Genomic DNA, 72,089 nt, shown 5'->3' with positions numbered 1-72,089 from the left:
ATTGTGCATACGTGAACCCTTTACAACATTATTCCCTAACCTTGCTTTCCAGATAGACACTGTCCTATCTGCAATGTATTGTAGATTGTAATTTACACCAAAGGTCTCTTTCCAACAGGTTAACAAGGGGTGTGTGACTCAAGAGAAACTGGGTTGTACTATCAAGGGTCCTATCACCATTTCTGGTCGTTGTTAGTCATTCTCTAACTAATTCTCCTGTTAGTCCACCTACCTTAACTGTTGTTCCTGAAAGAGGTAAGCACATTGGGCAGTTTAGATGCCTTTAGCTATTACTCAGTGATGTGAAGGCCTTTTTGAGCAATCTATGGGACAGGAGCTTGCAGACAGCCATCTTGTTTCGGGCAGTCCTAGAAAGTCTCATGAGGTGGGACATATAGTGGATAGAATCTGTTGAATCAAGATCTAGGATCCAATGTTTCTGAGGCAGTTGCAGGGGCAGGACTGGAAAGGTAGCTTCGACTAGAGGATGTGAAATTGCATGACTATATGTATGAAACACGTCATTAGGAAAAGAAGCGGCCGTCTGACTTGCAAGAGTGTGTCTCCCTCGTTTGTTTATTGTCCTTTTTGGTGGGACATTCATTTCACCGGATTACATTGAAAACAATTGTTTCCTTGTCCTCCCTGCGGGCCACTTCAATGCTTCTTCCTTGGTCACGGCCACGCCCTCATCATCTCAGTGGCATGCTTTGGCCTGTATTTCATGAACTGAACTCTTGATAATATTGAATTTGTGCTGCTATAACTCTCTCCTTCAGCCTCTTTCAATCCCCTCTTTCAATCTACCCTCCTGTGTCTCTGTAAGCCACTCTTGTTAATCTGCACAATACCCGGCAGCTGCTTGAATTTTTATCAATTGGTTCTTTTTATCAACAAACGAAAGCAGTGTGTAAATGTCCCCTGATATTAGAGCACAGTCCGTGGACAAAAGTGGTCCCCTATGAAGACAATATATTTGCAGGAATGACTCATAATATTCATGAACAGTCTTGTCTTTGCTTTAATTGGGGTTGTATTAATTATTTTAGAGCAGTTCCCTCTTTCCTCTGGCACTTTCTTTCTGAATGATCCAGGATCTCGTTTAAATTACCAGTAACCTCTGTACGAGGAACATTATCTTGATCTCTGTTTGGCTCCTCTCTTGCTAATTTATTTCCTCCTCCCACAATCCTTAGGCACAATGATATTAAATAGTATGTCCAATTCTCGTTGTAGCCTGTTAACGCCTGTATCCCTGCACTAGCAAGGGAGTACCTAGAAACATAGAATACCCCCACTTTGAGCAGTATTTTCTTTAAGTGTCCGAGCAATTCCAACCTTTCCTACCAAGTGCCATGGGAAGTGTAGTCCTGTAGAAAATGTGCAGAAAATTGTGCAAAATGAAGGATCTTACAGCATGATTTTAAAGTTAAAAGACTCTGGCTCCAAACTACACATTTACCAATACTGACTTATCGCCTTCATTCTTTCCTTCTTCTTTTTTCCTTTTATGATTCTTTCTTTCCGTCATCTTTAATTTTTGTCTTTCATTCTTTCTTGCCATCTTTCTTTCGTTCTGTCCATTCTTCTCTACTCCAGCTGTCCATTTTTCTAACTTTCTATTCTTCTTATTCCTTTATTTTTATCATGCTCCGGTCCTACCTTCGAAACGTCTTTACATCTTTTCTTTTTGGATCCTTTCATTTATTAATTCTCTTCTTTCCTTCCATTGCCATTCCTTTCACCTCACATTTCTTTTTCTGTTATTTCATTATGTTTTCTGCCTCCTTTTCTTTCTCTCCTTCCACTTTTATTTTTTGTTACATTTTTATAATAGTTTTCTTCTTTGCATCCTTCTGTTTCTTCATTGTTCCTTTACAACTGTTATGCTTATTTTCCTTGTTTTTTATACCCTCTTTCCATCATGCTTCTTTGTCTTTCCTTCCTTCCTTATTTGCATTCTACTCTGTTTCCTTTGCACTCTCTCTCCATTTGCCTTTAACTTATTTTTTCAGTGCCATTTTAATGTTTTTTTTCTTTTGCTCTATCACAGTTTCAGGCTTTTTGCATCTTTTGGTTCCCACCTCATAGCTGTGTTATTGTTGTTTATTAATGCAGCATTTATTTGTTTCTGTTTCTGACTTGCGAGCCAGAGATGAAAGTAAAGAAGGGCCGTAAAACAATTCAATCTGCCACAACAGCACCCCCACTTAGCTGGTATAGTGGGAGTGTCACTACACCTTTGTTATGTTATACTGACTTGTATAGTGTACTAATCACCCGAGAGGGTATCCAGGCGCTTGGGCAGGTGTGTAGGTTTGTGGTCCTCAAGGTTTTTATACAAAGAGCCAGGGCTTCAGCTTCTTGCGGATCTCAAGGAGTGAAGAGGAGACACTAATGTATTTAGAGAGGTTGTTCCATGTCTTGGGTGTGAGGTAGGAGAATGAGCGATCTCCAGTTTTGCTTTTGCGGAAGTGGGGAATGTGTTTGAGTGAGCTCTGGGGCTCCTCCCACAACTTAGGAAAGTTTCTAGTGACAAGAAAGGTCAGCAAAGGATGATTATCATAGGTGGAATGGCCATGCCCACCAGTTGGGACTTCCTGCAGGGGCTTGACTTTTGTAGAGGAGGATACACAAAGGAGCCCTTGAAAAGTGCTATTGTTGCAATTTGGGTGGAGGAATGTTCTTGTATGAAGCCTTCTGCCTTTCACTCTTTGGTTATGTTATCTATTTTGATTAACACATTTTGCGTAGATGCTTAGGGATAGCCTGCTGTAGATGGGACAATGATTGTGATGCAACCCACTTGTGTATTCTTTGTTACAGAATTCAAACACACGAAGCGGCCAGCTATATTTTTAAGGCATTCCTTTTTCCTGCAATGCATCTGAAATCAATACTACACTTATTTAAAAGTAGTGTTCCTAACTACCCTTTAAGAGAGAATCCTCCTCCTTGCTAGAGTCCTGAGCCTTACTCAAGAGTGCAAGCCCATTGATCCCTGGTACCATTGATCCCTGGTACCATTGATCCCTGGTACACAAAGCAGACAACTTGAAAATTTGACAAATACTAGTCAGCAACCTTTTAACTAAATTATAGTTAAGGGCTCAGTTAAAATCGCCATTAATTATAATAGGGCCAGGGGAAATGGATAGTTCGAATTGAAAGTTACAGAACAGTTGGTGCTGTTATATTTAAGGGCATAAATTGGGAAGAGAGTGAATTGCAAGTTTCTTTCTTTGAGATAATATGTGCAAGTATCCATCTCAAATCTGTGTCCATTTTACATGATTTGCGCAATATAAATGATTAAGAAACAGAATGACAGCTCCTCTGACACTTGCTAGCAGAAGAGCTGATGAAGTCATATGTTTTAGGAATTGTGTATCGGTTAGCACTGTTGTAAATGTTGTTTCACTCTCAAACTGAGGTAAAGGTGCTTCTTGGAAACCTAATATATCCAGTTCCATGTGTCATGGTTCAGCCAGGACTTGTGCTCCTTTAACGGCCTTTCTTGTCTCGTTAAAATTCTAACTGCGTATTTTCACCACCATCGATTAGAATGAAAATATTTAGGAATCTTACATGAAAGTTAAGTTAAATACTGGTGATTATTGCTTCTTTTATAATAATAATAATAATATAAATTGTATTTGTATAGCACTTACTACCCCTGACGAGACATCAAAGCACTTTGCTGCAAGTAGCACGCTACTCTGGAGTCAAATTAGTGGTCAGTCAACTGGTTATTGGTGTTAGGGTTAGTTTTGCATGCTCATTCCATACATTTGGTGGTAATTGTCAACACAGACATGATCATTAGAGAGAGGCTAGGTGAGACACAATGTTTAGGTGAGACTCAATGTTTAGCTGGAATTAATGGATATTGTTATGGTTTCCAAAGAGCTTTAAGGCAGTTAGGCGAGAGATTTTTAGAGTGACTTGTATACAGAAGAGGGAGACAGAAGGTAGAAAGAAGCAGATGGTGATTTAAAAAAAATAAGTGATGGAAGGCCAATTTTTCATGCAGGTTATAACAGATTGAGAATTTTTGCAGGCAAATTGTGGATGTAAACCTGTTGAAAGAAACAATTTCAAAGATATGTTTCACAGTCAAAAAAGGAAACACAGGAGACCATATTTAATACTATGCTATATAAAGTATTGTTCGTTTATGCAAATTATATACAGCGTAAACAATATATATTATAAAAAATGTTATGTAAACACCTCACTAACTTAATCATATAACAAAGCAATTAATATAGACACATTGCAGGAACCATTAGCATATTTGGTGCCATGTTTGCCCCCCATGGAATGTCTGGTTTGGAAGGTGCTGTCCCCTTCATCTGCCCCAAGAGCACCCCCATGTCCAGCAGAATGGATGTGTCTGGGGTCACCTTATGCTTCCAGCATCCACCTTACCTCATAGTGAAGCACACCCTGCCCTCTTTTACCTCTTTCTTTGTTTAAAAAACTACCTCAGTCATCATTTCCCTCCTAGCCTCCCGATCCCTACAATCATTATCCAATTTCTTTTTCAACCCCTCTTGAGATTTCCTCAGCCCCCTGCTCTTTACACTGATATCTGGCTGTATAGAAATACACACCACAAAAGAGAAGGCAAGTGTGCTACAGGTGTCGCACATCAATCAATCAATCAATTAGGATTTATAAAGCACAGCTAATCAACTAATAAGGTATCTAGATGCTTGCAGGTTTCCGAGGTTTATTTGAACAGCCAGATCTTGAGGGCCATTCGGAATTACGGAAGTGAGATGATGGTCGAAAGGTGCACGGGGAGGCTGTTCCAGGTATTTTGCTGCAATGTGAGAAATAGAGCGTCTTCCACTTCTGCTTTGTAGATGTGGGGAGTATGGGCAAGTGAAATGGAAGCAGAGCATAGTCTTCTCAACGGATGGTGGAAGATCAGGTGGTGGTTAATGTATGTGGGTCCTTGGTTGTGTGTAGAGCCTTGTGTGAGTGGGTAGGCAGCTTGAATTGGCATCTCTTCTGTATGGGGAGCCAGTGGAGTTGCCTGAGGTGGGTTGTGATGTGGGTGCATCAGCGAAGGACAAGGATGAGTCTGGCTGTGACGTTATGAATGGTCTGAAGTCCCTGTAGGAGGTGTGTGGCGATTCCTACATAGAGGGCGCTGCCATAGTCTATTCTGCTGGTGATGAGGGCCTGTGTCACGGTGTGCCTTGTGTGTAGGGGTAGCCACTTGAAGATCTTACATAGCATGCAGAAAATGAGGAAGCAGGTGGAGAAGACAGCATTGATCTGTGATTTCATGGAGAGCCTGTTGTCAATGATGATTCTAAGGTTTCTGGCATGATCGGAGGGAGTGTGTGCGGGTCCTAGGTCTGATGGCCACCAGGAGCAGTTGTTCTTTATCCAGTCAGCAGAGTTTGTCATGCATCTGTGGAAGTTGGTCCTGGTAGAGTTGTAGTCAGTGAGTGAGAAAATGAGTTGGTTGTCGGCTGCGTAGAAAATTATGCTGAGACTGTGGGATCTGACGATATTGGCCAGTGAGGTCATATATGTATTACGGAGCGTGGGGCTGAGGAGGGAGCCCTGGAGGACACTGCAGGTGATCTTCTTGGGTTCGGCGGTAAAAGGTGGGAGGTGGATCTTCTGGGCTCTTCCGGTGAGGAAGTAGGTGATTCATCTGAGCACGTCCCATTGAATGCCGATAAGGTGGAGTCTTTCGATCAGCATGTAGTGGGATACAGTGTCGAAGGCTGCTGAGAGGTCCAGGAGGATCAAAGCTGGTGTTTCTCCTCGTGCAAGGAGGGTTCGGATGTTGTCAGTGGCTGCAATCAGGGCAGTGTTGGTGCTGTGATTGCTGTGGAAGCCGGATTGGGAGGTGTCAACTAGCTAGTTGTGTTCCAGGTAAGTCATGAGTTGCTTGTTGATGATCTTTCCAGTACCTTCTCTGGGTATGGGAGCATGGAAATTGGCTGGTAGTTTTTGGATTTGCTGGGGTCGACTGAGGGTTTTTTAAGTAGTGATCTGACTTCAGTATGTGTTCAGGTGTCAGGAAATGTTTCTGTGTTGGTAGAGGTGTTGAGCAGGGTGGTAAGTTTCTGGCCGATCCTTTGGTTTCCAAGGTTGAACGTGTGGTGCATGCATGGGTCTGTGGGAGCTCCAGAGTGGATTAATTCCATGATGGATGTGATGTCCTAGGTGGAGAGGACGTTCCAGGTGGTCATTGTGTGGTTCATGTCAGTTACAATGGTGGCGTACCTGTCAAGGAAGTCAGTAGGTATGGGTTGGGGTGTGAAGTTTATGTATATAGTTGCGATCTTGTTATGGTAGAAGTGGGTGAGGTTGTCGCACAGCTCCTGTGAAGGTGTTGTTTTTGCTGGCAGCTGGGTTAGAGAATGACTTAACAATGTTGAAAAATTCCTTGGTGTTGTTGACACTGGTTTTGATGAATGCAGCAAGGGCTTTCTTCTTTGTTGCCCTCAGCAGGCGATGGCATAGGTTGAGGGAGGTCTTAAAGGTTGCTCTGTCGGAGTTGTCCTTGCTGGCGCACCATCTCCTCTCCAGGCGTTTGCTGTCTTGTTTTGCTGTTCTGAGTTCTTGGGTTTACCAGCTTGTCTTTTTGGAGGATTTTCTCTGGATGCTACTTTTGGTGGGGACAATGCTGTCGACACAATTGGTGAACCAGACATTGAAGTTTTCCGCTCCCTTTTCGAGGTTGGTGGTGATAGTGGGGTTGGAGGTGTTGAGGGCATCTGCCCAGCTGGTCTCTGAGATTTTGTTCCACCTCTGGTGAGGGACGCTGATCATCTTGGGGGTGGAGGTGTGGGAGCTGGAGATGCTAAAGTTGACGATGGAGTGATCGGTCAATGTGAGTTCTGTGACATGCCTGTATTTGACGTGGTTGCTGGAGGTGAAAATAAGGTCAGCGTGTGTCCTGTGGTGTGTGTAGGGTCATGGACAATCTGGGTCAATCTGAGGTTGCTCATACTGTCAAGGAGGTGTACAGTGCTGTTGTCATTGGGGTTGTCGATGTGGAAATGTAGGTTGCAGAGGAAGATGTAGTCCTTGGAGTCTAAGGCTAGGGGCTGTGGTGAATCCATTTTAGTTCGCCACAGGGGCATGGGAGTCAGCTTAGCCTTTGGCTTGCAGGCCTGTTGCCCCCGTCACCTTGCAAGCTTTTACCTACATAGTATGCTCAGTTTTATTCTATTTATTTTATTATTTCTTTCGGCTTTTAACATTGCTTACATTTTATAAGAAATATTTAGATTTTCATTATCACTGCAATTTTGAGAAGACATCATTATCGGCGTCACTATCAGTGGTACACATAGGTATTGTCATCATGTCCCTTTCTCACTTACATGTGATAGGAACATCATGCACACTTGTTAGGGATTGTTTATGCAATTGCCGTCACAAGTCTGCCACATTATCAGTTGTTTAGGAACACACCTGCGTCATGGATCCTACATGATCATTATAAATACACCTCACATACAAGGTCATTAGAGGGGTTCCTTTCAGATGCCATCTATGCTGCTCATCACCTTGCTGCAGAACTCAGCCTTTGTGACACCACAGAGTCTGACCTAGAGACCTCATTCCAAGGTAATGAGGGTTGGGGGTTGCTTCTCAAGGACATGGTACTGGCAGATTATGTTTATCATACCTAGCTCTCACTGGGGTAGAGAAGTAGGCTTTCTTGGTTAGGAATTTTATATCTAATGTTTATTGGGGGTTTTATATTCATAACTCTCATCTTTACCATTCTGCTTTTATTATTGTTTATTATCCTAATCATTGCAATACATGCATTTTATCGTAGGTTGCAGTCTTTTCAATAAATCTATTGAAAACTTTCCTGCATCTCCTTCATTGCCTATGTGTGTATGAGATTCATTGCTAACGAGAGAAAAGGGTAACTTCCGTTCCACCACAACCTCCCTGAGAGGGCTAATCCAGAGTCCATGCATAAGGCTGCCAGAAATCACCTTCACTGTCTGAGTTTTGGTGAGGTACTGTCTGTGAACCAGGAGGGTTGGGCTTACAGTTGCGATTTGTTGTAGGAGAGACTCGGTTGCTTATAAACAAAAGTGCTGTCTCCTCTAAATAAGCAGTCTTGCTAAGGGGCAAGAGTCCAACTACGCCAGGGTGCAATGAAGCCTGCAGTGGTGTTGCAGAAGTTGGAGCGCAGGCCTGTGGGTCGGTATGCGGGGGTGCCTCTCATGGTTGTTTTAATGTTGGTGTGGAGCTTGAAGTTGAGATGTTCAATGGGGGTGGTGGTGTTGTCGGTGGTGTTGGTGCATTGCATGTTTTCTTTGTGGTTGATGGCTGTTCCTCCTCCTGGGTTGTTGGTGCAGTCCTGGTGAGAGATTTTATAACCATCGGGGATCACTATGGCAATGTCTGGGGCGGATGTGGCATTGAGACAGGTCTCGAGGAGGGAGACAATGCTGACTATCTTGGTGGTGGTACTTGTGGTTTTTTAAATCTTTTTACATTTTTTATAAAACTTTTAATAAAGGTAAAATCTACACTTGGGTGATGCTGACTAAATCACAAAGGCGATGACAGTGTTTTCTTAGTGAAGATATTAATTTGATCATTGTTGAAATTATTTTAATTGTGTTTTCTGTTTTTTGTGTATATAACATCAACCTTGAGAAACTCCAGAGATTGACCGAAACATGTGTCCGCTGAATCATCTGTAGTTCCTGACTAATCAAACAGTTGTGTCTGGCTTTTGGCTGAACTGTCTGTATTGGAGCAAGTACTATCTGTCATTGATTGTATCAAAATGTAGTAAACACATCAATTGATTACAACACCAATCCCTGGACTTTATGACTGCTTCAAGAAATATTATGACAATAAACTTTTAAGACTTTGTACTATTTTAATTTAAGATAGGGTAGGAGTTTTATTTTGGATACATGTTCAGTGCCCCGCCTCGGAATTATGTATGGGTGTGTAGAAATACATCAGATAAATATGGGAGACCATCCCTGCTTGGCGTATATTAAAGGTTATTTTTAAGACAGTGGATTCATTTGTAGCCATGACTGTCTCACCTTATTGCTGGTTTACTGTCTGCTAGTCCCATCAATGCTGTCAAAATATTAAATAAGAGCGATAATCAGGTTGGCTTAAACAGTAAATGGCCACCACACATTCATTCCAGTGTACATTACTAAAAGTACAGAGATCAGAAATGATTTATTGTGTTCATATTTAAATAACGTGGGTAAGACTTCACAACCCCTACATGGCAGATTTCAGCCAAAATCATTTTACAGAAGTAAGTCAGAGGCCTTTGCTCACTGAAGGTTTGGAGACAACCTTTTTCCAGGTTTTTCTGTGCTGTCAAAGTTAAGCTTGCAGTGTCCTCGGAGGGGTGTACAACTGCCAGGAGCAGGCACCTTCTACTCGAATCATTTATTATTGTAATAAGTGGTGCAAAGTGTCTTTGGTAGTAGAAAAGGCATCCGAAGCAGTCATTTGAGCCCGCCTAGTTAGGATGTTCTCCTAAAACAGTCATTCTGTGTTGATGAAAGGACACTTGACCTTCAGTTAGCTCTACTTCTAAAAGCTGGTGACCTGATGGATGGGCTAATATTGGAATTTCAGGCCTTATTCATAAAACTGAGACCAGCCCTTTGGCTTGGTTGCAGTGGCGTAGCAAGGATGTAAAGGGCCCTGGTGCAAGCAAGAAAAAAGTCCATCTGTTTGCTGTTGTCAGGGTTCAATGTGCTCCGGTGCCCCTGCGCCTGCTGCACCAGTTATAGTTACGCCCCTGCTTGATTGGCCTGTGAGGGAAAACTCGTTCTCACCTTTTCAAACAATAGAGCTCTTGTGTCTTGTGCCCTTGTGTTTTTCCTTCCTTGTCCAGTCCTGCATTCAATCTAGACATTCTCATTTGTATTTTTATATTATTACGGTAAATGCAAGGGCGATCTGAATGAGATACTTTCCCCTTCTATTGTGCAAACTTGGCTTTCTGCTGATCTCTGCTTTTCATGAGAATGCGACTAGGGGTTTTTATCATGAGGGCTGTGAGGATTCGGGTGCAGTTAGTGGGAAAGGGACACCTAGTAATCTGAATCCCAGGACTGCATTCTCATTGTATCACTCCTTGCCTCCCCTTCTCCAAGTTGGCAATTGTACCTCGAGAGTGACTGGCAGTTAAGTATGTACGTTTACCTCATGTCTATTATGTCGAATTCACATCCAGTTGCACTATTAGACACTTGATGTGTGGCAGTGTCCAGGTCACCAGTAGAGAGATGCATGAAAGTTACAGGATGAAGTCGCATCTACAGAGGCACATTCCCTGTCACGGTATTGTAGGGCTGCTGGTCTATATCGTGATATCATCCCTGTCGCACTGTTTAGGATGTCATGTCTGATCACTATAGTGGTCGGTTTCCCTCATAGTGCACTCGGTAGGTCACTTGCACAGTCTTATAGGTTTTATAAAAATGTGTATGTCACTCTAGGCGTAACTTCAGGCAAACTCTGCTGGCACTGAAAGCGTGCAGGTCTTGTTCGGATCCCTGCAGCCAAGCACCTCTTGTTAACCCTGTTTGCAGATCCCTATAGACATACAATTCTTGTCACACCTATGTGCTGGTGACTATGAGCATGTAGCTTGTAATGCGTGTCTGAAGGTCAGTCTGGACATGCAGCTTAGGCATTAATGTAGCAATATGGAAATTGGACGAATATGTGCTTTACTGCAGAAAATAAGAAATATGGGGGGTCATTACGGCATTGGCGGGCGGCTACCGCCGCCCGGCAAGCGGTAACCGCCGTGTGGCCGACAATGCGGCCGCACTCCCACGGCCCCCATCACGACATCCCCGCTGGGCCGGCGGGCGCAAACGGCCCAGCGGGGATGAGGCTGCAACATAGGAGCCGGCTCCTAATGGAGCCGGCGGTGTTGCGTCCGTGTGACGGGTGCAGTTGCACCCGTCGCGCTTTTCACTGTCTGCTATGCAGACAGTGAAAAGCTGCCCGTGGCCCTGTTAGGGGGCCCCTGCACTGCCCATGCCAGTGGCATGGGCAGTGCAGGGGCCCCCAGGGGCCCCAGGACACCCCTTACTGCCAGCCTCTTCCTGGCGGTGCAAACCACCAGAAACAGGCTGGCGGTAGGGATGTCATAATCCCCAGGGCAGCGCTGCCCTGGCGGATTATCACCGCTGGGGCTAAAACGGCGGGAAACCGTCGGGGCTAAAACGGCGGGAAACCGTCGGGGCTAAAACGGCGGGAAACCGCCGGCCCCGGCGGTGCGACCGCGGCACTACCGCCGCGGTCGTAATAAGGGCTTGTGGCCTTGTGAGATTTGTGTAAACACGTGCATTACTGTGGTCATTATTTATGGGTTGACCACCACATTGCTGAGATATTGATCACAACTATATATGAGTATCAAGGACAGTATATACCATTGTTTTCAAGTGGTAGTTATCCTAAACACTGATAGCTTGGAGGAAATTACATGCTGGTCTTTATACCAATTATATTGTGCTGGTGGCATGAAACAAAATCTGGGTAATATCAGGAATATTTTTTTCTTGAAAATAATTTGCAGACTCGAATCTATTATGTACTCTCTTGCACATTACGTAATAATTACTTAGGAGGAATTTGTTTCAGTTTTCACCAGCGCCACTGACCATCTGTACTTTAAATGTCACCATTTGCGGGACTTTTGCTAACATTTCCTTGACAGAGGTCTCCCGAGTTCCCCTTCAAATTGTTGTAAATCCACCCAAATTAATCAATCTTGGTGGCCCAGGCTGCTTTAAATTCACCATGTGGCATGTGTTCTTAAAAGGGGCCTTTTGTCTTCTAATTTCTGCAATCTGCCACAAGTTTTTACAATGGAAAACTCTCCATTATACACACCCCTATAAAGATGTCTGTAAATCATTTCATATTACTTGAGCTACTGACTCGATGTGCTTAGACCTGCACCATTTGACAATTTTTCAACCAAACGTTTCTTCAAGCATAACCCCCTTCCCCAAAATACTCTGAAGTAGTCCTTAAAGCGTATTACATTTTGAGTATTATTTCTGACTCACTGTGCTTATAAGGCTTGATTAAAAAAAATATACCTTAGGCGACACCCTGACTTGATAATGTTTTAAGCAATGTTAACTCTTGTCATTACTTGTGGCACGACCAGTGGCGATCCCTTATAGGGCCTCATTTCTCAGCTTGCAGTGGGACCCATGGAGACCTTGCTATGCCACTGACCATCTCGTATAGCTCCAACCACCAGAAGTACTCGCAGACCCTGAGTTTGGTGGTGTCCTTCGTGTCCCCGGCCAATTATTCTACTTCCTTATTCAAATGGTGGAACATTTTTGTCACCTCTCATGAGTACACCGTTCTCCCAAATGAATACTTCCTGAATCTTGGTTAGTGTCATGACTTGAGTGCTTCTTACCTCTATAATCAGCCAGTCTCTGGGCACCACTTGGTTTCTTGCTTGTTCTGGATTGACCAAGGTAGGGGCGAGCCTTTCCAGTAGCCACTGTTCTGCTGATAATAAAACGCCAAGCAGGCCGTAACTTTCAGAAGGAGTCCCAGAGGAAAAAAAAACAACGTGGGAAAAACCTCAGAATCAAGGACTCCTGAAAAAAGAAGAACAAAAGCACAAAAAAGTACTGGAACAAGCTGCAGGTGGAAAAAGAACAGGAGAAATCCAAAATCACAGGATACGGGAGCGAGGAGCACAACCACGAAGGAAGTGTTTGCAACGCAAGGAACAGAAGACCAACTGTGCTTATATACTGACAAACAGGAAGTGACATGCAGGAAGTGACATGCAGGAAGTATTGAAGACACCACCTTGGATTAGGAAAGACCACATTCAGGTGAATGGAAAAATAGCCATATTATAGAAAGGAAGTGAGCAAAGCATGCAGGGAAAGGAACACAGATTCTTGGGAAGAAGAAACATGGCTAAGGCAAGGAAAAGAAAAAGAAAAAGGAAGAAAACAGACGAAAAGAGGAAAACAGCAAAAACAGGTAAGCATCTTAAGAGGGTAAAGAGCGAGGGCAGTGTAAACAGCGCCCAAAGGGAAAGTTTAGCCAAAAAGTGGACTGTGACAGAAACGGCCGTTCGAGACGTGGACCGCCTATCTGACCGCAGCCCGTAAGTGAGGCGCCGCCAGTCTTCGCGGAGTCACAGGTGAAAGGCCTTCTCTTGTCATTTCCACTCCTCTGGCCAGCCTAAAATAATGTGCTTCTTGACCTACCAAGAACAGGAGTGATCAAGGCAACATCAGCACATAGTGCCTCTGTACAGGCTTGACCAAAAAAAAAACTATCTCTTCTCTTCCTACAATTTCTGACTAGCAAGCGGTTGGTGGGACATGCAATCAAGTTTGCTGATTTCTATTTCCTACCACACACTGGATTTCAAACTGATAAGCCTGAAGCGGGCTGTAATCTGACCAGTTTGGCAGTCATAACTCTCCCACCTCCTGGTGCAATATGCTTACCTGTAGCTTGTGTTTCATCCGTGGGCGTCAACTCACCAAAATGCCAGGGGTAGAGGGAAGTGATATCACATACCCTTTGACCTCAATGACATCATGGGAAATGAGATCATATGTCCCCTGACCCTGCTTTTTCCATGAAGGCATGTCACGTGATCTAACATCACCTCAATTGAGGGTTTACATCGGATAGTATCACATAGTAATGCAAAGTTGAGCTATGCGCTACTTTGCAATATTTTGGATGAAGGGGCGTTTCATGGATGATACATGGGTGTTCCTATGCAACCACCCATAGGTTTTGATGCAAATTAGAGTGGGATTTGCACAAAAATCTTATGCCTCCTCGAAGCAGGCGTAACAGGGAGAATTATTTTTAATGTCTTTTTTTTCCCAACTTTGCATGTGTGCTGTATTGTGCAGCACAGATGCAAAGTGGGAAGCTCCTTAATGGCATTCTTTTTTCTACTGTAAGGGATCCCTTCCAGCACAAAACCTATGCTTCAGAGAATGCACAGACCTTCCACTCTAGCGTTGGGGCATAGCTGTCAAAAGTGCACCAGCGCATTGGGAGAGAAGAAATGCGCCATATCCTATGGGATGTGTCACATTTGTTCTCTCCCTCTTGGACGCAAGGTAGCACAGCAACTTTGGTGCAGCGTTACCTTCGATCAAAGAATAGTAAATCTGGGCCTCAGTCTCACACAATCTCACTCACTAACTGTCACTTGACTCATTTACCTTCACTCTCACACACATGCTTACACATACAGTAACATTTTCTCGCACATACGCACATGCTCTCTCAATTAAACATGCTCTCACCCTCAAGCATGCATACAAAATACATGGAAAACGATCTTTACTTACCACTGATGCCACCAGAAGTCCTAAGTGTGCTCCATTATTATTACATTTTTAGTGAATAATGCAATATTATTCACTATTACAGTAGTGTAATGAAAACAGGCAGACCATAAGGATGCGTAGCCCCTGTGTGTTCTTGGCGTTGGTTTTGCCACCCCTGAGGGCAGGGGTGGCAAAGTCAGTGCTAGTTGTCACAAGGGGCAAACCAGGGATCACAGCTACAACCCCTGGCGACCCTAAAAAAGTCCATGGTTTCATCCACAACCCAACTGAAAGCGAGCAGTTCTCTTTCAATAACTGAGCATTTTATTCTCAGATTAACCGCGTGCCCTGGGTCCACAAGCCACAATTCATTCGTTCTGTTTTTCACACTGCGGCAAATGAACAGCCAGAACATATGCACTAGTGTCCACTGTAACGATGCACTGTCTTCCCACAACAAATCACTTCAAAAAGGGAGCATTAACAGTACCATCCTTGAGATAAACAAAGTCTTCTTTCCGTTTTGCACCCCAGACAAACTCATGGTTCTTCTTAAGTAAAGATCTAATGGGATCTAAAGGACATCAGTTGATCTGTGCACATTGGCTCAGGGCTTCTAAAATTGCTGTTACACTACGGTCTTTGCGTTTATTTCATCCTTAGAAATTGGATGGCCCAGATATTCCACAGTATTGGATCTAAATCAACATTTCCCAAGCTTTAGTGTCAGGCCTTTGTTCGACAAAGCTGAGATAACACTTTCTAGTCTTAAATTAGGCTGGTCTATGTTACCTCAAAACACAAAGATATCAACCTAGAAGGTCATATTATCTTTCTCCCCTTCCAGGGTCTCTTTAATTCATTGGAAGATGGAAGCAGCATTTCTGAGACTAAAAGACATTTTTTATTTATTGGTAAATGCCTTCTGGTGTCAGGAATACCGTTAAATGCCTGAACCCATCTTTCAAGACCACCTGGTGATATTGGCTGGAAAGATATAGAGTTTGAAATACAGCCGCACCCACCAAAGTAAAAAACATTTGATTTATATTAGGAAGGAGGTGGCAATGGATCCATATTGCACAACTAAAACTTTGAAGTCTATGACTAATCGCCAATCCCAAAAACTCTTGAGGAAAATCACATCAGGCAGAATGCAATGGGGCAATTCAGTAGGCTCAATAACATTCTTGGAACAAAGCTCTCCCAGAAATCTTACGTTTGCAATATAAATGCATGTTTCTCACTAGATGCCTGACAAGAATACTTCTGTCATGTAACATTATGCAATGTTTAAAATTGTCTTCTTAGTTTAGCAGTGAAAACATCTCTAAACCTATCTCTAAAACGTGTACATACCTGCTGTTCGCCTACCCTTCACATTTATATGGTACCTAGGTTCCTCACCTCCCTCATTCCCATTGCCAATTACATAAACAGGAGGGTTGGCACTGGGACCAATTGTAATGCCCATCTACTCTTAGTACGGTCAGCCTAGAATGAAATCACCTTTTTCTGCCACATAGCTCTTCTCCTGTGTCCTATGCTCCTTATAATCCAGAATCATCCCAGAAATAGACCAAGATTTTTACCTTGTGCCAAGTACTAAATACCCGACCTATGCCATTTGGCAGTAACTTCCTCCATTTCCACCGCTCTTCAACCAATTTTTCATTTAAAATTGTAAACCAAGTGCAAGAGTCCATCACAACTTATACTTCTTGTCCATCTATCAGAATGGTACATCTAGATAGTCCCTTGCATGTCCCTTCTGCTTCTAGATTTAACGCTGCATTAGGATTTAAACCCATGGAATCTTCATCACTTGTCTCCTCTGAAATCACGTTGATTTTCTCCCCCCTGCACACTTTAGCTGGATGTGCATTATTTGTGGATGTATTGCAATATCTTTCGACGCCTGGGCACTTGTTTGATTTAATTTGGCTGTTACTGCCACACCTGAAGCATGACTTTGGAAAACCTACCATAAAAGTGTTATTCAGTTCATCTTAATATTATTTTTAGCAGTATTCACTTTTTTGAAATTATGGTGTTAACTTTTCTACTGCATGGACCCCTGATCTCCACTACAAACTTCTCAGGGTGTTCTATACCTTTGGCTAAGCCGGTGATGGCATTAAGAGTTAGGGTGGAAGCTGCCCACAATTGCTTCTATACTTTGTTAATGTTTGCTCTCACCAATAACTGATCTCTAAGGACTTTGGGCCTGATCTCTAAGGACTATGGGCCTGATTTAGATATTGGCAGATATAGGATATAATGGGATTTAGATTTTGGCGGGCAGGACATCTGTCACCATTGTGACAGAGTGACTCATCTGCCAATATCTAAATCAGGCCTTTAGGGATAATCAATGTTCTCAAGCTCACAGTTTGGCCAGAGTTTTAAGTGCCACCAAATACTCCTTTCCCTATTTCCTTTTTCCTAGAGTAAAACCTAAAGTGTTCCATTACTTTATAGGTTTGGAGATCGTACCTGGTCTCAAGTTGTTTCTGCCATAGACAATAGCATTCAAATTAGAGGCTTTTTGCAAAGCAGGTAGCAATCGAACTTGTTAAGAGCCCTTGCCACCCAGGGAGTTTATTTTATTAGAGCTTACTTTTAATATGGGCTGAAACCATTTCATGCCACTCACTCCATTCAATGAGTAGTTCTCCCAGTGTGGGGTGGAAGAATGGAAGCGTGGGGTATGATGATTCTTGACATATTGCATAAAATACAGATAGTCTTATTTAGAGTTTGGTGGCTGTGCTGTTTTTCGCAGGCACAATGCTCATCGTGCTCCCACATCAACAGCAAACTCCCAAAGAAGGAGCATGTCTTTGAGAACAAAACAAGCACACAAAAAAAATGGTCCTGACACGCATAGTTTTCTCCCTGCATGTGAGGGTCATTTATTTGTTTTCCTGTTCAGGACCACAAAGCCTTCCGTATTAGTCCTCAGTCCCAAGCAGGAATAAGTTGTGTCAGGACCTTGACTTCAAACAGGGCAGAGAGACCGAGGGACATTGACTGACAGCACAATGTCACTCAGGCCATAAGTCAAAGGTTTTTGTCTTCTAGCCTATCAGAGGCTCTGCTGTTGGAAACATGGTGGCTCCACCGATTCTAAGTAGAGCAAAGGGAATCACGAGTTTGGTGGAAAACATACATTTGCTGGACATTGTACTACGCCAAACTCTAAATAAGGCACAGATGTTTATATGTCTGCCAGTGGAACTCAATTCTTCCTTTGCCTCAATGAGGACTGTAGACGTTTGTGATTGTCTGTCTTATTCTATTAGGCTTATGAACAATCTAGTGGTGGATGTCAACTCGTATTTTCAAGCCAGGTTTCTCCCCAACACACTGGGGTGCAAGACTCTGCCTCTCAGCTTGGGCTGTTGCTTCACTTGAGTATCTACTGTGAGGAATCTTGCCTTTTCGGTCAACTCCTAAAGAAACACAAGATTAACATAGTGTCCTGTTTTTGTCAGGACAAATGCTTAGGGCGCCTCCTTCGCTTTCTCCCGTTTCCTCACCATATTTACTTTTTGGTTGTTTTTCTGAACTGCCACATGTCACATGTGGTCACTCCACAGTACTGTGTTAACGTAATCAACATTTTATCAGGGCTACATTGGAATTATGCAGCAGAGGTGGACCAAATCATGCAGCAGATTTCACTAAAGTATGCAGCGAGAAAAAGGAAATTATTCAACATAATGAGACACATTTTTGTGTTACTATTACTTCATTATTTCATCATTTTTACGCGATAACAGTCTTGGAAACAATTTCACCCTAATAGTACCAATTTTACACCCAAATACATCACATAACCAACTGAAAGATGACCAATAAACTTTTGTGAAGGGCTTTCCCGTATACAGGAACACTTGTGGCCACGTTTTAGTAACTTCTGATGCATTTGAGCTAGAAATTAAGTTTTTTGTTAAATGCTACAGATTCTGCAGCAGATGACAGATTATGTGGCAAATGCGGCAAATCTATAATTATGTGAAACACGCTGCAGCTGCAGAAGCACATAGTTCCAGTGGCTCTGCATTTTATTGTTTATTCACATTGGTAACAAAATCGGCCTTAGTTTTCTCAAGCCTGCAATACATTTAAGTTGTTCAGTTTGCCTACTTTTTGGTTTTAAGAATGTTTCCTACATCTTTCCCACCATTATATAATTCAAGTGGTTTCACATGCTCCAGTAAACGCAGTTCCTTTTAGCATTGGGTCAGTGTTATTCAGGCAAATTCAAGCAATCCTGCACTTGCTCAGTCTTCCACCTAGAGCCATAAATTCAACATAGTCCGATATGTGTCGACTTTGGGAGGAGAGCCTGCAGATTTCACTAGTAAGCTGCAGGGTTAGGCTGGCCTCTGGGGCAGCCTGGCAGTGCCAAATGGGCTAGTGGAACATGTCAGTGTGCGTGGACCATTTTTGGGTGTGATCAGTCGAATTTTTGGCTGGTCTTATAAACATCTTTAAATAAAGAGTAGATGGAAGTAGCAGCAAGTATCACTGTGTAGTTCAGCGATACTCGAAGTACTCAAAGTAGCACTCCTGACCTTTACATATGACCCCTTAGTCAATAGCAACCCTGGACTGTTGTTTACTCGACTCAGCACTAACATTAACAAATGTTAAACAAATAGCCAAACATTTATTTAAAGTTTAATTGAAGTTAAATAAAGGAGGGACAAAGGCTGTCCTGCATCACTTAACTCTGGGAACACCTTCCTTTCTTGCATCAACATTGTAAAAATATTATAAAGTATCTTTAAAATTCAAAAAGTGTATTTCATTAACATGCAGAATCGTTTCACCCCACTACAGCACATTATGTCAGTGCACTGAAAATTATTTTTTTTAAGTGATAGATTTGAATCATGATTTTAGAAATGTTTTGCTTCCCTCCACCCTTACAACTATACCGATGATGGATAAAGAGCTAAGTCAGTAGTAATGTGCACCCTCTGTGTGCCCTGGGTTTCTATTATGGCCCACATTATAGTTTATTACAGCAAACACATGAGAAGGTTTCATAGAACGCATATCCTGAAGACTTGTATATCAAGGTCATTCTATGTGTGATAATGAAGAAAAGGAGAAAAAGTGAAATAAAAGCAAAAGCCTAAGATCACACAATTTGGCCAAATAATGAAAATAGGATTAATCACGGGTTTTCTGGCTTTACATTGTGCAGTTCAGTCACCAGATGTAAATGCTCCTCTTCCTCTACATCCACCTTAAACAAACTGTCCTGCCCCGCCTAACCACCACCCTGCTGGTATCAATGCAGCCCTCGAACACACCATAGAATAAAACTTTATGGCCCCTGGGAAAATTTTGAGAGCACCCATGGTGTAGACTGTGGAAGCTCCTGTCTCATTGCATGCAGCATGGATGGATGAGGTACATTTTGTGGGTAGAAGAGCCGGGGTGTTTCAAAAGGCCACTTTTATGTTGGTGCCCAGCCCATTTTTCTGCCGCAGCCAACCCTCGAAATCTGTGGAATTCACTCTAGAAAGCCCCAGGATGGAGAGATATATCTAAAAACAGAACAACCCTCTATAAATAGGTGTTATATCCACCAGCATTGCTGGTGTTTTTTCAACCATTAGACACAAGAGCTGTCCTAACTCCTCCGCATCTTCAAGATATTCGCTGGCTGGAAGTTGTGCTAAGTAAAAACCTTATAGCACTGGGAACCAGTGGAGTGCTTTTAAAGTGTGGGTTATTTTGTTGCACTTTCAAAGGTTCAAGTACATTTCTGTCAGTCTAATTTTGCAGCATTTGTAGTGGTCTAACTAGATGTAGGAAAGTACCATCTTGCCTGGCATGTTACTCCCATATTTCACTGTATATATGTTGTTTTAGTTGTATGTGTCACTGGGACCCTGCCAGCCAGGGCCCCAGTGCTCATAAGTGTGCCCTGTATGTGTTACCTGTGTTATGACTAACTGTCTCACTGAGGCTCTGCTATCCAGAACCTCAGTGGTTATGCTCTCTCATTTCTTTCCAAATTGTCACTAACAGGCTAGTGACCAATTTCACCAATTTACATTGGCATACTAGAAGACCCTTATAATTCCCTAGTATATGGTACTGAGGTACCCAGGGTATTGGGGTTCCAGGAGATCCCTATGGGCTGCAGCATTTCTTGTGCCACCCATAGGGAGATCTGACAATTCTTACACAGGCCTGCCAGTGCAGCCTGAGTGAAATAACGTCCACGTTATTTCACAGCCATTTACCACTGCACTTAAGTAACTTATAAGTCACCTATATGTCTAACCTTTACCTGGTAAAGGTTGGGTGCTAAGTTACTTAGTGTGTGGGCACCCTGGCACTAGCCAAGGTGCTCCCACATTGTTCAGGGCAAATTCCCCGGACTTTGTGAGTGCGGGGACACCATTACACGCGTGCACTATACATATGTCACGACATATGTATGGCGTCACAATGGTAACTCCGAACATGGCCATGTAACATGTCTAAGATCATGGAATTGTCACCCCAATGCCATCCTGGCATTGGGGAGACAATTCCATGATCCCCTGAGTCTCTAGCTCAGACCCGGGTACTGCCAAACTGCCTTTCCCGGGGTTTCACTGCAGCTGCTGCTGCTGCCAACCCCTCAGACAGGTTTCTGCCCTCCTGGGGTCCAGCCAGGCTTGGCCCAGGAAGGCAGACCAAAGGACTTCCTCAGAGAGAGGGTGTTACACCCTCTCCCTTTGCAAAAAGGTGTTAGGGCTTGGGAGGAGTAGCCTCCCCCAGCCTCTGGAAATGCTTTCATGGGCACAGATGGTGCCCATTTCTGCATAAGCCAGTCTACACCGGTTCAGGGATCCCCCAGCCCTGCTCTGGCGTGAAACTGGACAAAGGAAAGGGGAGTGACCACTCCCCTGACCTGCACCTCCCCTGGGAAGTGCCCAGAGCTCCTCCAGTGTGCTCCAGACCTCTGCCATCTTGGAAACAGAGGTGCTGCTGGCACACTGGACTGCTCTGAGTGGCCAGTGCCAGCAGGTGACGTCAGAGACTCCTTCTGATAGGCTCCTTCAGGTGTTGCTAGCCTATCCTCTCTCCTAGGTAGCCAAACCTCCTTTTCTGGCTGTTTAGGGTCTCTGCTTCTGGGAATTCCTTAGATAACGAATGCAAGAGCTCATCAGAGTTCCTCTGCATCTCTCTCTTCACCTTCTGCCAAGGAATCGACTGCTGACCACGCTGGAAGCCTGCAAAACTGCAACAAAGTAGCAAAGACGACTACTGCGACCTTGTAACGCTGATCCTGCCGCCTTCTCGACTGTTTTCCTGGTGGTGCATGCTGTGGGGGTAGTCTGCCTCCTCTCTGCACTAGAAGCTCCGAAGAAATCTCCCGTGGGTCGACGGAATCTTCCCCCTGCAACCGCAGGCACCAAAGAACTGCATCACCAGTCCTCTGGGTCTCCTCTCAGCACGACGAGCGAGGTCCCTTGAACTCAGCAACTCTGTCCAAGTGACTCCCACAGTCCAGTGACTCTTCAGTCCAAGTTTGGTGGAGGTAAGTCCTTGCCTCCCCACGCTAGACTGCATTGCTGGGAACCGCGTGTTTTGCAGCTACTCCAGCTCCTGTGCACTCTTCCAGGATTTCCTTTGTGCACAGCCAAGCCTGGGTCCCCGACACTCTAACCTGCATTGCACGACCTCCTGAGTTGTCCTCCGGCGTCGTGGGACTCTCTTGTGTAACTGCGGGTGAGCTCCGGTTCACTCCACTTTGTAGTGCCTATTCTGGCACTTCTCCGGGTGCTGCTTGCTTCTGAGTGAGCTCTTTGTCTTGCTGGATGCCCCCTCTGTCTCCTCACGCAATTGGCGACATCCTGGTCCCTCCTGGGCCACAGCAGCATCCAAAAACCCTAACTGCAACCCTTGCAGCTAGCAAGGCTTGTTTGCGGTCTTTCTGCACGGAAACACCTCTGCACGACTCTTCACGACGTGGGACATCCATCCTCCAAAGGGGAAGTCTTCTACCATCCAGTGGCAGCTTCTTTGCACCCACAGCTGGCATTTCCTGGGCATCTGCCCACTCCCGACTGGATCGTGACTTTTGGACTTGGTCCCCTTGTTCCACAGGTACTCTTGTCAGGAAATCCATCGTTGTTGCATTGCTGGTGTTGGTCTTCCTTGCAGAATTCCCCTGTCACGACTTCTGTGCTCTTTGGGGAACTTAGGTGCACTTTGCACCCACTTTTCAGGGTCTTGGGTGGGCTGTTTTTCTAACCCTCACTGTTTTCTTACAGTCCCAGCGACCCTCTACAAGGTCACATAGGTTTGGGGTCCATTCGTGGTTCGCATTCCACTTCTAGAGTATATGGTTTGTGTTGCCCCTATCCCTATGTGCCCCCATTGCATTCTATTGTGACTATACATTGTTTGCACTGTTTTCTATTGCTATTACTGCATATTTTGGTATTGTGTACATATATCTTGTGTATATTTGCTATCCTCATACTGAGGGTACTCACTGAGATACTTTGGCATATTGTCATAAAAATAAAGTACCTTTATTTTTAGTATATCTGTGTATTGTGTTTTCTTATGATATTGTGCATATGACACTAATGGTACTGTAGGAGCTTCACTCGTCTCCTAGTTCAGCCTAAGCTGCTCTGCTAAGCTACCTTTTCTATCAGCCTAAGCTGCTAGACACCCTTCTACACTAATAAGGGATACCTGGGCCTGGTGCAAGGTGTAAGTACCTCTTGGTACCCACTACAAGCCAGTCCAGCCTCCTACACTAGACAAACTTGATGCTTCAATTTATAAAGTGTAACGAAAGCATTGCAAAAATTATTTCCATTTTTATTTGAATTTTTAAGCGATAAGATGAAATTTATTTTAAGAACCAAGACAAAAGCCAACATGTGTGTTCACTTCCCAGAGTTTAAACAACGATTTTGTGTTAAACCACCTTTCCATGACAGCCTGAAGCGAGATAAGAACAGCCTGTAGAGATCTTTGTGTGATGGCATTCTTAGGGGATAATTGTAATGGCATGATAACTCTGGTGATTAATGTACTTGATAGAAAGATCTGTGGTCTGTCTAGTCACAGTGTTGACTCATGATAAAGTAGAATTACTGTCCCTGCTGCAAAGTACAAGGTGTAACACGCAAATCATAGATTTGTGTTTTATGTAGACAGCTCAGTGGGGTACTGATTTTGTTACAGAGATCCTTTTATTACTTGGAGTTCATAAATTACAATCCTTCTAATACAGTAATCTGACAAGTGAACTGGCATCAAAATGCTGCATGAAAATTGCAAGGCATAGGTTTAGAACCTTATTGATTTTTCCTCAATCTTTCATTATTCTAAGGTTGTTAAAAAGGGTTCCTTTCAGTAATAATACAATTTTATACATATGACATTACCACTCCTTGTGTTAATGTGGCTGATTTACTAACACTTTATGCCAGGTTTACATCACAAAAATGATGCAGACCTGAAACCCTGGTACAAAGTGTTCTTTTGGGGTTTATTTTCGAGTGCAAATACTGAGTTATATTGGAAAGTAGCCCTAAAGTAACATAAAGTAGCACAATGCTCTACTGTGCATTCCCTGGGGGTATATGGATGTTCCCTTCACCTGTTCGTGGATTTCTGATGATAATTTCTGTCTTTTAACATTGGTTATAAGGGATTTGAGTAAAAAATATGCCTCTTGAGGCAGGTGTAAATTGGAGAAACAATATATTTAATCCAAACATTTCCATGTGTGCTACACCATATAGCTCACAATCAAAGTAATAAAGTGTTAAACTTTGTCAAAGCGTTGAATTTTGGACTGAAAGGTACCCTTCCAGTATAAAATGTATGCTTGCCATCACTTGCGCCCCCTTGCACTATTGTGAAAAGGTGTGTTGAATTGGCTCAAGGCAGCCGAAGGTGCTTCTGCACTAAAGGTGAGAGCAACAGCACTATGGGCCAGATGTATCAAAGCTTTTTGTGTTCGCAAACGGTGCAAATGCCCATTTGCGAATGCAAAAAGCCATTTCAGAATGTATCAAAGGCATTCTGAAAGCAATTTTAAGGAATCGCTAAAATAGCGATTCCTTAAAATTGCGACCCTGTTTAGAAATAAATAAGAAATCGCAAATAAGGATTCCTTATTTGCGATTTCTAAAGCACATGTAAGAAGCAATTTCTAAATGCGAATTGGGCATTTAGGAATCGCTGTTGACCACCAAGTTGAACTTGGTGGTAACTATGTGCAAATTTTAAAAATGCATTTAAAATGCATTTTTAAAATTGACATGTAAAGCACACATGCCCTTTTGGCATGTGTGTACCTTACATTTTGTATAAAACATTTTTGGGGTACAGCAGAGGGGGCCTGAGGCCCCCAGCACCCTGGACTTTGCATTTCCAAAAATTGCAAATTCCAGTTAGGAATTAGCAATTTTGGAAATGCAAAAAATTCGCAAAAATGAGCCTACTGGCCCATAGGTGCGAATGGGGCCGGTATCGCAATTTGCGATTCGGTAATAGCATTTGCGATTTTTAAGAAATCGCTATTACTGAATCGCAAATGTGATACATTGCATTTTGCAAATCAGAAGTAGCGATTCCTTAAAAATCGCTATTTCCGAATCGCAAAAGGCATTCTTGGTACATCTGGCCCATTATCTTAACACAATGCAGTGCCCTGGCTTTGGTTACTGTGCTGCTTGAAAACGTAATAAATCTGCCCATTCGTTTCTCCAGACCAAGCACTCTTAACATATAATGCCTATTAGTATGGTGACCTGTAGTCCTCAATGTCTTAAATAACATTTTCTATATTTTGTTTTACGCATTTGCATGACTCCTTGTATTTGTATAATGTGTGTGATGTAAAGCACTCTGACACCCTACATTGGTATGAGTAGCACTATAAAATAAATAAATGTGAGAGAGGGACTAAAGGGAGATGAGGGGTACCGTTGGAGGGCTGTAGTGAGGGAACCTGTGAAGAAGAGGGACACCAATGCCAAAGCTGGCCTCGCACCTCATTCCTTTTTCTTCCTCAACCCTTCACTTCCTGTCTCTGTACCTTTCTCTTTCAGGTTATTTTCTGTCTCTGACCTTTCTTGTATCGCCGTTCTCCTTTAACCCTCCCTCTTTCGTGACTCTGTTTGTTGCTCGGCGTCAAAGCCCGCTATAAAAACGCCTGCGCACACTAAGCACTGTTTCGCGCGACTGGTCTGTATGAATAACGATATATTTGTCACCATGGCTGTTGTCAGAAACCCACGGTAGTCGGTGTGGAGCAATAGGAGCTTTCCATGGAGCGAGGAGAGATGCACGTTGACAGCAACGAGCAGAATATTGGCTGGGAGGCAAAACTGGTTCTAATTAATGTCACTAGTTACGAATGTATTACGTTATGAATGTGCTTTCCTGCTCTCTAATCCTTAATAAGCACATACCTGTTAAACTTTCTCACCGTTTTCTTATTTCCCATTTATCAGTTTTCGGAGGCACAAAGAAAGGGATGCATTTATCAATGGTGTTTTGTGCATTACTGTTGTGTAATAGATATTTCATTCGTACTTCAAAACTCGTATGAAATGATTTTGCGGAGTGCAATTACGGCAAATTTCCAGACGATGGCACACTAGCCCAAGCCTAAACATTTTTCAGGTTCACATTAAAAATTTGCTAGCGGCAGACAAACCCAAACCTTAGGCCCATATTTATGCTTTTGTAGCGCCGCATTTGCGTCATTTTTTGACGCAAAAGCGGGGCAAACTTATAAAATACAATTGTCAAAAAGCGGCACAAAAGAGAGGCACACACAAACACAGATACTCTCTCTACCAACCCCTACTTCTTTGATGATTTTTATAGGTTTTTCTTGGTACATTAGTCAAAACGAGAGTATGTGTGAAAGAAACTGACAGTTAAATTAACAGCTGCACATGCTGTCTCATGAGCAGAACAAACAATCTTTGGCAACTTATTGTTGATTTAACGTTCCAGCAGGAAACAAGCAAAATCACAGCCTTGGAAATTGACTTGGTGGCCTATAGTTCATATCTGTGCACTCTTTCCACCACATGTTCCTTCCCCTTTGCTTCACCCCTATCTTCTTCAGCATCCAGACAGCCTCCAGTGTGGAGGTGTGAACTCAGTAAAATGTTTATGTCCAGATACACCACTATTCCCTGTCAGGGGCATAGCTTGGGGAGGGGCCGGGGGCAGGGCAGGTGCTATACGCCCCTATTAAATGAATTTTCTGATGATTGCTAGCGCAGGGGTTTTAACAGAATTATTGAGTATTCATGTATCTTGAGTGTCCAATTTGCATATTGGACACTCCCCCGTGGTGCCAAATCCAGATGTGATAATGTTTCAGATTCCATGCGATGCTGAGTGGTTCACTGTTGTAGATCTGTCACAAGCTTTCTTTTCTGTGCCTCTTCATGAGGACAGCCAGTTTCTCTTTTGTTTCAATGTTCTAGACAGGGTTTACTGTTGGTGCCGAATTCCTCAAGGGTTTTCGGAGTCACCTTCCATATTCAATCAGATCCTGAAAAAGAATTTGGAGTTATTGGAATTGCCTTTCCAATTGACATTGGTACAGTACATTGACGACTTACTGATTGCATCCAAAACAAGGGACAAGTGCAAGTATGACTTGATTGCCCTGTTGAACCATTTGGGAAAGAATAGACATAAAGTGACCCCACTCAAATTGCAGTATTGTCAGAAAGAAGTGAAATACTTGGGTCACCAGATTGAGAAAGGATCAAAGAAAATATCCAGAAAATGGGTTACGACCATATTGCAGATTAATCCCCCGACCACACAGAGAGATGTCTGGATGTTCTTAGGGATGGTAGGCTACTGTCGCCAGAGGATTCCCAATTTATCAATCATTTCGAGGCGATTGCAGAAGCTGACCCACAAAGAGGTCACTGATCCCATAGTGTTAGACCAGGCTGGTATGACAGCGTTCTCTAAACTGAACGAGTGTATGTGCAGACCTCCAGCTTTGGGTATGCCTGATTACACGAAACCTTTCACATTGTTTTGTCATGAGTGTGATGCATGTTGTTTGTCTGTCTTGACGCAGGTCCATGGAGGTGTAAACCGACCAGTAGCATTTTTTTCAGCTACCTTGGACCCAGTCGCAGCAGCTTTACCAGGTTGTTTGCGTGCAGTTGCAGCGGTTGGACAGAGCTTCACACAGTGTGAAGGTATTGTGATGGGACATCCTTTAAAAATAATGGTGCCTCACTCAGTTGAAGTTCTCCGTACCCGCACCAAGACTCAATATTTAACCGGTGCAAGGTTGACCAGATATGAGACAAGCATTCTAGGATCACCAAATGTGTCATTGAAAAGAAATACTGTGCTGAACCCGGCAACTCTCCTTCCAAATGAAAATTTTAAATTGATATGTTAGAAGACATTGAGCATGATTGTCTTGAAGTAATTGATTTGTGCACAAAACTGAGACCTGACATTAGAGACACTCAATTGGAAGAAAATTATCAAATTGTTTTTGTTGATGGTTCTTGTTTAAGAGACTATGCAGGAACACTGAGAGCAGGATATGCTGTGTGCACAATTTTTGGTATCCTGGAAGCGTCTTGGCTTCAAGGAGTGTATTCTACCCAAGTAGCGGAAATGGTACTCCTTACTAGAGCGTGCCATGTTTCTGCCCAAACTAAAGTGACAATCTATACGGATAGCCAGTATGGATTTGGAATAGTCCATGATTTTGGCCAGTTGTTGTCACAGAGAGGTTTCATGACCTCTTCTGGTTCACCAGTGAGAAATGGTGAGAGAATTAAGGAATTATTACATGCTATCCAAATGCCTGAAGAAATTGCTGTGGTGAAATGCAGCGCACATCTAAATTCTCAAGACGTTGTGTCCATGGAAAATGGATATGCGGATCAAGTCGCAAGGTTTTGCGCATTGAACTGTATATCGTTCAAAGATAAGTGGGAATTATTACCTGAAGAAAATGAAACATGTCCAGGAAATGCATTGAAAGTAATTGATACAATGGAAGAATTGAAAATGTTGCAGAATAATGTTGGTAGGGAGGAAAAACGTCCATGGACTAAAATGCAATGTGTACAAAAGCAAGATGAATTGTGGGTTTCAGAAGAGGGTAGATTGTTTTTTGCCAAATCGCCTGTTGTCTCAAATGGCTAGGTATTATCATGGTTCGGCACATGTTGGGAGGGATGTCATGATTCGACTGTTCAAACATGATTGGTTCAACCCGAAACTTAGACAGGTTGCTGAAGCAGTTTGTCACTGTTGCGTCATTTGCCAGAAATGAACGGAGGGAAAGGGGCAGTGGTTAATTTGAGCCACATTGGAAGAGCAGGAGGTCCATTCAGCAGAATGCAAATGGGTTTTATTGAGATGCCCGTGTGTGGAGGTTTGAGATATGTGTTGGTGATTGTTTGCATCTTTAGTCACAGGATTGAAGCATACCCTACACGAAGAAATGACAGCCTCACACTAGCGAAACTACTGCTTCGGGAAGTGATACCATGTTTTGGGTTTCCAATCTCTTTAGAATCAAATTGGGGAAGTCACTTCAACAATGAAGTAATTAAATTACTGTGTGCAGCATTCAACATTGAGCAGAAGTTGCATTGTAGTTACCGTCCTGAAGCATCAGGATTAGTGGAACAGATGAATTGTACCTTGAAGTCAAGAGTTTGAAAGATGTGTGCATCCACAAAATTGAAATTGCCTGACGCATTGTCTTTAGTTCTGATGACAATGAGAAACACACCCGACAGGAAGACAGGATTGTCACCGCATGAGATCCTTGTGGGACGAGCCATGAGGTTGCCAGCGGTACCTGCAAATGCACTTGTCAACAATACAGACGATGTGGTGTTGGACTACTGCAAAGGTCTGGCTGATGTGGTTTGCTCTTTCTCTCAGCAGATGGAAGCCACTACACTGCCACCGATCCATGACCAAGGGCACTACCTGAGAGCTGGAGACTGGGTTATTGTCCGGAAACACAAGAGGAAAAAGTGTTTGGAGCCTCGTTGGAAGGGCACTTTTCAGATAGTTCTGACGACTACCACAGCTGTGAAGTGCGCTGGAGATCCGAACTGGATCCACGCCAGCCACACAAAGAAAGTGGAATGTCCACTGCACCATGAAGAAGGGTTGTTGAGAGTACCAACAATGATAGGACCAGTCTCAGGGCATGTGGAAGAACATAGGGGAACTGAGACCGGATCTGAGCTCATTGACGACGGTTCAGTCACTCCTGTGAGAGACGAAGGAGAAGACCCCTGGGAAGGTGACAACGAGCCTATCTCATTTGAGGCAGCAGGAGAGCCTAGTCAAAGGAGGGCTTTCACAGAAGCAGATGATTTTGACAGACAAACAGAGCAATTGCCAGGCCCCAAAGGGGAAGGAGTCGAGGCGGATCAAAGCCAATGTGATCTAACTCCTCCTGAACCAGTTGCAGGTCCGTCTAGAGAAAACACCACAGAGCAAGAAAAAGTCGCAAGTTAATTACTGAAAAGAACATTGACTAAGGATTCACTGAAAGGAGAAACGTGGCCGGAGTCACAAGCAAAGAGAAAGGAAGTAGTTGTTGAAGCAACAATCGAGGAAGAAGTAGACACAACAAGGAGAGAAGATCTGTGTGAAGGAGAGTTGCAAGGAGATTGAAAGTTGAAAAGAAAGAGAATAGCAAGTCGAAGGTACGCAGGTCCTGAATGGGCGTATGCAACTACAAGTGACTGGCAGAAAGAGTTTTTGTCTTTTTGTTTTGACCGAGACGTTCCAGGTCAATATTTTGGCAATTGAAGGAAGCTGATAAACTGAACTGTTGATACAATCTGAGGAAAGTGCAAAGAAAAAGAGACTGTTGAAAGGTACTGGATAAGACTTTGATAACCTTATTTGACTTTTGAAACCTGATTTTGATAAGCTGCTAAACCTATTTTTGACAAAGGATCCTGGTGGAGAGACTGAGAGCTGTACATAACTGCTGAAAGGTATTTTTGTTTTGTTTTTGATTTTTGCTGCAATTTTCTAATTTCACTTCTACTTTTTGATTCTTCACAGATCATGAGTAACATTAGCCAGCAGGATAGGAAGGATAGGTGCTGTAAATACATGAGTATTGGTTTGGCAATTGTGTATGTGATATTGTTTGTGATATTAATTGTGGGTAGGACTGTTCTTGACAAAGGGGAAGCCATCCATACTTCCGCTTTCAAGACAACTACTGAATTAACAGCTAGAGAAGTTTGAATTAGACAATAAGTATCTGCATGAGGATACTAATGCAAATGGGGAACTTTCTTCTAATGTGTTCTATCGCTTATTGAGTAAGTATGTTGAAAGAATTGCTCTGTGTGTACGCAGATACCTTCATCAGTAACAGAAGGAGTTTCTTATCATAGCCTGCCACTCACATATGGGATAAGTTGTAGTCTGTTACTAACAAGATTCTATAACCAGGGGTACATTCAGTACTTTTATTCCAACTATGACATGGTCTTTTTGTTCGTCCCTATAATTAGGTATTGGAGTAGAATAGCTAAGGATAATGACATAGTATTAATTAGAGGATTGTTTGAGCCTACATTAACATTTGGCACTGCTTATGCCCATCGCAATGCTTATGACATGCTTGCTTACACCTTTAGAGAAGAGCTTTTTAGATCACACAGATGACAGGAGAAAGGCATTAAAGGAGAAATTAGAGAAAAGTTTAGAGAAAAGGACTTACACAAATGATTATGCGTATACTGCAATAAAAACACAAGGGAAATTAGCTTTAGGTGCGCAACACGTAGGTAAGCTTTGTATATATAGGCCTAAATCTCGCACTGACACATTATTTGTGGGAATGAGTGAGTGTAGACATGTGTTTTTGTTTGAGTAAATGGACATTTATGCTGAATGGACAGGATCCAGTGATTCCTAGGATCTATTACATCTGTGATCCTAATGCTTATTACCGTCTTCCAAGAGGATGGTATGGGACATGTTATTTGGGGAAAGTTTTCCCAAAGATTTTCCAACTGGACGATTAAAGAAATTACCGAAACTGACTGAATTATATCATATTGGACAAAGGAGAGAGTCTCCTTCTGGTATAGTGGGAGATATATTTGGAGCAATAATTCCTTCAGTGGGAGTTGTTTTGAATTTGATGAAGAATCGAAAGTTGTCTACTATTGTGGATAACATGGTGACACATTTTTCAGGAGTCACACACGCGATAGATACTGAATTAGCTGCTGAAAGAGCTATCACTCTTCAGAATCCTTTTGCAGTAGACATTATTTTAGCAAAGGATGGCGGAGTTTGTAAAATGCTTAAGTCTAGGCATTGTTGTTTGTTCATTCCTGATAATAGTAAAGAAATTAGAAGCTTACTTACTAATCTGACTAATGAAAATGCTGATTTCAAGGAATTAAAAGAATCAGGGGTTTGGGGGAAAGTTGGTAAAGGATTTAGGGCCACATGTACGAAATTCAGGTTTTGTGACTCGCAAATTGCGAGTCGCAAAACCTTATGTACAGCAGTGTCAATGACACTGTTTCGATTCCCAATGGCGTTTCAAATTACCTACCTCATGAATATTCATGAGGTAGGTTGCAATTTGCGACCCATTGGTAATGGCGGCCCTCACAGTGATGGTGGCCTGCTGGAGACAGCAGATCACCATGTCTGTGACTGCTTTTAAATAAAACGAGATGCATTTCCAAAAACAAAAACAAAAAAGTTTTCTTTTCATTTTTTCAGAACAGGCAGTGGTCCTTAGGACCACTGCCTGCTCTGAAAAAGTATTTTCACTATCATTCACAAAGGGGAATGGGTCCCATGGGGACCCCTTCCCGTTTGCGAATGGGTTAGCGCCAGTTTGAAACTGGTGCTAACTGCGATTGATTTACGACCATATTCGCGGTCACAAAACAATCATACATTGGACTGCGACTCGCAATTAGGAAGGGAGCACCCCTTCCTAAATGCGACTCGCAAACCCTTTTTGCGATTTGGAAAATAGATTACCGAATCGCAGAAATGGGTCTGTACTTCCCAAATTGCATTTTTCATGTCATAAAGGGCAAGATTCGCCGTTTGCGACTTGAAAAATGCGTCGTACATCTGGCCCTTGCTTCAGTGGGAAATTGGCTCAGCAACATTTGGAATGGGATATTGCTGAAAATAATACAGGGGATACTGATTATACGAGTTTGCTTAATTGGAGTATAGGCAATATGTAAATTGTGCCAGAGAATTAAATTGAAGAAGACAAAGAATAATCAGAGGAGGAAAGAAAAGAAAAGGGAAAAATTGTTTAGGGAAAAATCGAAAAGGGAACAAAGATCTGAGGGGATTGAATTGACAGAATTTTAGCTGATGCAAAAATTTGTGAGGGAAGGTTTAGTATGATGACACATTTAGACATCAGAGGACGGATTGCCAGCGCATGAGTTTTAACTGAATTATTAATGAGTATTCATGTATCTTGAGTGTTACATTTGCATAGAAAATATAATAACGTAGGAAGAAAAACGCACGCATTTGAAAGTATGACCTCGAGAAGTGGCCACCAATGTTCATGAAGTGTACTTATTAATGGCTTATTAATATGGAATGTTGAGCATATGTTTGATTAATGTAGTAATACATCATATTAAGGGGTATTTGCTATATTAATTGAAAGCCTTGACTTAGCAGAGGTCTTGGCCTAGTTGCACGGCCTCTTGTCAAGCTGCATTTGTTACTGTTTAATAAAATGGCTGTCCAGAGAATTAAAACTGTGATTTTCCACTGTACTGACCAAATGTGCTTGCAGCTAAAAGTCTTTCTCATGAGTACTGCTTACTAGAATATGTTGCTCCTGTTGAATGCAACAGAGTAAATGTAACCTGTTTAGGACTGACCTTCTCAGGAAGAGAACAATAAATACACTGACTGGCGTATAAGCTGCAACAATATTGCTGCCTGATGAGCGGATGATGAGAACATCACAAGAGGAGCCAATCATCGACATGTGAACTGTGTACTAGCAAAAACTTAGATTTGATGTTTTAGTTTTATTGGTCAAAGAGGGAACATACAATCCCTTGACCAATGGGGATTTGGGAAGTAGTTTTAGGAAATCTAACTTAACGGGACTGCACTAAGAAGAGGACACCATTCCCCATTCACCATTCCGAGCATCTTAAGTAGAGATGTGCTTACTTTAATGCCTAAAGAGACTTTGCCTTTTCTGAACTTTGATGCTGAATCCTGATATCTTGCTGACCAGACTGATGTTCTGAGGATGAAGACTGACACTGGTTGCTGATCCATACTAAGGATAGGTATTATGAACTAGAATGTTGATTATTATGTCTATTTGCTTTTGTTTCTAGGTACCAACTGCGCTATTTTGACAGAGCCATAGTTAGATGGTTTTTCCAAATTTGTGTTGACTAAAATCATTTTTCATGAAGCCCAACATGCTAATTCTAATCAGGTGTTAGCTAAGGTTCTCACTAATGAAGTTCAAATAGGGAATACCAACTGATGTATTTTCCTTGCTGAATATAAATGTATGTAATATTGTTTGCGCCATTATTCTTGCTATTAATTTGCACTGTGATGTTAGAATGTGTAGTAGCTCAAGACTTGATTAGTTTGCATTTCTTTTGCAGATTTGGACAGCCAGTGTTGTTTCTGAATGTTCATTTGATTTTTTGATTAACTTACGTGACTCTAGCATTGTTAATATAGGGATATAAATATCCTAACTTTTACATAAAGGTGTGGTTATTCATGACTGAAAGGTCATGGTGCGTCAATTACTTACTCCTATTGATTACTAATGTTATTGATTATTGTTGATAATTGGTGACAATAATTGACAATCGGTTATTGATTTGTGTTACGGGGTCTTTATGGTGGGAAAATCTTACGCATTGGTCAAAAGGTTCATCAACCTATTCACGTCCCCTTGTAAGTTTAGTTATTAAGGTATGACGCGCTAACATAAATATCTTTGTACAGATGCTTTCAATCGGGTATGGTGCCATGTCTGCCAGTTTTCACCAGGAATTATTACATACATTCAGACCAAAACACGCACCCACTCTCTCCCTCTCAGTTTTGAAAGTCGTCAAAAATATTGGCAATTTTTCTAAATATTGTGTTTTCCCTCGCTTAGTACTCCTACCAATCCGCATTCCTCTCTCTTTTCACTTCCCCTTAGGCCCATGCGATGCACCCTGCTTGTCATATAATGTATTTAAACATGATATACCAGCCTGATTGTCGGAAAATCTGAATTCCTCCACTCCCCACCCCCAATCTTACTGACCAAGCTATGCCCCTGTTCCCTGGGGAGACCAACAGGCCCAGTTCAGTAATGTGCATTTGTGTCAGCCAGTCTAGTCAAACATTTATAGACAGAATTTGATATTTTATGTCTTTTTAACCATTTCCTGTGGGAAATGGTTTCCCATTACCTAGAACCAGAACATCAAATCAGTTACCAGTTGAAGTGCTCCCTGACCCTTGTAAGAGAGGGTTCAAGTCCGAGTGTACCCACATGGGAAAATCATATGTGAACCTGGTTTTCTGAAAACTGTGACAGTCTAAGAAGGTAGGTGGAACCAAAACTGACTTTGATGACCTCTTTGATCTGCCTCTGTAGGATCTCACTAGCAATGGGGGTTGTGAGAGCTTAACTATAGAAGAAATACAGGTCTTAGACTGCCCACTCATTTCAAGTCCCCAGAGGGATGAACAACAAGATTCAGAGACTGAGGCTTCAAGAACCATGATGAGGCCAAAACTCTACGACTCTCCAGACTCCCTTGTGAAGCCAGCACTGCATCCATTGCCCTATCTTCTGCAACACTATAGACTCTCCTTAATTTATGGCTGTATTTACTCTCATAATAAGATTATTTCTCTGTGTTTCACACATGCCTTTTTAGGTCGAGCGCGCAAGCGCTCTGGCCTGTTTGTACGAGGCTGGCCTGGTTTGTAGTGGGTACCCTAGGTACTTACACCTTATGACAGGTCCAGTTATCCCTTATTAGTGAAATGTAGTCAGTGTTCTAGCAGCTTAGGCTGTCTAGAAGTGGCTGTAGCAGACCAGCTTAGGCAGAACAAGGAGACATGCAAAGCTCCTGCAATACCACTATGGTTACACAGTACTAATACACAATAAAAGACAATACTCAGTGTTACCATGAATATGGCCCAACCATATTGCATAACAATCTATGAACCTGGCAGTAACGCAGCAAAAGAAATCACCCCAAAAAAGAGTTTGTTTGACGTGTGGTGCGTGAACTTTGGCATGACTAACTGAGGTAATTAGCAAATAGTTTCACTTTAGCAAGAGCTCGAGTGAGAGACAGTTTTGAGAGGGGAGGAACTACATGGGAACTGAAGAGGAACACACAGAGCTTGGAGGAGAGCCATGTTATCTTATTAATATACTGAGACATATGGCCACTCTGACCCCTCAACCAAGTCCAGCAGTGGACTTGCCCATGACATGGGCGAACGCTACATTCCTCCCCAACCAGACAAAAAAAAACAACAGAAAAAGTCTGGAGGAAAAGAATCATACGGGTGCAGCTAAGTACACACAATTATAACATTAGCAGACAAAAACAGTATAAATCAGTATTCAGTCAAACACAAAGTCAGCATAGCACCTGGATGGGCCCGGATTGGACCGGAGATGGTATCACCCGCTTCCTGACCTCCCAGACAGTGCCCTTGGTGTGTCACTAGGAGTTCTCGAGCTCCCGGCGTGAGCTGACGCATCTTCCGCTGCCGGGTAAGACCGATGCATCTGGGCAGGTTGCTCGGAGGTGGCCCCATCCCTGACCATGGGCTCAGACTGCCGTGAAGTTGCAGGTGAGAAAGCAGCACCCCTCCTGATCACTCACAGTGAGGTTGTCCGTGGAACCATCCCACCGGTGATCTGTAGATGGCGAGGTGGTAAATTGTTTGAAGTGGGATACATTCCTTGTAACGCTCTCACCATCTTTTGTCACGGTGACCATGGTTCCCTTGACGGCAGTTACAGCCAACAGATGCGCTTTGAAAGGTAACCGGAACTTGCCACCAGGATGGCGGTCCTTCACTAGCACCATGTCCCCGACCTGGATAGTGACTCGACGAGCTCTTCGTCTCCGGGATGTATAGTCGTTGTTGCGAGTTCTCCTTCTCATGGACTGGCTCTGAGGAATGGGTTGAGAGCCCAGTGGGGTGGTGAGGTATGGTATCCGTCACGGCTCTCCCAAAATATAGTTGGGTTGGGGTGACACCTGTCGTGGCGTGAGGTGTAATCCTACATTCCCATAGGAAAATATAGATAGCGTTCTTGACGTCATGGGACTCTGCCATGGCGATGCGGATCGTTTTGAACAGTGTCTTCTCGAATTTTTCCACTTCACCGTTGGCCTGGGGCCACCTGGGTGTGATCAGGCGGTGGATGGTGTTCCTAGACCTAAAAAAATCAGCCCACTCATGGCTGTTGAATGGGGGCCCATTGTCTGTGCGCAGCTCCCCAAAAAGGCCATGAGTGGTCATCAGCTTCTCCATTTTCAGGATGACTACATGGGCTGCTGTAGACTGCACCAGTTCCACCTTGGGGTACTGAGAGTAGTCATTTGTTACCACTAGCTTGTGGGTCGCGTCAGGGAAACTCCCAAAGTCTGCACTCACCCTCTGCCAGGGGGCTGTGGGGCCATCTTTGGTGATAACAGGTGCAGGGGGATCAGGAGCACCACTGGCCTGGCAGACTAGGCAACTCCTGACAAGGTCCTCCATCTGTTAGTCAAGTCCTGGAAACCAAACTTTGCTTCAAAGCCTATTTTTTGACTTGACTATGCCTTGGTGAGCACTGTGGGCTAACAACACAGCTCTTGGTCCTAGACAGGCAGGCAGCACCACATGGGATCCGCGTAATAGGCAGCCGTCTTTGCTCACGGAGAGTTCCTGCCTAACATGGAAAACGCCTGGAGAACCATCTTGGCTTCCTCTGTGCAGAAACTGGCAGGGTGTTGTAACGGGCACCAGTCGTGAAAGCGCACGGCTTCCATGGCCAACAGCAGGCAGTCATACTGGCTTGTGGCCTCCACTACCTCAGCAAGGGGTATAGGCAGAGGGCTAGCTCTGTCGACCACCAGCCTAACATATTCCTCAGTTTCGAGGGCCTCCTCAGCTTTTTGAGGGGTGGATGGACGTGCATGACATGACAAGAAATCTGGCAAGTCCTTAGCATCTGGTTGGTACTCCACTCTGAAATCAAACTCCTGCAGCTGCAGTATCCATTTTTCGATCTGCGGGGGCAGTTTCGACGATGAGCCTTTGAAGACAGGAAGCAGCGGCTTGTGGTCCGTGACCACATTGAAGGCTTTGCTGTAGAGATAGATATGAAAATGCCGCACCCCCTGTGAATGGTGATAGCCTCTCATTCTATTTGGGAATAACGCTTCTCCGTTGGTGTCAAAGTTTGCTGGCAAAGGCTATAGGAGACCACTTTCCACAGTCTTGTTTCTAGGCTAGGACAGCTCCCAAACCAGTGGGACTGGCGTTGACGGACAACTGGGACTCACGCCTGGGTTCGAAGAAAGCCAACGTGGTGTCAGCAGAAAGTACCCTCTTGGTGTTCTTGAACACGTGCTCTTGCTCCTCCACCCACACCCAGAGATGATCGGCCTTGGTGAGGTCTCGCAGTGGCCCAGTGAGATCTGATAGATTCTTCATGAAACGGCTACAACACATGACTATTTCCAGGAAACTCCTGACCCCAGAGACAGAGGTGAGGGCCGGGGCCTCTTGGATGTCTCTTTCCTTGGCTGGGTCGGGGGCCAATCCCTTGCCTCGAGAATTGATATCTTAAGAAGCTGATGTTGTCTTTTAAGTACTCACACTTATCGCGATGTAGGGTTAGTCCATGTTCTCGCAGCCGGATGAACACTGCGCGTAGGCGTGCCAGGTGACTCTTGGTGTGGGGGCATGCATGAGGATATCGTCGCTCACATTTAGAACTCCTGCAAGCCCTTTTAACTTTCCTTTGATAGTGTGTTGGAATATCTCTACTGCACTCGATATGCCAAAGTTCAGGCGTGTGTACCTCCAGAGGCCCATGTGAGTGGAGAATGTCGTGACTGGTCTGGAGTTTGGGTGTAACACCCTCTGGTGATACCCTGATCGTAGGTCCATTTTGGAGAACCATTTGGATCCTGGGAGTTCCCCTATAATGTCATCAATTGTCGGGGTAAGGTGCCTCTCTCACTTGATGGCCTGACTGGGCAGGCGCATGTCCACGTAGATGCCGACCGGGTCCGGTTGCTTTGTTTTTTTTGCAACAACAATTGGGGAGACCAAGGGGTTGGGCACTGACACCTTTTTGATGATCCCAGCCCTTTCTTGAAGTAGTAGTTCTGCTCCACCTTCGAGTGCAGGTGGACGGCTATTCGCCGGTGTCGAAGGACAACGGGGGGCACACAGTCGTCGATGTGTAATCGGAGGGGTGGTCCTTTGAGGCAGCCAATGCCGCTGAAGAGGGTGTCAAGCTCCTTGGTGAGGTCTTCTAAGCAGCTGGCATGGACGCTGAAAGCAGAATGACCTAGGCCTAGGTTCTGGGTGGTCTGGCAACTGAGCAGGAAGCCAGACACTTCCTGCGACACGTAGATCTTCGTGGAGAGCTTCGTGCCTTCGTGCCCTCGTCCTCGACTTTTGCTGTGAAGGCACTTTAGGCACTTTTGCTCTTTAGGGTCCGGGCATTCCCGAAGGCATACACTAGTATTTTGGTGAGTTTGAGCGGGGCTGTGTCATCAAGCTGTGGTGCACCTCGGCGACTATGAGGTTAATGGAGGCTCCCATGTCAATCAGAGCTGGGATGGACTGACTCTGCAGGGTGATCTGACAAGTGGGTAACTGTCGACTGCGTGCTGCACCTTTGTCTACCGCCCCTACTACATGCACAACCTGCTGGTCCCCATCCATGTTGCTGTCTGATGAGGTGGTAGGGAGGGCTGCTACAGCTTTGACAATTTTCTTGGGAGTAGGCTGTGTCTTGGGGGCCGACTGGCACACTTTCACAAAGTGATTGAGCTTGCCACATGCGCTACAGGTTTTTCCTCAGGCAGGGTCTGACGTTAGTGTGGGGCAGGGAGCCGCCGCACCATCTCCAAAGTCTATCTTTCAGTCTCACCCCTGTGTGCGCCGCCTTGCTCCTAGGGGTGCTGGTGACCACCACATTAACAGACTCGGACTTCACCTGGACAGTTGTCGTTTGTTCCATGTGAGCCGCTCTTGCTTTTGACAGCTCCTGGGAAAGCACTAGTGTGAGGATATCTCTCTTCCGCATATTAGGTTCCTGCAGAATGCGCTTGCGGAGCTTTGAGGACTCTCATCCCTGGATAAGCTGGGCTCTGATTCGGTCCTCCTCATCTGGTAGGGTGCACATACTGGCTAACTCTCTGAGGCATGTGCAAAAGACGTCCACGGACTCCTCCAATCATCTGGCGCGCTTGGCACAGAAGGAAACGTTTGTAGGCAGGTTTTGCATATGGTTAAAAATGCACAGAAATTACGTTTTTCAGTGTGGCGTACATGTTGCTTCGACTACTGATTTGGATACTTTATGGATGTCAGTCCCACACAGGTGCAATAGCAAAGGCCTCTTCCGTTGATCTATGACTTATCGTGCCTCAAAGTGGGTTTCCAGACGTTTGGTCCAGGCTTTCCCTCTCGCAGCCTGTGTGGGAGGGGCCCCTGTAATTGCGAAAGGTTCAAGAACTGATATGCTGGCCATGTTGCTGGGAGCTGCAGGCTGTTGTGGGCTACCTTGGGAGGGTCCCTTTGGCTGGGTAGGGTTGCCAGCGTAGTTGTCTTCCTCTCTCTCCTACAGGTGATGTCTTGGGCCTGTTAGGTATGGGCCTGGGCGCAGCACGCAGCCTGGGGTGCTGGGTGAGTGAGTAGGGCTTCAATTGGGTGCTACACATGTGCCTTTGAAGTTGGGTGAGGTTAAGAGGGTTCCCCTTTGAAGCCCAGATGTCTTCCCTAAATTTCAGTCCTATCTGCCATGGGGCTGTGGAATGCATATCTTAATCTTTAGTGGGACCATGATCTGGCTCCGAGAGGCAGGCCAGGTGTCAAAAAGTCTTCCCCCAGTCTGTCCAGCCAGGCCCTCAAATGACAGAGGTCTGCTGTTCCATTTGGCTGCCTAAGGTTTATAGCTGTCACTGGGGAATACACAGATGTGCTCGCTCAGCCTCCAGTGTGGATTAGAGCTGAATTCAAAAGAGCATAGAAATGCCCACTTTCTAAAAGTGGCATTTCTAAGTTAATATTGACAAAATCACCTTTACCACAGAAGGGGGTTTGTCTGGACGACTCTAATGATAGGAAACATTATGAGGCTGCTCCACTGCAATCCACATTGCAGCTAGGTGTAATGGTAACTTCCCCCATGTTCACCCATGGGCAGAGCAACTCTCATAGGTAGCGAAAACACACATGGGCATTCTTCACTTCTTGGGCATACATGCCCTTGCGCACACACAACCCTGCAATGGCAGGCTGGACACATTTTTAAGAACACCATAGGTGTAAGTGCGCACCCACAGGCCTTCTGTGACAGGCTGGACTCATGTTTAAGAACATCAAAGATGAAAATGCACACACACAGGCCTGCTATGAAAGGCTGGACTCATGTTTAAGAACACCATATGTGCTAGTGCACACACACAGGCCGGCTATGACTGGCTCAGCACATATTTGAAAGACCAGTGGTCACGTACGCACACTTCAGCTCCATGTTAAGCTTTGCCGATGTTATCCCATACAATTCTGTACTTCAGACCAACTTCAATGCAACAGGGTGGTATCATTGGAAGAATTACTGAATTTAATTGGAATTTAGATGTCTGTGTATAAAAAATCATGTAGCCCAGAAGATCAAACAATGCCATCCAGAAGCTTCATATACATGTTAAACAGATAAGGAGATAAGGCAGAACCCCGGGGAACTCGGCAGCAGCTGATGGTGGCAGGGGAAAGCAGATTTCCTAATATGAAATATAGGCGGTCTTTACAGCATTGGCGGTAAAAGCCGCATACCGCCGTGCAGAAGACCGCCAACACACCGCCGCGGCCGCGGAAAACCGCCACAGCCATTATGACCCACAGCACGGAATCCGTCAAAATTCAGACACCCACACAAGTCCGCCACACCAGAGGTCAGTGATAAACTGGCGAAAACAAATCCTCCACCGTCACACCAACAGAAATACGCCCACACTATCACGACACACGAATCCACGCGGCGGTCTTTCAACCGCGATATTCCATTGGTGGTACACACCACCGCGCTCAAAATACACACACTCTTACAAAACACAACCACATTGGACAATTTGAAATACACACACCTGATACACATACACACACCACTTTCCACACACCCAATACAATATAAAACACACACCCACATCATCCACAAACCCCTAAGACAAAAAATCATGAACGAAGGCCAGAGAGAGACACCACGATCAACAATACTAGCATCCACAGGCACATAACACCATCACCCACATAATTTCCACGCACCTCACACTACACACCACTACATATCAGCACACTTATCACCCCACACACCACCCCACACATCACCTACATCACCCCATGGCACGGCAAAGACACCCCAGGTTTTCGGAGGAGGAGCTCAGGGCCATGGTGTTGGAAATTGTCTGGGTAGAACCACAGCTATTTGGATCACAGGTGCAGCACACCTCAATTGCAAGGAAGATGGAGCTATGGCGAAGAATAGTGGACAGGGTAAACGCAGTGGGACAGCACCCAAGAAATCAGGAGGACATCAGGAAGTGGTGGAACGACCTACGGGGGAAGGTGTGTTCCGTGGTCTACCCCCTCCCCCACAACTAACAACATAGGAGGAGCAGGTGTTGGTGATTCTGCATCCTGAGGGCCTCGCAGGGGTAGGTGGAGGAATAGACTCAGGTAAGTCAAATCTTAATGATTAAATCCCCCACCCTACCTGCATGCCAGCACATACCCCCACCCTCCCCCTCACCCCCATCACTCTAACTCCTCACAAATGTCCCAACATCACAAACCACACATCCTAACACCAAGCCCTGCCTGCAACAACAAAGCATGGACACCCATCACTAAAGCATGCCCACTGCACATACCCATACACCCCCCTAAACCATCATCACACAAGGTCCCACACAGGAATGCAAGCACTGGGGTACACGGTCACCCACCCATTGCACACCATGGCACACACAGATGTAATAAACATCCTTTTATACCCCTGCAGGACCCCTACCCAACGTCACCGGACAGGAGGATCCACACATGTCCACACCACCAACCGAAGAGGCCCACAGTGATGACATCACCTCTGTCCAACTGGATCTAGATGACCAGCCCGGCCCATCAGGGACCTCGGGACAGTCGGTTCCCCAACCCAGTCGCAGGCCACCACAGAGCTTCCCCCCTCTGGAAACACCAGCACAGCACCCACCCAGCGGGCCCATACCTCCGTCCCCAGGACACGTCAAGCAGCAGTGTGTCCACCACTACAGGGAACCCAGGCTAACCCACCACCCCAACAACAACAGGGACCTGGGGGTAGTGGTAGTGGACACACGATCCAGGGGACGGAGGCCCGGGAACACAGAGGAACTGGGAGGGCTGCTGTGCGACAGGGGGTGGACAGGCCCAGGGAACCCACTCTCCACGAGGCCCTCTCCTCCATCATGGGAGCCTACCACCACTCCCAGGAGACGATGGCAACGGTACTGGCCAAGTTTCAGGAGACCCAGCGCCTGCTAGAGGAACAGCATATGGGCTTCAGGGAGGAACTCAGAACCATCAATTCCACCCTGGGCACCATCGTAGGGGTGCTGAAGGAAGTACTCAACAACAGGAGGGACACTGTGGCACTACAAGGGGCCTCTGACACTAGCCTGGATGATGAACTGCCCACCACCTCCGCCAGCACTAGTGGACAGGAGGCACCGCCACAGGACCACCACACCAGCACCCCACCCCCTGCAGAGGGAGAACCACCTCGCAAACAGTCCGTGAGATCCAGGACAAAGACAGAGAACGATGCCAAGACCCCCGCCAAGAAATGAGACCACCCTGATTGTCATCCTACTGTTCCACTTTGTCATCCTGTCCATCCTTAAACTGCCCCAGCTCCACTTCCTATGCCCATTTGGGCAATGCACCCGTGAGACTAATAGACTGGACTCTGCCATGGACATTCCTCCGCCATCACCCCTCACCATTTTGCTACCCCCTCCAATTTTGAGCACTAAAATAAACACCCTTAAAGCACAAAACAATCTGGAGTCAGTCTGTTATTTCAGAATACTGTATTAGCAATTACTGTGGCAAAAAGCTCTTTCATTTGTAATGTCAACATACCTATGTCATACAGCTCTAGTCCATGAGAAATCAAAGCAGATGTCACACTGTGGGACCCAGATCTGTGAAATCGTAAGGGAAAGTGACAACTCAGTGACCATACACTGGGTGAAAACGACAGACAGTAGAGAGGTAGTAGTGGTTAAGTACATGTAGTAGGCAGGTTTGTATTCTTACTTGTGTTTCACTGGAAATATTGCTGGATCACTGAGTCCCTGTTGTCCATGTCTTCTTCCTCTGCTTCCTGGTCTTCACTGTCCACAGGCTCCACAGCTGCAACAACACCGCCATCTGGACCATCCTCCTGCAGAAAAGGCACCTGTCGTCGCAAAGCCAAGTTGTGAAGCATACAGCAGGCCACGATGATCTGGCACACCTTCTTTGGTGAGTAGAATAGGGAACCACCTGTCATATGGAGGCACCTGAACCTGGCCTTCAGGAGGCCGAAGGTACGCTTGATCACCCTCCTAGTTCACCCATGGGCCTCATTGTATCGTTCCTCTGCCCTTGTCTGGGATTCCTAACTGGGGTCAGTAGCCATGACAGGTTGGGGTAACCAGAGTCACCTACAAATGGCGAGGGACAACTGTTAGACACACACTAATGTGGAGGGATATCTCCAAACCCAGACAACCATTCCCACTAACTAGCTTCCAGGTGCTCACCTAATAGCCACACACGGTGCCTCTGGAGTTGACCTATCACATAAGGGATGCTGCTATTCCGCAGGATGTAGGCGTCATGCACTGAGCCAGGGAACTTGGCATTCACATGGGAGATGTACTGGTCAGCCAAACATACCATCTTTACATTCCTCGAATGTTAACTCTTCCGGTTTCTGTACACCTGATCACTCCTGTGGGGGGAGGAACCAAAGCCACATGGGTCCCATCAATGGCACCTATGATGTTGGGGTTATGTCCCAGGGCATAGAAATCACCTTTCACTGTAGGCAAATCCTCCACCTGAGGGAAAACGATGTAGCTCCACATGAGTTTCAGCAGGGCAGACAACACTCTGGACAACACGTTGGAAAACATGGGCTGGGACATCCCTGATGCTATGGCCACTGTTGTTTGAAATGACCCACTTGCAAGGAAATGGAGCACTGACAGCACCTGCACTTGAGGGGGGATTCCTGTGGGATGGCGGATAGCTGACATCAGGTCTGGCTCCAACTGGGCACAGAGTTTCTGGATTGTGGCACGGTCAGGCCTGTATGTGATTATCACATGTCTTTCCTCCATTGTAGACAGGTCCACCAACGGTCGGTACACCGGAGGATGCCGCCATCTCCTCACATGTCCCAGCGGACGGCGCCTATGAAGGACAACAGCGAGCACAGAGTCAAACAACTCAGAGGTACGTACCCACAGTTTACACAGAACACCAATCATAATCAAAAAAGTGGGCTGTATGTGTGTTGAGTCTAGGCCTAGGTATGTGTGACGCAGTTGAAAATGAAGCCATGTGGGCCCCTGAAATGGCGGCTGCCTGACCTGTAAAGTGGGACAATGGGATGTGAGGTAACTGCGCTGGCGTTGCCCACCGTCGCGGTAGGCGGTCGAAGACCGCGGCGCAATGCTGCATTGCTTAACGTTGGACCCTATGGGTCCCAGGAGCCAATGACGATGTACGCCGGGGGTGACGGTACGCACACCGCCGCGGACATGACCGCCATTTTCTATCACTTCAATCACTCAATAGCTGATCTTCGACAGGAGAGGACCTACACTGCAAGTGCTGCTGTGACCTCTGTCTGGAAGAGACAATGGCTCAAGTGTCTGGGGAAAGGGCCCCTGCCTTCACATCGGAGGAGTTGGAGAAACTCGTGGATGGGGTCCTCCCCCAGAACACGCTACTCTACGGTCCTCCAGACTAACAGGTAAGTACACTGGGAGCATGCTGTATGGGCTATGCCTGTGTGGAGAGGGGTGGATGTAAGAAGGAAAGGGGGAGAGTGCGGCGTGCATGAAACAACGATGAGTGCATGTGCCACATGGCAAGGGTAGGGATGGGGGCCAATCACTTTGACGGTGCAGTTGCTAATAAGTTTCTCTTCCCCCTGTACAAATCATGTAGGTCAGTGCGCACCAGAAAAAATAAATTTGGCGTGCCATCGCCAAGGACGTCCGGACCCTGGGGGTCTACCACAGGCGGAGCACCCACTGCCGGAAAAGATGGGAGGACCTTCGCCGCTGGAGCAAGAAGACGGCGGAGGCTCAGCTAGGGATGGCCTCCCAACATGGGAGGGGTGCCCGTCGCACCATGACCCCCCTGATGTTCAGGATCCTGGCGGTGGCGTACCCGGAGTTGGATGGGCATTTGAGGGCATCACGGCAGCCACAAGGGGGTGAGTACACTCTCATTATGCTGATTTTGCGCGCAGTGGAGGGGTCTGCGTGGGGGAGGTGGGCTGTGGGTTTCCCTAGGCCAGGGCGAGTTCCGTAGGCAAGGTCCCTCCGTAAGGCAGGCCATGTGGCACCCCACTGCACCTCTGTAGAGTGCCAACTACACCTAGTCATGCCCCTGTGTCATCCATGTGTGCAGATGTTGTCCATAGCCTAGTAGGCCATTTCCCAGGAATTGAACAGTGGAGCCCAAGAGCGCGGTGTAGTGCAGGGGGCTTCTGTGTCTGTCGTGTCCACCAATGGTAGCGGTAATGCATGCACTGAACATGTCTTTCTTCTGTCGTACCCCCCTTTTTGTGGTCTCCCTGTTCTTGTGTGCATTAGCATCATCAGGCGGAGGAGCAGTGGCACCGGAGCACGAGGGGGCTGCATCCCACATGGCCATGGAGGGCCACACTACGGACTCTGACTTCACCAGTGGGACGGAGGGCGAGGGTAGCTTCACGGCGGGGACAGGAGCTGAGACCAGCGACACGGACTCGTCCTCTGATGGGAGCTCCCTTGTGGTGGCGGCAACATCTGTTCCCCCCCCATCTACAGGTACAGCCGCCACCCCCCCTACCAGCACCGCCCTCCCAGCAGCCCCTCAGCCTTTGCCCTGTGCCCGCTCACCCGGGAGGGTGGGCATCACCTTCGCCCCAGGCACCTCAGGCCCTGCCCCAGTCACCCCTGCTGCCCTCAGTGAGGAGGCCATTGACCTCCTCAGGTCCCTCACTGTTGGGCAGTCTACCATTTTGAATGCCATCCAGGGTGTAGAAAGGCAGTTGCAACAAACCAATGCATTCCTGGAGGGCATTCATTCTGGTCAGGTGGCCCTTCAGCGAGCTTTTCAGACTCTGGCCTCAGCACTGATGGCAGCCATTGTCCCTGTCTCTAGCCTCCCCCTCCAACTTCCTCCACCCAGACCCAATCCCCTGTACCCCAGCCTATCCCAAGCACACCTCTAGACCAGCATGCACACACGTCAACACACAAGGGAAGCTCAGGCAAACATAAGCACCACACATCCCACAGGCACTCATGCAAGCATCACACACGTGCAGACACACCAACATCCACTGCCTCCACTATATCCCCCTCCTCCTCGTCTCCCTCCTCCCTCCCAGTCTCGTCTACACTCACACCTGCATGCACTACCTCTACAGCCATTACTACCATCATCATCACACACACCACCACACCCCGCTCACGTGCAGTCACCACCCCCAATACCATTCACACGTCCCCTGTGTCCGCTCCCAGTGGTCTGTGACGCCCCCTCCCAAGATACCCAAGATTCCTGTCCAACCTTGACCTCTTTCCCACACCTCTTCTCTCCCACCCTGTCTGTCTCCTAGGTCCCGAACTAGCACCTCAGCCACAACATCTCTGGGACTAGTGGTGCCTGTAGTCACCAGAATCTGGAGTGCACCGGCCACCAGGGCAGCCAGTGTGGAACGTAGCCACAGCAGAGACAGTCCCCCACCTGTCAAGCATCAGAAGTTGGCCAGTGCCCGGCAGGAGAGGGGGAAGACTCCAGCCACCAAAGCCGCTCCCAGGGGTACAGGTGCGAGTGTGGAGTCAGCTGCGACACCTTCCAAGGTGGGGAAGGGGCACAAAAAAAATCAGCAAGTCTGGGAAGAGCAGCACGGCGGAGAAGACCGCCATTATCCCCGCTGCCCAGGAGGCCACCGCCACCAGCCCAGCTGCCCAGGAGGCCACCGCCAGCACCAGCCCAGCTGGCCACCGCCACCAGCCCTGCTGCCCAGGAGGCCACCCCCAGCACCAGCGCAGCTGCCCAGGAGGCCACCACCACCAGCCCTGCTGCCCAGGAGGCCACCGCCAGCAGCAGCCCAGCTGCCCAGGAGGCCACAGCCACTAGTCCCGTTGCCCAGGAGGCCACCGCCACCAGCCCTGCTGCCCAGGAGGCCACAGCCATCATCCCCGCTGGGACAGAGAGGACCGCCAGCACAAGCCCCACTGGGCCATGAAGGACCACCAGCACAAGCCCCGCTGGGACAGAGAGGACCACCAGCACAAGCCCTGCTGGGCCATGAAGGACCACCAGCACAAGCCCCGCTGGGACAGAGAGGACCGCCAGCTCAAGCCCTGCTGGGCCATGAAGGACCGCCAGTAGCTGAGTCACTGCAAAGGAGCCCTCCACTCCAAGCACCGCTGAACAGGGCAACGCCGTCTCAAGCACCGCAGAACAGGGCACCGCTGTCTCAAGCACTGCTGAACAGGGCACCGCCGTCTCAAGCACCGCTGAACAGGGCACCGCCGTCTCAAGCGCCGCTGAACAGGGCACCGCTGTCTCAAGCAACGCTGGCCCATGAGCGCCAAGGGCACTGACGCTACTGAGTCCGTCACGGGCAGAATGAAGCACTCTGGGCACCATGCCCCCTCCAGAACCAGTGGAGAGATCCATGCACTACCTCTCTCCTTAGCAGGATGAAGCACTCTGATCACCATGCCCCCTCCAGAATCAGTGGAGAGATCCATCCACTACCTCTGTCCTTAGCAGGATGAAGCACTCTGGGCACCATGCCCCCTCCGGAACCAGTGGAGACATCCATCCACTACCTCTGTCCTTAGCAGGGTGAAGCACTCTGGGCACCATGCCCCCTCCGGAACCAGTGGAGAGATCCATCCACTACCTCTGTCCTTAGCAGGGTGAAGCACTCTGGGCACCATGCCCCCTCCAGAACCAGTGGAGAGATCCATCCACTACCTCTGTCCTTAGCAGGATGAAGCACTCTGGGCACAATGCCCCCTCCAGAACCAGTGGAGAGATCCATCCACTACCTCTGTCCTTAGCAGGATGAAGCACTCTGGGCACCATGCCCCCTCCAGAACCAGTGGAGACTTTTATCCACTTGAGAGACTGTGGCTTTGCATTCCCCAGGATATGGCAGTGGGCAAACCACCCAATGGAAAGACTTGAGAGACTGTGGCTTTGCACTCCCCAGGATATGGCAGTGGGCAAACCACCCACTGGAAAGACTTGAGAGACTGTGGCTTTGCACTCCCCAGGATATGACAGTGGGTAAACCACCCACTGGAAAGACTTGAGAGACTGTGGCTTTGCATTCCCCAGGATATAGCAGTGGGCAACCCACCCACTGTAGAGACTTGAGAGACTGTGGCTTTGCACTCCCCAGGATTGAACAGTGGGCATGTGGCCCTCTTGTGGATTTGGCGTTGTGCACTCAACCGGCTGAGGTGCCCCCCCTTTCCCTCCCCCTGAGGTGCCTGTTTTCTTGCTCTCTGATGCCCCTGCAGTGTTCTCTCCATCATGGTCGGGGATCTTGTGTGGGCCTCGCACATACCGTGTGGGCCCAGTGTTCCATGGACTTAATTGGAGCACTACCTGGACTACTATGCTTGGTGTATATTTTGTAAATGGTGTATATATATATATTTTTGCCTTCTTTATTTTAATATATTACAATGGTTACACTCATTTTCTATTGTCTTTTCATTCTTCCGGGGGACTTGAGGGGTGTAACTGTGACGTATCAATATGGATTAGTGTGTGTGTTGTTGTGGGTGACGGTGGGGGTCGGGGGGTTGCGTGTGTGTGTCCCTGTTTTTTCCGTCGCCTGTGTCGTAGGTGCAGTACTCACTGTGGTATTCGCCGCCGGCGTTTGTGCTCCTGGTAGAGGACCGCTGCGCTGTTTGTTTGTACTGCCGTGGTGGTCGGAGTGTTAAAGTGGCTGTCTTTGTTGGCGGTTTCCGCCACAGTCGTAATTGCAAATTTTTACAGCCGGCCTGTTGGCGGTCTTACCGCCACTTTAACACCGACCGCCAGGGTTGTAATGACCACCATAGAATCTCTTGCTTAAAAAAAAGAGGTGAACTGCTGTTGGACTGTGTCCTTGATGCCTGCTGCATGCATCTGACTGACCAGAATCTTATGACCAATTGTATTGAATGCCTGCACTTGATTGACCTTTGTCTACCACTAGTCTATCATACTTCACTGCAAGCATTATTGTTTCTGTGCCTTGGTGAGGGTGGGAACTAACTTGACCATTGTCCAATTTCACATTTTCTTCTGGAATGGAATGATCTGTGTGATTACTAATGCCTCACAGATCTTAGCAGCTGCTGGTGGATCGATAATGGGATAGCTGGTTGGGGTAAAGTCTGGCTTCTTCAAATGTGGAATATTCCTACCGCTTTTGTAGGATATGGATAGAGCACCTGAAGAAAGAGATGCATTGAAGATAACTAATAATGCAGAGGCAAAGATATACTGGAGGGAAACATTTTTACTGAAATGAGATCTAACAGCAACCGAGATCTACATTGTTTCAAAGCAAGAAGGACGGATGGCAGGTCCAAATTTTCAAAATATGGGGAGGAGATTCTGCAGATTGGATTCATGGTGCCGAGAGTGGAACGATAGTGTAATCAGTTTGGAAATGCAGGCGTCTCAGATTTTTCAATTTGAATTCTGGATTATCTGAAGGTCATAAAGGCTTTGACAAATAGAACAATGTTCAGTGCAATGCTGAAGTCTATTCTGGAAGATATATTAGTTGGGAAAAAACAGATCTTGGATAGAAGACCAATGGAAACATCTTCGTCAAGAAGGAAGCCCAAGTTCTTAATGGCACAGCCGGAGATGTTGGAAGTACTGATGCTTTTCAGCTCTGGGGCTCTTTCCCCCTCAATTTGGAAGTAGCCTAACTCTGGAATAGAATTTATTAAGCACGTATAATCGTTTAGAACTGACAAATATTAATGGCTCTGCAGCTTACCAACATCAGTTCAGTGGAACTGTATAGTGGTGCGCCCATTTTAGGAGAGGGAAACAGAAAGCTCTGATTTAGGAACAAGGGGTCTGAAGTAACACGGAGATACTTGTGAACAAGCCCGGTTCCCGTAAGAATTTCTCAACGGGGCGTGGTCGAGAACATGGCTGACAGGATGTGAGCTCCCGGGCAGCCAACACTTAATCCTGCATCTCTGCTTACTAGCTTGATCCACTGCACAGCCGTACCTAATGTACATCATCAGCTACATAATAATTCAGCTGCTAAACAGAGCCAACAGTCCAGCAATTGGTGAGTGGAGCTGACTGAATCTGTGGACTAGTAGGGACCTGATTCACACTGCAAAGAGCATGTCGCCTACATAAAGCTACTGGAAGTCAGAGACTGGAGCAGCAACAGCCCGTGAGAGGTGGGGGCCAAAGCACCTGTGGAGGGGATGACCCTGGTGCGCCCTGTGCCCTGCAGTCCCAGTGTCAGTGATACGGCATGACCCGGCAGCGGCCACAATAATTGAGTGGAATGGAGAGCGGGCGTTGTGATGAAGCACATTGGGCCAGCCTCTGCAGTGAAAATAAGAGGAGACCCAGAGCGCAGTGATACGGTGACCCAATTTGCCAAGAGAAACAGAGTCGTTTGGCTCAGTGGTGCTTGCAGCATTGGACAATAGAGGAACCACTCAATATCTGACGGGTCTCCCATCAGCCTTGCCCTCGGAGGCCTGAGTTGATGCAATAAGTGCCTGACCACAGCAGGAGCGAGCTTGGGAACTGGCTGTAGGGGCTAGTCCTGAAAGTGGAATTTGAGGCTGGTTGTGTTGAGAGTCCCCGTTCACAGCCTCCGATTCTTAAAGGGACACAGTAACACACACACACAAGAGGACAGCAAGGGGCTGCATAAAAGGTAAGAGGCCCCTGCATACCAATAGATGACACCACGTGTCGGGACCATGGGCGTAGGAAGTGTGGGGGACGCGGGGGATGTATCCCCCCCAGATTTTGGAGGGTGGGGGACACGGGGGACGAAGGTGGGGGGGACAAGGGGACACAATTTCCCCTCTCACATTTATTATTCAGAGGGCCATTAGCGCACAAAAGCGCTACTTATAACAGCCCTGTCCTTCAATCTGATGGTAACAGAATGAAGGTGAGTCAGGAGGCCCCCTGCGCCCTCTGTTTTTTTGTTTGTCCTGTTCACACCTGTGGGCATTAAGGGTGCTCATAAGAACAAAGGGCACGAGGAGGAGAAAAGAGTTTTGGATGATTACTGTCTGCATCACATGCTGCCTTGAAGAGGAGCTGCAAGACATTGAGCAAGATCTAAAGAGATAACAGAGTCCCACTCAGCCTGACACCTGCAGGCTAGAAAGGAGACTCTGTGAAACACAATGTTTGTATTTGCCTAGGATCACACCAGTTGGTGAAACAGTGAAGTCAAGATTGGGCCCAGATTTTACCTTTTCAATTTAGCTATTAGAAGGGTATATTTTTCTAACATTTATGTTTAATGTTTTGTTATCTAGGTAATGAAGGGCTTGATTATAGAGTGGCTAACAGGGAGAAGCCATATTTCATTTTGGGCCGTTATGTCTAGCGTTATTATTTATGTTGTTATCGTTACATACTTCAGCATATTGAAGTATATTATCTTTTCTCTATCTTTTCTTCACTGTACTCTGAAACAATCTACCCTATGCCACTGCACCCTACACCACTTTTCTCCACTCTGTGCTACTCTACGCCACTGCAATCTATGCTGTACCACTCTACTCTACACCACTCTACTCTGCAGCACTCTACACTACACCACTGCAATCTATGCTATTCTACTCTAACCATTGCACAATACACCCCTACACTCTTCACCACTTTACTCAAATCCAATGCACTCTATGCCACTGCACTCTATGCCAATCTACTCTGCACCGAAGCACTCTATTCCACTGCTTTCAATGCCACTGTACTCTGCGCCACAGCACTCTTGGCGACTGCACTCTATGCCACTCTACAATACACCACTGTACTCTGCGACCCTCTAATCTGCAACATTGCACTCTGCCACTGAACTCCACGCCACTCTACTCTGCACCACTGCATGCATTCAATGACACTGTACTCTGTCCCACTCCACTCTTTTCTGCACCACTGCACTCTAATCTACTATACTCTACACTACTCCACTGTAGGCCCTTCACTCTACTTTGAAATCATCTCCTCTATGCGACTATAATCTACGCAACTCCACTCTATGCTATGCCAGTCTAATCTACCCTGCGCCACTCCAATCTGCTCTGCACCGCTCTATGCTATTGCACTCTACATCACTATGCTCCACTCTGCAACAATCTACTCTTCACCACTATACTGTACTCTGCAGCAATCTACTCCATGCCACTGCACTCTATGCCACTCTATTCTACTCAGCACCACTGTACTCTAAGCCACTCTTCTCTACTCTGTATCACTCTACATTACTGCACTCTACACCAATGCACTCTATGCCACTCTACTCTACACCAATGCATTATATGACACTCTACTCTACACCACTGCCCTTTATGACACTCTACTCTGCAACACTGCACTCTGCCACTGAACTATACTCCTCTCTACTCTGCACCACCGCACACTACTCTGCACCACTCAACTATATGCCACTCTACTGCACTCTACACCAAAGTACTATATGCCACTACACTATGCCACTCTACTCTGCATCACTGCACTCCACCACTGCACTCTACACCAGTCTACTCTACCTTGCACCACTCCAATCTACCATGCACCGAATCACTCTATGACACAGCACTCTGACCAACTGCAATCTATGCAGTGCCACTCCACTCTGCTCCCCTCTACTCTTCACAACTCTACGCTACTGCACTGTATGCTAAACCAGTGCTGTCTTCGTCAATGCACTCTACACCACTTTACTCAAAACCAACGCACTCTATACCACCACACTCTACACCAATCTACTTTGCACCACTGTACTCTATGCCATTTCACTCTAGACCACCCAACTCCACTCTATGACACTTCACTTTGACATTACACTCCATGATACTAGACTCTGACACTCTATTCCATTAAACTCTAACACTTTCTCCACTCTGTAACTCCCTACACAACTCCCTGTACACCACTCCATTCCACTTTACTCCACTCTATGCCACTCCACACCACTCTATGCCACTTCAATCTACGATACTCTACTCAACGCCACTGCACAGCCCTCTATGCCACTCCACTATTCAACAATGTACTATGGTCAACAACACTCTACCCAACTTTCTCTATGCTAGTTCATGTTACTTTACTTCACTCTACTCCAGTTCACTCTTATTTATGCCTTTCCACTCTACGACACTCTGCCACTCCACTCTATTACACTGTGACACTACTCCACTCTACTACTACTTTATGGCATTGGCGCTTGATTAGAGATTCAGATCTCCATTGATTGCCTTGTCACTCATATGAGACGTGAGCCAGATTTATCTTCGCCGTTTTGGTTACAAGCACTATGTAACCCTTTTAACTCAAGCTTAACGAAGGCTTAGGATGATCCTGATACCTGTCTAGGGGATCGAAATATCGTCGGCCAAAGTACCTTGACTTGAATTTGTGATATTGTACATAAGTTGGCATAAGGATAGGTACTATGAGCTAATGACTTCTTAATTCACTATTTGAGTCATTCATGTAAAAGTGGGTGTATCACAGCGTGTAAATCACTATTGTGGATGCTAACCTTGTATGAAAGTAGCCTCTTTCTAGCTTGGTTACCCCCATATTTGGCCTGTTTGCCAGTGTGTTTGAGTGTGTCTACTGGGATCCTGCTAATCAGGACCCCCGTAGTTATGCTTTCTCCCTTAAATTATGGTTGTTGCATACTGGTAACCCAGTATTTCACCCAAGATTGGCATACTGGTGCCCCCTTATAAGTCCCTAGTATATGGTACTTAGGTACCCAGGGCATTGGGGTTCCAGGAGATCCCTAGGGGCTGCAGCATTTTTTTTGCCACCCATAGGGAGCCCATGCAATGGCTTCTACAGAACTGCCATTGCAGCCTGCGTGAAAAGGTGCATGCACCCTTTCACTGCCAGTTACACCGCACCAGGTCACTTATAAGTCACCCCTATAGCAGGGCCTCCAGCCCTGAGGGCAGGGTGCAGAGTACCTGTGTGTGAGGCCACCCCGGCACTAGCAGAGGTGCCCCCACGACCTCCAGGACCATTTTCCCAGACTTCAGGAGTGTGGGGATGCCATTTTACACGTGTACTGGAAATAGGTCACTACCTATTCCCAGCTACATAATGGTAACTCCGAACATAGGTATGTTTGGTATCAAACATGTTGGAATCATACCCCAAGGCTTTTGCAAGCATTGGTTGTATGATTCCATGCACTCTGGGGGCTCCTTAGAGGACCCCCAGTATTGCCATTCCAGCCTTCTGAGGTTTTCCAGGCAGCTCCAGCTGCTGCCACCTCTCAGACAGGTTTCTGCCCTCCTGTTGGTTGAGAAGCTCAAGCCCAGGAAGGCAGAATAAAGGATTTCCTTTGATAGAGGGGTGTTACACCCTCTACCTTTGGAAACAGGTTTGGAAGGCTTAGCTTCCTTCCCCAGGCCACTGGAAATGCTTTGAAGGGCACATTTGGTGTCCTCCTTACATAATCCAGTCTACACTGGTTCAGGTACCCCCAGTCCCTACTCTGGCACGAAACTGGACCACCACCCCAGGTGTGCTGTTCAGAGCTCCTCCAGAGGGTCCCTGGGTTTTGCCATCTTGGATTCCAAGTTGGCAGCAAACTCTGGGAGCATCTGAGTGGCCAGTGCCAGCAGGTGGGTGTCAGAGCCGTCCCCTGATAGGTGCTTACCTGTTTAGCTGACCAATCCCCCTTTCAGGGCTATTTAGGGTCTCTCCTTTGAGAGGTTCTTCAGATTCAGATTGCAAGACTCTGCATCCTTTACTTCACTTTCTCACCTAAGAAACTGCATCTGGACCCTCCAGGAACTCCACAAACTGCAACAACGAAGCAAAGACGACTTCTGCAACATTGTATCTCCAGCTCTTGCCAGCAAATGCAACTGTTTCCCGGTTGTGCATCCTCAGAGGACAGCCTGTCTTCAGTCTGCACCAGAAGAATGAACAAATCTCCCTTGGAGTGAAGGAGTCACTCCCCTGCTTCAGCAGGCACCTCTCTGCAACGATGACCATCTTCATGGGTCCCCTCTCCTGACGAGTTGCATGGATCCTGCATCACGGGTGGTGGACTGAAGTGGTCCTGATGGTCCTGACATCCTACTGTCCAACTTTGGTGGAGGTAAGAGCTTGCCTTCCCACGCAAGACAGTACTCCTGTGCACCACGTGTTTTTCAGTTGCCAAGGCTTGTTGGCATCCTTCTATGAAATTCTTTGTGTACCATGTAGCTTCGGCCCCCAGCACTCCTTCCTGAGATGCACCGCTTCCTGAGTGGTTCTCTGGTGGCGTGGGATCCTTTGTTTTTGTGCTGCGTGGACCTCCTTTTGCAACTCCTTTGTCCCCATGCTGGGGACTCCTATGTGCGCTGCCTGGTATTCCGTGGGCTCTCTGAGTTGCTGAGAGCCCCCTCTGACTCCTCCTCCTGGGAGGCCATTTTCCGGTAACCATGAGCGTTGCCTGTGCCAAGGCTTGTTGGTGGAATCCAGCGATGCAAACCAGACTGCAATCATCTATCCGGTGTGGGATATCATCTGCACCAACCACGAACCCGCATCCATCTTCTTGGGTGCAGTACTGACTGTTGTTCTTCACCAGTGGGTCTTCTTTTGCACCTTGATTCGGGTTAGCAGGGGCTCCTGTCCTCCCTGCACTCTTCTGTGCTTCTTGGACTTAGTCCCATTCTTCCACAGGTCTTTAGGTCCAGGAATCCACCCTTTGTGTCTTGAAGTATCTTCTGGTTCTTGCATTATCTTCTTTCTCGTGTTCTTGTGTGTTCTGGGAAAGTTACTGTGATTTACTTCTGCTTTCCTGGGCTCTGAGGTGGGTTCTATTACTTACCTTTAGTGTTTTCTAATACTCCCAGCGCCCCTGTACACACCACACTTGCCTAGGTGGGAAACCGACATTCGCATTTCACTTTCTTAGTATATGGTTTGTGTTTCTCCTAGGCCCATTTCTAACCATTGTGATTTTCACTAATTGCACTGTTTTCTAACTGTTTTATTGCTATTGCTGCATACTAGTGTATATAATTGGTGTATTACTTACCTTCTAAGGGAGTATAGTCTCTATGGTATTTTTGGCATTTGTGTCACTAAAATAAAGTACCTTTATTTTTGTAACACTTAGTATTTTCTTTCATGTGTGTGAGTACTGTGTGACTACAGTGGTATTGTATGATCTTTGCATGTCTCCTAGATAAGCCTTGGCTATAGCTACCCCTAGAGAGCCTGGCGTCTAGACACTGCCTACTTGTCACTAATAAGGGATAAATGGACATGGTATAAGGTGTAAGTACCATAGGTACCCACTACAAACCAGGCCAGCCTCCTCCAAACCACTGTACTATATAGGTTACCTTTTACATTTTTCTTGTAATTGGTGACATTGGGTCATCCAGATAACTTGTGTAATGCCCGAATACCAGTCTTTCTGGATTTCCCCTGTTGATGTTTTCCCACTACATTTGATCTTTTATATTTTGATTGAATAAATGCATAAAACATTCCATTTGCATACTACTTTAATATCATTGTTTATGGGAGTGGTGTTGCATTTTATTCAAGGGACCCCTGTTCCTTTAAAGTTAGTTTACTGCTCCATTCTAGGACACTCTACTTACTCCATGATACTTTCACACCAGTCGGTGACACATCATTCTCCTTTATGCCATTAACTTTAAGCCATGCTGAATAGTAGTCTCACTAGTGTACAGCATGGCTAAAACACATTGGCAAAGGCAATATAACTTGCATAGGTGAGACCTATTGGCTATGCCAATGCTTGTTTATAAGGTATGAACTTTAAGGTGATTATGTACACAGGGGGTATTTTACCCCATATAATACATGGTCACACCACCAACTTTCCCACAAACCACTTAAAACCCTAGTGCATAGCGTCTGTCAATCCAAGCTATTAAAATACAGCAGAAGAAAGAAAACCAACATTCAATTTTTTGATTTAAACAGCTGCATTAATTATGCTCTGTGACCTGATCTGCCTTTTACCTTGGCTGCTAGCTCTGGCAGAAGACAATGTAATGTCAGAATTCGACTGTAATAACCCTATCATAGTCATTTTCTGATGTCTTTTCTTTCTAATCAGTGAATGTCTTTTCTTTACACGCAGTGACTTGGTGCATCACAAACAGCCGTTTCTAAAGAAATTAGTGACTGTAGTTTATACAGAGATTAGAGAATCCATGTTTATATAGCTTGTAACTCCAAGAGCTTCTTCAGTTGAAATTCTCCTAGTTATGATTGATGTGGAGCTGAGCTTCCCAAGATCACACAAAGGAGTAGAAGTGTTATTAGAATTATGGTTTCCGAGCACAGTTTACAACTGTTGTAACTAATCACTTTTGATCTCTCCAGTGTGGTTCCAATTGGCATGAGGCGAAGGGCATGATGGGTATGGGGTGCAAAGAGTATGTTCTTCCTTTTTACCCTCCTACCTTTATTTGCTTGGTGCATGAAGATGCAAGGTTAATCAACATGTTATTTTCACATTTGAGCTAATTACTTTGTGAATGTAAATAACAATAAAAGATACTTTCAGACTGTGAAAACATGCCTTCCTTTCTCCCTATTTCACTTCCAATATATATATATATATATATATATATATATATATATATATATATATATATATATATATATATATATATGTGATTGTGTATATTTATCGGAGCCTGCAGTTCGTAAACAACAAGCGATATGTATAGGGTTGATTGAAAGTCCCCCAAGGCTGTCCCTGTCCCCCCCAGAAATTTATTGTCTCCTACACCCCTGGTCGGGACCACGGGGACACACGGGAAAGGCCAATAGGTAATTATACTTTGTAGCCTGTGAGAACTACTCCCATATTTAGCAGTCCCTCGCAGACCAGTTGCCTATGAGACCCGTGCCCCTCCTATGATTTCCGGGAGAGTCTATATCAAACCAAATTCCCTGGGACCCTATGAGAGGTCCTGCACCAACCGGCGGGAGGTATACATGTGCCCTGTTCACTCTGGCAAGTACCTGAGCTCCACTGGGCCTGTGCAAGTGGTGTTTGACTTGGCATAGTACTGTGTCTAATGAAGGGCCCCATTACTCCCCCCTCGACTGTGGCCATCAACGGGTAAGGAATATTGGTGTGCCCCAATGGTGTGAAGATGATAGTGTAGACAACAAGAAGCAGCAAATCACCAATAGCCAGATACATAGGCACGGTGGTGGCAAGCTTATCCAGAAGCCCGAAGACATGTTAATCCCAAGAAAACCGTGCAATGAAGAGTAAGTGTGGCTGTAACGAAGGCAAGGGGTGCCCGCGCTTACTGAACTACACATAGGAAGCTTACTATTTCTGCTCAGACAGGGAAGAGCCCCAGCCACTGAAATCAATAAGCATGGGCAAGGATAGAGCAGCACCACCTGAGCCATTGTGAGTTGAACTATTGGCTGCAATTCATGGCACCCTAACTGCCTTAGAAAATAAGATAGAAACAGTATCCATCAACGTAAATCACCTGCTTGTGGATTTGAGGAAGGTGGCTGACAAGGTCGAGACAGCTGAGGGCAACATAATGGAGCTAAAGGGAGAAGTTACAGCCCTGAAACGGCAAATGGCCCAGATGACCACAGTCACAGAAGAATTGAAGCGCCCTGTGGCGGATCCGGAGGGCTGCTCCCATTGGAGCAACATCCGCCTGTTGGGGTTCCCAGAGAAAATGGCGAGAGTAGCGACGGAAAGGTTAGTGGAAAACTGGGTTCACACAGAAATAAAACCTCAAGGCCTCTCACAATTCTTTGTCGCGGTGAGAGCGCACAGAGCCTTGGTCCCCCTTCCACTGCCGAGCGCTCCAGATAGAGCCCTCATTGCCAAAATCCTCAATTACTGAGATAGAGACTGTATACCACTGGCAGCCCGTGAACAACAGGTCCCGCACTTTGGTTATAGTCCTATAGCTATTTATCTTGATTATACAAAGCAGGTTCAAGATCAAATAAAATCCTTTTAAGCAGCAAAATAAAAACTGAGAGCCCTACACCTGCAATCTATTTTGCTGTACCCGGCGTGACTGAAAGTCCTGTTCCAAGAGAAGATGGTTTCTTTGATCATCCCGAGGAAGTCTAGGAATGGTTGGAAATGAGGGATATGACTTCCTTTCCAAGACTTGGTATTAGCCAAAAACAATCACAGGGCTCTCACATTCAAGGGGGAGCGTGATGCAGTTACCGTCCACCAATAAAGAACCCTAATATGGACCCATTGGGACAGCCAAGAGTAATAATCAATGATGATGGACTGATGCAAGTACAGGACCCAGAGGCCCATAGTCCAGAGCCAAGCATGAGCATGCAGTTGCCAGACCCTGGGGCTACGTACTTCAGGGCGTACGGGACCGCAGCCCTTAGGAGGTCAGATAAGGCTGAGCACCGTTGCAGTGTGGGTGGGCCAGGCCACATTGGAGACACTGATATGTGATACCCGATGAATGTGGCAGGTGGTGATAATTGACCCAGTACTCCTCTAGCCACGGGAAATGAGTAGTCGATAGTAGCCATGTAAGGCAGTTAGATATAGTGTAAGGAGAACAAACAGCGCTGGCCGGGGGTTAGCTGGTGGGTTGGTAGATTCCGTCCCGGCTGGAAGAATATGGATGCTGTGTAGGTCCTGGCACAAGCAGTGGGTGGGCATAGATAAGCCGCAAATTGAGCTGCGTATGCCCTCGGGTGGGGGTGGGGACTTGTTGTTCTTGTCTTAGTTATTTAATTTAAAGGTCCGAGACTAGACAATCTGAAGCACAATTGAAATGCATGAGATGGGAAAGATTCTTACAGATCTGTACTGTAGATGAAGGGGGGTTAGTCAGAGATTCCCAACATGGAACATCAGGGGGATGGGCTCTGACATAAAATGACATAGGATACTCTAGTTCATGAAAAGACATAGGATTAGTGTAGCTTGCCTACAGGAGACACATCTAGATGACACAGGCTGGCTAAAAAGTGGTGAGGCCAGGAATATAATTCCTCATACTCTACCTACTCCAGAGGAATTCTGATATGGGTGGTGCCAGGTCTGCCCTTCATGCTGACATCCATGGAAGCAGACGTGGCAGGGAGATACGTTCTTATACAGGAGTCCATGGATGGTCAAGCAGTCACATTCCTTAACACATATGCCCCTAATATAGACGACCCATCCTTCTTCCTTTTCATGCAAGATCTGGCTATGCAGGAGGTGAAGACCTCGTTGCTTTGGTTAGGTGATTTTAATTTCATCCTGGACTCGGCGACACTAAAGGAGGGCATGCACAACATGGGGTTAATAGATATATGGAGAGAGAAAAACCCAACCCAAAGAACCTATACATGCCTCTCACCCACACATAACACATTCAGTAGGTTAGATAGAACACTTGGTGCAGGAATTAGATGGATGGAAGATTTTGAAATAATGCACGTGGGATGCTTCCTCTCGGACCACTCCCCAGTTTGTTGTGAAATGCTGTGGGGCAGCCCTCCCACGGGGCCCAGATATTGGTAGATGCCTACAGATGTGCTGACAGACCAAACAGGGAAGGAAAAATTATCAAGCTATGACCAATTATCAGAACATAAATTGTGGCTCCGCCATGCCTAGGACTACAGAGTGGGAGGCACTGAAGTCTATAGTGCAGGGTGCATGTATGGGTCAGAGGCGTGGAGGACGCAGACAACTATAGTTGAAGTTGCACAGGAAAGAAATACACCTGGCATTAATACAGGCCTGGGACATGACCCACCCAGACAGGCAAGTATGTGTGCAGGCGAATATGAGGCATTTGGGACCGACTGGACAAGTTTACAATCAAGCAATACAGACAACATAGGGAGGGAGATATGTTGGGAAGACTCCTAGCATGGATTTACATAGGGAACATCTGCCACCAACCATAACGCACCTCTCTACAGCACAAGGGAATGCAGTGACCACATGGAAGGGTGTAGTGGAAACATTTAAGACGCACTTACAGGGAGTGTATAGCGTGAACCCAAACATCACCCCAGACTGATACACCCTGTCTTTGGAGGGTCTAGACAGGATTATGCTACCAAATGCAACAGTTGAGGAGTTGGAAGCTCCGTTGGAGCTCGAGGAACTCAGAGGAGCACGGAAAATGTTTCCCCACTCAAAAGCCCCAGGTGGTAATGGCTTTCCAGCCAAATTCTACCAGGCACATTTCGCAGAGATCATTCAACATCTTCTGGAAGTATTTCTTGAAGTGCGCAATTCAGGGGTGCTCCCACCAACCATGCGAAAAGAGAGATATGCATATTCCTGAAACCTGGGGGAGAGAAAACTAACCCAGTGGCATACCGGCCTATTACAATAATTAATAACACAATAATTAACTTGAACGTAAACATGCTGGCGAGCCAGGTAGCCCCTCATATGACTGCCTTAATACATGAGGACCAATATGGCTTCATCCTGGGCCGGAGCATGGGTATGAACCTAAGAAGACTTGCACATGTGCTTCATGAGGTGTGGGGGGTAGATGTAGAAATGGCATTGGCCTCCATTGACCTAGAAAAAGCATTTGATGAGGTCAATTGGGGCTATTTATTGGAGGTCCTCAGGGTAGTGGAAGTCGGAACCCAATTATGAGGCTGGGTTAAGCTTCTATATACAGACCTTGTAGCTAGAGTGTGTGTGGGACAGAGTCGGTCAGAGGCATGAACATTAGCTGCCGGCTTTCCATATTCCTCTTTGCCCTAGTAATAGAGCCCTTGGCAATTAAAGCATGGCAAAAACTTCGAACTTGGGGCATACAACCAGGAGAAGGGTGTCACATTATTTTGCTGTATGCAGACGATGCGCTATTTTACATCTCTTCTCGCCAGGATGCACTCTCAGTGCTCCTATATCTACTGGATGAATTTGGAGACATTTCAGGGCTTAGGATTTACTGGGCTAAATCTTTGATGTTCCCCTTGGCTGCTCTACTAGGACACCAGAGTCGCACCTCCCGGAACTGAGATTATGCCGGTAATTGGTGTCTTTGAGATATTTGGGGATGCAGGTGGAACACTCCCATACCCAACAGTTCCAACTCAAAATGGGTAGGGTGCTAGACTCTTAAAGTCTCAATGACCTTTTGGAATACACTCCCCCTGTCCTTGATGGGAAGATTTGCCATCTCTAAAATAGTGCTCTGGCCCTCTGCCTACACAACCGTCAAAACTCGTTGTGCCCCCTTCCTGTGCGCGTATTTAAGCAATTATACTCACTCCTTATTTCTCTACTATGGGCAGACAAACTGAGTAGGGTAGTATTAGCCACATTAACCAAACCATACACAATGTATGGTCTGGAAGTCCCGCAACAGGACCTATATTATTACGCAGCACATTTGCAACATGCAGAGCGATGGCTTGACACCAACACTAGCTGGGAAACACGACTATTGGCAGGGATGGTAAACGCAAGTAGACTCCCGGAGCAACTGATGGAAGGGGTGAATACGCATATAGACACTCCACATATAGTGCGTCAGACGGCCAGGATGTGGCAACAGTTTGTATTGATAGTGTTGAACATGCACCATTCCAAAGAGAACTCCCGATTTGGAGCTTAACATCAGTCAGGCAGATAATGACCAATATGTCCTTCAGATCATGGAGCGAGGGAGGATGTGACCTACTGGGAAACTTGTACCTTGATAACTTCTTTATCTCATTTGAAAATGCCTGTGCAGACTTTGGACTAATTCCTGGCCAGTTTCTGCTATACGCGGGCTTAACAGATATGGGCAAAAATATATGGCCATGTTTCCCGGCAGCCCCGTCACCTACACACACCCTGGGGACAATATTGACCTGACCTGTGAATCGAGTAGACATTTGATCATGCTTCTTTATAAAGACATGTGGTCAGATGCAGGGGGCGAGCCAACCCGAGTCCGTGTGGTGTGGGACATTGAATTTGATGCCCCTATTGGGGATACTTGCTGGTCACGCATTAGTGAACTAACGCAGACAGTGTCCAGCAATGCCCGCTTCCAATTGATACATTATAATTTACTGCAAAGGACATACTTGACCCCCAAAGATCTCCACTGATTGGTAAGGAGGCGACCAGATACATGCCCTTGATGCATTACTGGGGGTGGGGGGGCAGGCTTCCAGCACATGTCATGTCCTTGTTAGAAATGGGGTCTCTAGTTGGCAGAGGTATGCACTCTTGTTCAAATAGGGACCACAATCCTAGTCAGTAAAAGTCACACACAATCCAAATGATCCTGTGCCCACCTTCTGGCGCTGAGCAGTCAGGCTTAACTTAGAAGGCAATGTGTAAAGTATTTGTGCAATAAGTCATGCAATAACACAGTGAGAACACTACATAAAGACACCACACAGGTTTAGAAAAATATAAGATATTTATCTGATTAAATTAAGGTAAAAATGATCAAGATTTGATAATCACAAGTTGAAATATCACTTTTATAATCATAAGAAGAATCTTTAATTCTTAAAAGCAGCAATTGTCTCTTGCAAACACAAAGTACCTGGTTTGTGTCAAAATTACACGCACGAAGACCGCAGAGGAGGAGATGCGTGGCAAAAGGTAGGTGTGTGTCAGCTTTCCGGGTGCACACAGATGATGAGTCGATTCTTTTCCACACGGCAAGGGCTTTACGTTGAATTCCGGTCCTCAAGCTTGAATCCTCTTTGCAATGTGGGGTCTTTTGACACCCAGGGACGATGCGTGGAAATCCTGAACTTTTGGGACGAAGTCACAGTTGTTGTGTCGATCCGGAGGGCGATGCGGTGGAGTTTCTGTCGCATGGCTGGTGCTGCGTCGATTCCACTTGCAGGAATTCGGGCTGCGTAGTTCCCTGCTCAGTGACCCTCTACTCTGTGCCATTGCTGAAGCCAACCCGCCAATGTACCACTCCGACCGCCCTGGCAGTAGCAGCCGCCGGGCTGGAGATGGCTAGCCTGGCGGACGCTATTGTGCCGCCAGCGGTATTACGACCCTGCCTACCACCATGGTTTCCGTGACGTTCGTAACACCACGAAAACCATGGCGGTAGGCCCTATCAGTGACAGGGAATGCCTTCCCTGTCACTGATATGAGGCCCCCACCCTCCAACCCTCCCCAGACACCCCCTAGATCCACACCCCCCTACACACACACACACACACACTCATCCAGACATACATACACGCACACATAAAGACATCCACGCACACATCCGCACACCTATCGAAACATACACGCAGACACGCATTCACATTTTCATACATACACACACTCACACAGTTTCATTTACACACACACACCTACTTACACGCACGCACCCAACACTAAACACACACCCCCATTCACGCACCCACTCACACATCCATGCACACACACCCCCACACACACACAACACCCCCACCCCCCTCCACTGTTGGAAACCCGACTTATCTGAATCCAGGGGGCCTTCCGGCAGGGAACGGGACGGGGTGCTGCTACCGCCAGCAGCGCCCACCAGCAGAACAACAATTTGTCATAATATGGCTGGCGGCCGTCTACTGGCTTGCCCTGCTGGTGGTAGCAGCGCCACCTTACCGCCATCCGCCAGTATGGCCACAGCTGCATTTCCGCCCTTCTTATGGCGGAAATCCGGCTGTGGTCATAATATGGCAGACAACTAGTAGCCTCAGCGACGGTCTTTTGGCGGCTGTCACCGCGGCAGAAGGCGGTTTTTACCACCATGGTCTTAATGAGGACCTTAATGCCAACGCACTCTACAGCACTTTACTCAACACCAATGCACTCTACACCACTGCACCCTATGCCAATCTACTCTGCACCACTACATTCTATGCCGCTATACTCTACTCTGCAACACTTTACACCACTGCACTATACACCATTGTACACTTAGTCACTGCACTCTACGCCATTCTATTCTACTTTGCACCACCATGCTCTAAGCCACTGCTGTCCATGCCACTCTACTCTGCACCACTCAACACCACTGCACTCCACACCAATACACTGTATGGCACTCTACACCACTGCACTCTGTGCCACTGCACCACTCTACTCTGCACCTCTCTGCTTTATACCACTCTACTCTACACCACCTTTTACACCACTACACTCTTGTATCACTCCACTCTACACTACTGCACACCACCACTACACTCTGTATCACTCCACTCTACACCACTGCACACTATCCTGCACCACTCCATTCTACTCTGCACCACTCCATGTCACTTAACTCTACTATGCAACACTGCACTCTCTACCACTGACCTCTACTGCACTCTTTTCTGCACCACTGCACTCTATGCCACTGCATTGTACTCTGCACCACTCTACTCTACACAGCCCTTCTCCACTTCCAATGCACTGTACGCCACCACACCATATGCCACTCTACTCTGAATCGATCCACTATATGCCACTGCACTCCATCGATCCACTCTAAACTACTCTCCACCCTATGTACTGCACTCTACTCTGAAACAATCCACTCTGCAGCACTGCACTCTACACCACTATATTTCACTCTGTGCCACTCAATTCTATACCACTCCACTCTACGACACTGACATTTCCCCAGTGACACTCCACACCACTCTAGTGTATGCCGCTGCACTCTACCCCACTACACTCAACACCAATGCACTCTACACCACTTTACACAAAATCAGTCCACTTTATGCCAGTCTACTCTGCACCACTGCACTGTACACCACTGTACTCTACTCTGCAACACCCTACTCTATGCCACTGCACTCTAGGCCACTCTATTCTACACCAATGTACTCTACGTCACTTTACTGTGCACCACTCTATGCCACTCCACTCTATGCCACTCCACTCTGCACCACTCTACTCTTCAAAACTGCACTCTCCACCACTGAACTCTACTCTGCACCACTCTACTCTGTGCCATAGCACTCTATGTCACTGCACTCTACTCTGCACCACTCTAGTCTATGCCACTCTAAAGCAACTTTATGAACTTTGCACAACTACACTTCACGCAGTTTTAATCTACTGAGCACCACTGCAATCTATGACACTGCACTCTAAGCCGCTTCACTCTATGCCTTTCTACTCTACTCTACACAACTCTGCTCTATGCCAGTGCACTCTACCCCACTCTACTATGCACCACTGCTCTCTATACCATTCCAGTTAGGCCACTCCCCTCTACTCTGTACCACTCCACCATATACCACTCTGCTGTGATACACTGCACTCTATGCCATTGCGCTCTATGCCAATGAGCTCCACACCATTGCTCTATGCCTCTGCACTCTACTCTGCACCCCTCTACTCTGCCCTGCACCACTCCAGTCAACACCACTTCACTCCAGTGGCGTCCGCCGCAAATCTCAAGGGGGGAGGTGGGCGGAGAGGGACAGGGGAGGGGACAAAAACTATATAATGATTAAAAAAACATACCTTTTTCCTGTCTGCGCCACTGCCTCCTGCTGCGTTACTCCTCAGGTTTTCTTGTGGTGTCTCAGCATCACTGGGACACCAGCACAGGCTCCTCAGCCATTCTGGTGGTGCTTACATTCTACAAATAGCATGTAAGCAGCGTCAGGATTGGTCTGAGCAGTTTGAGCAGTTTGGAGTGCCGCTCAGACACAAGCCTGGGGTCTGTGCTGTTTCTCCAGCCCGGCAGTGTATACAGCTGGGTTGGAGAAACTTAAGTGCACATTTGTGTTTCGCCGGCCTCAGACGTCTGGCCAAACACACATGCACACTTATTGCACTCTCTCCTCCTCCCCTCTCCCACCTCCCACAGCCCAGCCCTTCCCCATCCTGAACACACTGCTGGCTGAGCCAGCAGATGAAGGATAAAACAATAATTAAATATTGTTTTATCTTTCATCTCCTGGCTTAGCCAGGGGGGCAATGCATCTTCGCCATTACGAAGGAGCTGCCCCTGCTTCATTCTACTTGAAACAATCTACTTTGTGCCACTCCACTCTATGCCACTGCACTCTATTCCACTACTCTATGCCACTGCACTCTACCCTGCACCACTCCACCCTATGTCACTTCACTCTATACCCCTGCACTCTATGCCACTCTACTCCACTCTGCACCATTTCACTCTGTGCCACTGCACTCTACGATGTGCCACTCTACTCTACTCTGTACCACTCTACTCTATGCCACTGCAGTCTAGGCCACTGTACTCCAAACCACTGCACTATACACCAATGCTCTCAACACCACTTCACTCAAAATTAATGCACTCTGTGCCAACTTCTCTGCACTACTGCACTCTACACCACTATAATCTCCTTTGCAACACTCTACACCACTGCAGGCTCCACCACTGCACAACACTGAGCTGTATGTCGCTGCACTCAACACCACTCGTTTCTACCTAGTGTACTGTATGATACTGCTCTCTGCACCACTGCACTCTATGCAATTGCACTGTATAACAGTCTACTCTGCAAGATTGCACTCTCTGCCACTGAGCTCAATGCCACTCTACTCTGCACCACTGCACTCTACACCATTGTTCTCTACTCCACTGCTCTATATGCCACTCCATTCTACTCTGCACCACTGTACTCTATGCCACTGCTCTCTGCACTTCTTCACCCTGCACCCTACTCTATGCCGGTTCACTCTGTGCTACTGCACTCTATGCTACTGAACTCCATGCCTCTGCACTCTACTCTGCACCACTCAACTTTACACCACTCTACTGCACACTACACAATACACTTTACGTCATTACACTCTGCATCACTCCACACCACTCTAATCTATTTTGCAGCACTGCACCCCAGGTCACTGAACTCTTTACCACTCTACTCTATGCCACTGCACTCTACACTACACCTCTGCACTCTACCCTGCACCATTCCACTCTGCACCCCTTCACTCTACTCTGAAACAATCTACTCTACTCCACTGCAGTCTATGTCACTGTAATATTTTCCACTGCTGTATAAGCCACTGCAATCTACTCTGCACCATTCTACTCTATGCCACTGCACTCTATGCCACCCTACTCTATGCCTTATGACCTCTACTCCAATTTTCTCAAAACCAATGCACTCTACATTACTGCACTCTACTCCAATCTACTCTGCAGCATGATACTTTACTCCAATCTACTGTGCACCACTGTACTCTACGCCACTTCACTCTAGGCCTGTTTTGCTTCACTAATGACCAAGCTGAAACACTCATGCACTGACAAAAATCTCTTGAATGCACTTCTTAGTCCAAAGAAGACATGTATTATTTCACTAAGCAAGGTTCCTAAAAGGAGATTAGCATGCTGAAAGCACATGTTCAAAAATGGTCACAGCAATGAAATGAAAGAATGTACAAATGATTCTCCACTGCAATATACACAGCAAATATATGTATCTATATTATAATGCAAAGCAAATAATGAATTAAAAAATATGCATCACCCTGAGAAAAGGGCATCACTGCTTCATCTCACTCCTATGCATCATCAGATCGGCAGATCCCAGAATCGATCGAGAAGAGAGAGTTCAGTTATCCTCATGGGAAGGATGGCACACTCCAGCGTCCTAGATGTGCCTGAGATCTGCAACACTCTCTGTCCCCGGTCCATCTGGTCTCAGCCTCTTATACTGTGAACAAAAAAGAGAGGAAAAGTCTAGAACATCTCTCTCCCTGCATAAGTTTTTATTAAAAAAGTGCTGATTGCTTTTGGCCTGCTTTGAAAAAAATAACACCTCGGGACTTGGCCACAGTCCCAAGATGCCAATTCAAAACAAGTCTGTTCCCTGACTTCTGAGTACATTCTTATCAGCCTAAGCCCTTGGTGGGAAAAAACACTAAGAATAAAAACATGTGCACATTGTACAATGTGGAAAACTACTTGCAGCTTTTAACGTGGCAGTTGCTAATGCTAAAATAAATTCACTAGGCAAAATGAAGTTGGTGGTCACTAATGTGACGGTATGCTGCTAAGCTAAGTGCCATATGGAGTCAGTGGTCAAAACTCACATATCATTATATTCCACCCTTTTGACCAATGACTCATATCCTTTAGTCCTAAAATCAACTTCTCTTTAAAAAAAAAAAAAAAATCATTACAAGCAAATTAGGTATGCATTGTATGCAGCAACATAAGGAAATGACAAGAGCAAGCACTATAAAGCAATGGAAGTGGGATTAATATTATAAACAGTTAACCAGGCACACCTACAATAAAAAGACTGAAGCTTATATATTCTGATTGGGATAGTAACTAATTGAATTGTGTCTCTAGGATAATGAATTGGTATAGAGTTAGATGGAAACATCATGAGTCCTAATCATGTAAAGGTACTCGGTCCACCTGTAAGGTTTCCTGGAATGTAAGTAAAAGTGAGGTTCCCATATGAAAATAGTCAGCCAACTGGCAACTGAAACATGCCTAATGTGACTGGCAGCAGTCATCAGGTGATAACAAGCCATGTTGTTTGTTCCGTTAGAATTGCACTCAAACAGGTTGATAGAATATCCATGGTGCTCTGCATTATTCCCATGCAGAACTTTGATCTGTGAAGCACAATTAGCGCAAAATGGATCCATAGGTGTTGCCCTTCAAAAAGCAGCAGGGATGTTGCGCAATGTAATTGATCAGTCAGGTTCAGGTTGGGGGTGCTGTCTCACCCAACCGCACATGCCCGAAGGGAGACCACACGGCACACTCATGGTCATAGGCAAGTTGTAGTATGATCTGTAAAAGAAACAAGTAGGATCTTTCTTGCAAATGACATTTGTCAGCTGAAATGTGTTCACCTTTTTCCTTTCCTTGTTTTATGATCAGCAGGACTTTTTTAGGGCCCTTGGCTATAATTTCTGCAGGTTCTGGAGGGTCATTTGGGAATTCCACCCACACCCTAGCATAAGGGTTTTTGTCAGTTGAACCAAAACCTCCTTTTCCTTGTACTGTCAGAAGGGCTGGGGCAGTCCCCTTCCTCACCAATCCTCCATACACTGTACTTATGACAAGTTGGGCAATTTTGTAAGCATGTAGGTCAAGACATGCCGATTCTGGTGTGGCTCTGTAAGAAGCTGAAGCTCTAGGTTTTATTTCCCAGTACACAATGGTGTTTGGGGCCACATGTGGTTGTATCTAAGTTAACATTTTCATCAGGGCAGTTTCAGCATTTTGTAATGGCCTGTTATTCAGAATCTGGAAGACTTCAGTTAAATGCTCACACCAATTTTTCAGAGTCCCATCAGATATTTTTTTAGTCCAAAACCCCAGGGACACTCATGTTTTTCTCTGTTTTTGCCACCTGCTCCAATCTACATATTGTCCCTGGATAGTTACATGCAACACAATGTGTCCATCCTGCACTGCCCACATGACTAAATCCTGTTGAATTATTTCTTTTGCCAAATCAAAAGCACACTGCTGTACTTCACCCCTTTCAAACTCATGTTTTTTCCTTGTCACTTTGTACCAAAGGGTTAAGATTTTACCCAGATGAGGGTCATGCTGTCTCCAAAAATCAAACAATCTCATGTAATCTCAATTGTAATGTACAGAGAGATATGCCTGTAGGTCATCCAGTGACGATACCTTTTGTAGCAGCAAGGATTTTCGTTCAGCCTTAAATGCATGGCAATTGAGATTTCTCTTGAGGAACTGCCTATACCTGCACATAGACAGATCCTCACATCAAAAACAATGTTCTCCCTAAGGTTTTAGCAGCTGCACATATTCTAACAAGGCCGCTGCACTATCAGAATCCTTAATGGGACTGTGCACTTGTCCTCTGAGATTGGTTGTAAAACTTTGCCAGGATACCTCTATGACCTTTTCAAGTTTAATACAAATTTGTTCCCATAGCATTGTCTTATGCGAATAGTAATCTTAT

The sequence above is a fragment of the Pleurodeles waltl genome, chromosome 3_1, assembly GCF_031143425.1.
Source record: "Pleurodeles waltl isolate 20211129_DDA chromosome 3_1, aPleWal1.hap1.20221129, whole genome shotgun sequence".
NCBI lineage: Eukaryota > Metazoa > Chordata > Amphibia > Caudata > Salamandridae > Pleurodeles > Pleurodeles waltl.
Note: the sequence above shows the minus strand (reverse complement) of the source record.